Raw genomic sequence first — 72,089 nt, forward strand, 5'->3', positions numbered from 1 at the left:
AAATTTCTATTTATAATGTTATCTTTGATAAATTATCTGCTTTTAGAAGAGACGAAAGTCTCTCCAAGAGTAATGTTATCATCAAAAAGATAAAGAAATGTTGAACCTTAGTTTTGATGATTACAAACTAAAGAGAAGATTGTGTTTTACAGGCTATTTAATTTGATAAAATAAGGGTAAGGTAACTGGCTAAGAATTTTAATCTAATCTAACTTAAATGACTTAGTATCGGCACCTTAAATCTTGCATTCAATCAATTCTTGAACCTTTTGTCCCAAAAATTCTTATTTCTTATGAAATTCTAACTAAGTTAAGTATTTGATTTAACTTTAGATTTTTAAATCTCTTTTTGGAAGTTTTCCAAGCCAAATCTTCTATCAAAATTCACCTTTTGGAACTTTAAATTTTTCTTAAGTGTCTTTAGTGTAACTTCTCCAATATCCACCAAATGACATTAGAAAAGGTTAACCAAATCACCATGTTTTGAAACCAAACTGTACTCAGAAAATTTATTTAAAGAGCTCGGGACCCAAGACTTAATTTTTAAATCATATAAATTCTTTCAAGTTCTAATTCATAATAATCATTACACAGCAGAAGACTAATGATTGCATTCCTCATAATCAACATGTGCCTTTAAAATAAAGAAATATAGTCTAGAAATAAAGGATGTGCCATGCACCACATGTGTTATGGCATCTGGCACAGAGCCATGAGCTTTCATCCTTTATACCAAGCACTATAGCATAACACACCATGCATCGTGGCCCACATAACAGTTTTTGCTGCTATTATCTGACAGTTCACAAGGCAAAATTTTGGTATACACCATTTTCACATACAATGTTTGATCCCACACAAAGCTTACTTCATAATCTACCTAATGTGACAGGTTTAGACACAATCCAATAGTTTGATCAAAATTTAGATACTCGAGTGCAAAAGGCTACTTTTTTGAAAAATTTAGCACACTCAAGCGATCAAACCATTCATATTATCTTATTAGATCATTCTAAGTCTTGAACCAAGTCCAAAAGGACCTATTTTACTTAATTGACCACATTTTATATCATATACACACACAAATCAGAATTCAACAGTTCAATAACACATTTTCACAAAAATAAAATTTTCCAAAACATTGCCGTAATATAGTATTTGGGCAAAAATTCATTTCATTCCCCACACATTCACCACTAGCGTATTCACAATATAATCACAATTAAATCTTAGCCCCTATTTCTCATTTCATCACATATTTACATGTATGGGCTAAGATTTACAAAATCATTGCAATCTCAACAATTCACAACTATAAACATGCATATAAGTCTTATGGAAACTCTTATACACATAATACAAAAGAAGGATGTTCATTACACTAACTCAAAGATTTCATGCCAATAGTATGACTATGTCGGTTCTGACTCTTTTCCCTTGCCCAGCTCGCTATTGTAACCTATAAAAATGTAACCACAGTGAGATAAATATCTTAGTAATAGAATAATTCTCTACTATTAATTACACATGCAACCATAAGCAAGTATTGTGTAGTATATAATTAAACATAACATTTAACATAGATTTCACTTCAAATCACATCAATATAGCATTTCACCACTTTCATAATAATTCACTAATATTACTATGATCATTATCATTTGAACCTCCAAATCACCTCAACTCAAAACTATAGGCTCGCCTTAGACTAATGTACACACTCATTAGCCTTGAGCACACCTTAAGTGCTAGAATCATCTAACCAAAGGCATTCTATCTCACTTACAGACTATAACTTCCCCCAATACACACAATGGGATGTCATTAGCTCCAATACTGCATCATAGATACTAAGGGGAATAAATCTCTAACATCATACCTTGATAAGCACTAAGGAGATAATCTCCAACACCGCACCTCAAAGGGTGATAAGGAGATAATCTCCAACACCATACCTTAAAAGGTGCTAAGGAGATATAATTCTCTAATATTGCACCCTGTGGGGTATTAAGGAGAATAATGCTATATGGCCTTTCACTACTTTTCCCTACGAGTGAACTCCCACCATTATGATCATGCTTTCATATCAACCAAACTCTCATATACATTTAAAACCACATATACATATATTTGTGCGTGTGTATATATATATTCTAATGCATGCATTTCATAAAGTCAATTCTCTATAAATCATTTTCATGCATTTAACATTCATTTAGTAAATACGCTTATTCTAAAACCTTTTTATACAATAATATTCATACTTTCAAATAGCTACAATATATAATAGAATAAGGAAAGTTATTCAGTTACCTTAACCTTTCTATCAAAAGAAAGGTTACCCATAAACTTTTGCAATCACTAATGACATGTTACCAGCTTCCTTTCTCACTTTACTCATGAAATATGCCAATCTACACATAATTGGCATTATTAGTTAATTAATACAATTGACCAAAAGCACTAAATTATTGCTTAAATCCATTTTAGCCATCCATTCCATTCTACTTAGCCACTTTAGGTTCATTATTCCTCAATTATCACTTTCTATCACTTTTAGTGGTTCCATTTTGCTTCTACTCAATTTTGCCCCTTTTATCACTGATTTAAGGCTAAATTTAAGCTTATAGTTTTAAAGTTTTATCATTCAACTCCAAACTAGTTACAAAGCTTTAATTTAACTCTCAAGAGCCTTTTTATTTACTATAAGGTAAGAAACTAATTCCTTAAATTTTTCAAATTTAATTTCTCTATAATTTATACTAAGAGAAATTATAATAGAATCGAAGGTAAGGGTGGTACAAAACTTACCCAATAAGTTACTAGTTGAAAATCTCTTTGATGCCTCAAATACTCTTGCCTTGGTAGAGGAATGCCTCCCTCTTCACTCTTTCCATTCTTTTCTTTCTTTTCCCTTCTAAACTCCATACTGATTCACAACTTAAGAAGTCATTTTATGTGCCATGTGCCACGGCACAGGCAATATTAGCCGCAGCGTGAGGCACAATGAAAGAAATCCTCACCGTGCACACATGCTTCATTTCAAAACACAATTCTTCTACACGTATCTGTTCATCTAACACCCTAAAGACTAAAACCATCAAGTAGTCATCTAAATTTTAAATGACTTACTAATTACTAATTCACCCTTGATTAGTAACTAATTACAAGATTATAAAAATAAGAATGTTACATTTAGCAAAGGTATTGTGCTTTTAGCACTAGTGTTACTTCCCTATCTCAGCCATTTGTCTAACTTTTGGAACCTATATTACTTTCTAGCACCAGTACTACTTGTGTTCTCTTCTTTATTGACTTAGTCTTATTTACTCTTTACATTTGTTTAGCACCTATACTGAGTGTCAACATCTATACTATTTCTAAGATTCTTATTGTTCAGTATATGAGAATCAGTGGTTAACACTTGTGCTATTTAATAGCACCGGTACTATTCTATAGCTTTAAATATCTTGCTCTTTGAATGATTTCGTCCAAGTTACATTAACACCCATACTATTTTCTTAGCATCTGTTCTATCAAGATTCCTTAAGAAAATTATTTTATTTCCATAAAATGAAAAAGATCATCATCATTTACAAAGAGCTTTATTCTGGTACTAATAGAGCAACACATGTGCTATCTTCATTGTGCTTTCATTAATATTCTTCACAATACCAGTACTAACCTTAATAGTACCGGTACTAGGTTGAAGATTCATGCTCTATTTTATGTTCTCAATATTAAACTATTCAAAACACATTCCTTTTCTATTCTTTTCATTTACAATCAATTGTGTTTATTCTATAAACCTTCTTGATCTCCTTCTAGTTGGATTAAACACTTTATGATTCATTCTTGATTTATAACACCTATGCTAAAATGCTACACTGATATAAGCCTTCACCTACTTTATTAAAGCATTTAATATTATAACTGTTACCTTGCATAAAGGAAAAATGTTCATTAGAAAGTATTTTTTTTCATTGCTTCATCATTAGAGAAACTCAAAAAAACTCAAAAACTTAGAAAAGTTGAGAGAAAAGAAGAACTTAAGTATAACTGACTTCCAATGGAAAGATTTATGAGTATAATGAACTATTTTGACTCTTAACTATAAATAAGCTTATTTAAAGACAAAGAGAGAATAGTAAAGCTGACAAAAACAACATCCTATCGTTATTATGCATTCAATTGTTACGAACCCGCCCGAAAAATTTAGGGCCAAACTCGAAAAAATATTATTTTTTTATTATTCGGGCCTATTTGGGCCGCCCGAATAGGCCCGAGGAAATTCGGGCCAAGCCCGATCGGGTTCGGGCTTGGCCTGAATACCCAAACAAAAAAATAATTTTTTTAAAAAAAATATATAAAATATGATAAATATTAATTAATTTTTCAAGTTTTATATCATTTTATACCAAAATATTATATATATAAGTGTTTTAATGTAGTTATTTTTTTAAAAAAAATTAAAATAGTTATATTTCATATTTTTATTATTTGTAATCAATAAAATATCTCAAAATAATATTTAAAATATATTTTAATATTGATTTTAATATTTTAAGACCCAGTTTTTGTTAAAAAAAAATTTTGAGTCCTATAAATCATTTGCATGTAAAAAAATAATTTTTTTATAAATTAAGAGAATTAATTTTAAAGTAAAAATAAAATTGAAAATAATTTTAAAAATAAAATTTAGGCATGTACGAATTTCCGACTCTACTACTAGATAAACATAATAAATAGAATAATATTCTTGAATAATTACTTGGTTATTGTCCATGCTAGATTTGGTTAAAAATTAAGAGTAAACTAGAGTAAGAATCCTTTTTATATAAGAGTTAAATAATATAAAAAGTTAAAGAAAAATGATTTCAAAAAAAATAATATTTTACTCATAATTAAATAATTTTTTTATATAATATAATGATGGCAATTTTTTTATATTCATAAAAATGAAAAGTACAATTTACCTAAAAGTTATTAAAAACTTTGAACTAATTGAAATAATAATTTTAAGTTAGTAGTCTAACTGTGATTGAATTGGGATCAGGTTAATCATAATTAAAATATATAAAATATTTATATATGACTATGATAAGAGCAATATTTAAACAACTAAGACATTAATTTACAAGTAAAGGAAACATTCATGAATAAATTACACATAATACAACAAAATAATAATAGATGCTACTTAAATATAAAGTTGATAAATTATTTTTTATTTTATTCTTTTAAAATTAAGATAATATTTTATGATTAATAGAATTATTTAAAAATTAAAATTGGTTCAAAAAATATAGAAAAAATATTTTTAAAAAGTTTCGGGTATTCGGGCCAGCCCGAATAAGCCCGAAGCCCGAAGGTGTTAAGGCCGGGCTTGGCTATATGGGCTTTTTAGAAGGGGTAGAATGCTTTAAGCCCGATCCGAATAAGCCCGGCCCAAATTGAGCCCGGCCCGAATAAGCCCAGCCTACCCGAATTACCGACTCTAATTGTCTGTGACCTTCATAGATTATATATCTACTCTTAGAGAGAGTTTATAGTAGTAGTAGTTCATTCTTGAACTTACTCTATTTATCCTTATTTTACATAATCGAAATAGAGTAACTTAAGCTTGGGGAGCTTAAGAGGATTTGTTATTACCTTTGTAACGGGGAGAGTCTTAGACTTAGGGAGAAGTTTGTATATGTATTGAGGCAACCAAGAGCCTAGTTCAATCTTAGTGATTTAGTTAGAAATCTTTTATGGAGACTGGACTTAAACTCAAGTGAAAGGAGTCAAACTATTATAAATTATATATACAAACTCTACTCTTTCATCTCTTGTGTTTAGTGATATCATTCCTATACTTCTCTTTTTATTTTTGCAAATTTGATTTTAAATTTTAATTAGCCCAATTCAACCCCGTCTTGGGGTCATTTACACACATTACACGAGATATGATGATGCCCTATCATCGGATCACAACACCTCTATCCTTTATGTTCATTGTCATAGCCTACGAATATATAGCATATGACCATCTTCTCAAACTTGCTACGCTGCTATTCAGGAAGAAACACATAACATGCACATTAAATACTAAAAAATGACTTATTGTGGGCTTGGTCTTCCATAACTTCTCATATGGTGACTTGAATTTGAGTCTCACTTAAGGCAATCTATTAGTCACATAGACTCATACACTCTGCCTAAAATATTAGGGGCATATTTTTGGTATGAAGCATACTCCTGCATGTCTCTGCCAAATGCCAATTCTTCCGTTCAACAACTCCATTTTATTGTGGTATGTATGGACACATTAATTAACGTTGTATCTTATTCTCCCTTAAAAAGTTAAACTCATATGAGGTATACTTTCTACCATTATCAATCTATAGGCACTAAACTTTCTACCCATCCCACTTTCTGCTATTATCTTGAATTCCTTAAATTTCTCTATAGCTTCTAATTTTTCTTTCATAAAGAATGCCTAGACATATCTAGAATAATCATCAATAAAATAATCATATAATGACAACCTTTCATTAATGCTTGACTTATGGCTCCAAATATGTCTGATTGAACTAATTGAAGGGGCAGTTTTGATTGAAATTTAGAATCATCGTAAGGTAGTTGATGTGTCTTACTGTACTAACAACCAGCACAGATGATGCCATCTTGTACTTCAAACTAAAAGATAACATTCAATAGTGATTTATTCATCATCACCTTGAGCTTCCCATAGCTTACATGTCCCAACCACACATGCCACCAGTCAATAGTCTTGTTCATCTTCATCTTGTCTACATATGTTGTCTCTACTAACATTATGCATCCTGACTCGAGCCATAGATCTTCTATGACTGGTGTCCTGATCACCTTCAAGCTTTTATAAATCTTCACATCTTTAAGCCCCAACAGCATGTAGTTCTATGAGTCAGCAAGCTGATATACAGATAGCAAAGTCTTCACATTTGACACACAATATATGTTATCCAACTGTATTGGCTAAGAATTATAGTGAGGAACTATTTCAATCTTGCGGACATGCTTGATTGGCAACTTGGCATTGTTAACGGTCACCACCTCTCTTTTCCCTTTATACTCCATTATGTTTAATAATTTTCTCTGATCTTTAGTCATATGATTTGATCATCTTGAATCTATAAACCAATTTGTTTAGCCAATTCTTCTTGATGGCTAAAACATTCTCCAACTCCACTAGAGTTGGTTTTGTAGCCCATCCACTAACAGCTATGACAAGAGCATTATATTTAGGCCTTAGGCTATGAAGTATTATCCATCTCATTCTCTTTTCTGTGATTTTTTCTTTTGATTTAATTTTGAAATGTCATCACATAAGGGTTTTATTTGCTAAAATACTAGTTTACTGTCATGTCTCCTTGGATGATCGATGATAATTCATTCTCTAGTCTTTAAAGCTTCACATTGTTCATCCTTGTGAAGCGTGGTGCAAGTGTGTCCCAAGGTTCTTTCAGCATCTTCACGTCTTATTTATCTTGAAGAAGATCATCTTCAATAATCACCGACAAGACATACATTGCCTTCCTAGCCTTCACTTTCCATATGCTATTAAGTTCTTCTGGAGTTGTTGGTGGTGTAGTATATTACCACCAACAATATCCTAAAGATCTTGTCTAAGCAAATACTATTTGTATTTGATAATATCTTGACTTAATATCAAATTTTGAAAAGATTTATGCATTAGATACTCTTCCTATTAAATCTTTTGTTTATTAAGAATAGAATATCTAATCCATCTTAAAAGTTTATTCAATGGCTTGTAGTTTGTGACTAATGTAGGTGCACCTCTGATCTTTCTATTTTTGCACTATTTTGGACATAAAAAGCTGGACAACTCTATGGGAATTTTCTTGGACTTATTAATTTCTTTTCAAGTAAATGTTGTATTTCTATTTTACAATATTCTAATAATTATTGATTCATCTGTATAGGTCTAGCTTTTATTGGCGTTTGTTTTTCATTAAAGTTTTGTTTGTATGGTAATTCTACTATATTTCTCTATTCCAAAAGGCATTTGGATGTTTTGTACAAATATCTTTTTCAATTTTTTCTTTTATTTCTTCTATTATTTTTTATTTTTGGAGTATTATTTGTATTTCAATTATTTTATAATGTATTTCTTTGGTTAGAAAGTTTATTTGTTTTTGTTTTCTATTTATAACATTTTTTTCTAAATATAGAATCTTGTTTTAATATTTTTACTTCTATGACTATCTAAGGTTATACCCATTCAAATATTATCTTTTCTCTTGCTATTTTTGTAATTATTCCTATTTGATTAACTTTAAAAGGTGATATTGGCTCTAAAAATGGGGTATCTAATATGGCAGATTCACTTATATTTTTAACTAACACAAAAATGTTTTTAAAACATATTCTTTTATTATATATGTGTGCATTTGTTAATTTATATTATATATCTAATTTTGAACTAATTGGCTATGTTTAACTTTTCTAGATTTTTTCATAATATTTTGTCGGAAATAAATTCATGTCAGCTTCTGAGGACCACAATATTTCTTGAACATTCTCTATTTATTACTAAGTCCATTTGACAATATCATTTTCTACAAGTTATCTAGGATATAGTGTTTAGATATTTCTTTTGGTCTATTTCAAAAGGAATTTTATATCTATTTCACTTTCTTCTTTTCCGGAACTGTTATCTCCAATTCTTTCTTTAGTTTCTGCTATTGTTTTTATTTCCAAAAGTTCAAATTCTCTTTGTGTAATTCATTCCCTTTTAATTCCTTTATTTCTTGCTTTATTTGTTTTATTTCTTCCTGTAATTCCTTAATTCCTACTTGTAGGGTAGTTTTTTCCTTTTTCAAATCTTCCTAATATATCTTTCACACTCATAGATTATTGGTCTTTTGTTGTTTCTCTTATTTATCTAATATATCTTTTATTTTTAATAAATATTTTTCTTTATATCTTCGTCTTGTATTTTATCTATGATTTCTGCTAAAAATTTTAAATTTTCTTTATCTATTGTATTTACTTCTTTCTTTATTACATAATTTTTACAGTTGCATATTCATGTACCTAGACATTATTCTTCTTTTGTTGATTCTAAGGTTTCACTATTAATGTTTTCCTGTATATGAAATAACTTGTTCTAATTTTTCTTCTTCTGAATTATAATCACTATCTATCATTATTCTTAATAAATTTTGCTTATTTTCTTCACTTATATGTAATTTTTTAATTTTCTTTTGTCTTACATTCATTGGCATAGTGGCCTAATCTTCCACGTTTATAATAGACTATTTTACTTTTCTCTTTTTTAGGAATTTTTTTTTCCTAAAGGACTTTCTATATTTCTTCAGGAAATATTTCTTATATTTTTTTTATATCTTTTGTAGTGACTTTGTATGTATGTTCTTTTATTATTGTCTAGAATGAGCTTGCATTTTCTCAAATCCATATTATTCACAAAAGTTTCCAACTTCTTAATTTCCATGTTTTGTTTCACTATATATTTTCTTTTGCATTTTTATTTCATTACAAAGTTTTAAAAATGTAGTATTTATAATATTAATTATCTGTCCGGCTAAAGTTTACATTTAGTCCTTTAATTTGACATATGATTTCATTTTAGTCCTTTAACTTTATAAAGTGTCTTTTTAGTCTTTTAACCCTTAATATCGTTAGTTTCATCACAACAAATTTTTACATTAAACTTTTAAATATTGACAAAATATTTTCAAATGGTGACATATTAAGTTTTTTTTAAAATAATAATGATTGACACAAAAAATAATTATTTCAAACTAACAGTATTAGGGTTAAAGGACTAAAAGGATATTTTATAAAATTAAATGATCAAATTGAAACTTATATAAAGTTAGAAGACTAAAAATATATTTTAGCCTTATCTGTCCACATGTTAAAATATTATAATTTAGCGTTAAGCTAAATCTGGCCTCAATTTTTCCATCTGGACGCATCCCATATCCTAAAGTATTTTTTAGCACAATTTCACCCCCAAATTTTTTATTTTGGTACAAATTTCACCCTGTTGTTAAGCAGATTTAACCTCTCATTGACTGTTAGTCGGTGAGATTTGACCATTATATGCACAATTGCAGTTACATGGCATATTTTAAAATTTAAAAATAAAAAAGAAACAATCCTCTCCTAGCCACATCATCAGTCTATTCCCCTCACGCAGACAAGTCTTTTCTATCCTTCAGTTTTCCTCTTCAAAATTGAAAAGAAAGGGACCGGAAGCATATTCACCCAAAGCATATTCATTCTTCGTTCGTCATTCAAAATCAAGGACAAAAATGATGAACCCATTGTGCTCTCATCGCCCTTTCCTTTCTCTATCAACCCAACTATGATGCTTCATTTCCCTTACAACCTGCTAAACGCTGGCAACCATGGCAACAAAATCAAGATCAACAACCTAAACCATAGCAGCAAAATTAGAATTCCAAATCCAGCAATTAAACCTAGAACAATCAAAGTAAAATAAACAAACCTAGATCTAGCAATCTTTGTCCCATTTTACAGCAAAATAAACAAATCAAAGTAAAATCTTTGAAGCCATAGTTTACTTTTCAAACCTAGAACAATCAATGTAAAATTTATATATAGGCATCAGAACCATCAAAGAAGGATTTCAAAATAGATAAATCCAAAAATTTTGGAACCCAGAAAGTTAGGAAACAATCAAAGACCTTGGTGTCGGCGTCACACCACTCCATCAATTCCTCTGCCTTGATTTGCCTCCATTACACCGCTTCATCACTTCCCTTATCTCGATCTATCAACTACGATGCTCAATCGTATTTGGGCTTTGGAATTGCTTAGAATCAAAATCTGGGTTGCCATGATCGAATCGCATTGAATCCCTCTAGCCTCTCAATCTCTACCGGTTTAGATCTCATATTTCCCTGTAGCCATGGGTATCGGCTACGGAAACTAGCTGGGTGATTAGTCGAGGAAATGAGGTAGGTGATTGACTATGCGATTGGCTGCTTGAAGAAGAAGGAGATGTGAAGAGTTAGTGATTTCAGACATGAAGAAATGGGAGGAGATAAATGGGTATTGCGCAAATGGGATGGGTTTGGTCCGTTCAGAGGAGAGATGACAAAGGGTGAGGGGAGAGAAGTGCCATATGGACAGCTTGCATGACAGATAACGGTCAAATTTTTCAACTTAATGATCACCACAGTCAAACACTAATAGAAGGGTGAGATTGTACCTAAATGAAAAACGTTAACGCAAAATTGTGCTAAAAAATACTTTAGGATATGAGGTGCATCCGATTGGAAACATTGAGGGCAAATTTGTACCTTAATCCTATACTTTATCATTCCTTCTTGTTTGTATCTTATTTCATTTTTCACTCTTTTTGCAAATACCTTAAGTAATCCAACTATAATTTTGCTTTTCAAATATTTGAATTAGCAACTTATCTTTGAAATAACTTAAGGATAAAATTGCCTATATACCTTCTAAAATATGCTAATGTGGGACATCACAGATTCATTAGCTCTTCTAAATATCTTTCTTGTATTCCTGTGGGTTCTCCTACAAGGAATTTCACTATGGCATATATTAACTAAGCTATATTATCTAAATATCTTTGTTCTTGACTAGTGGGATCGTTCTTTATTAAATGCCAATTTTTTATCTGTTCATTCATTTTCAATGAGAACATTCTTCCACCATCCTTTAAGGCTAAATCCTTATGTTATCATATAAAAAAATATTATAATCATTTTCATTTTTTATTATATAGGCTGCTATTGCCATAGTTATTTATTGGGCTAAATTCATTATTTCATATTTTCTGTATCCATCTATGTTCCACCCATAAATTAACATTCCATAATTTTGTTTATATGGCATTGCAGGTCTTGGATAATAATTTTTTAAATTTGAACTTCCTTTAAAATCATTTATTTTTATTTTTTTTCTATATGTCTTCTGTTGATAGATTTCTTCATATGACATTTATTCTATCTTTATTTTTTTCCTTTAGACTAACATTTCTAATTTTTTATTTATATCTTGTAATATATTTTCTGTTATATTTTTATCTCTAAATTCACATTTTCCAAAAGAAATTGTTTTGGCTTCTTCCATAGGCGTGGCTTTGTATTTAAATATTGGCTTCAAAGGATTTATTCTCTCTATTAAGGGATTTTTACTTGTTTCTTCTTTTTCTAACTTATTTTCTATTCTATCTAGTTGTTATCTTATTGTATGCAGGGTTTGGTATGTGTAATTATTTTGCTATACAGTTTTTTGTAATCGTTTATCTTCCCATGGATTAATTATCTTTGAAGGAGAGGCTATTATTTCATTTTCTCCTATGTTGACTGTTATTTCTTCTAATGGACGGTGTGTTGTTGTAACACTTGCATTATTTCTACATTTTCAATTTTTTTGTTCTAAGGGTATTTTTTTTCTCTTTTATTTAAAAGGAGGTTGATCTAGGCAATATTTCATATATTATATTTTCTTTTGATGGTCTTATTATTTCTTTTAAGTTTTGTTATTCTAAGGGTTATGGCTTAGCTAATCTTGGAAAATTCCATTTTGTGGGTAACAGTATTTCGCCATATTTTATTCCTTTTCGTATTATGACTGAAGTTTTGGAGGGATCTCTTGATTCTATTAATATCAATTCTCCTTTAGGTGTTCCTTTTACAGCATTAAAATTCTAGTGTGTTTTTGTATTTTAAACATCATTCTATATTGTACGACTATGTATGTGACTCTTTTCTTCCGCATGAGCCTTTGGCTGCCTATTTCCATTACTAAGGCTTCTCTATAACCTTTGTCGTTTAACCTTGTTACATAGTTTGGGAAGTTATAAAAATAGATTAGTCCTTTGAACAAGTTTGAATATATAATTCCTAATATAGATTTCTAAAAATCTTTTTTTTTTCTTGTCTTCTGTCTCTTATGCATATAATATAGATTCATCTAAACCTAATCTGAAACTAGGTTTAACTACAACTAGAATCATATCTATATACATCTAGTTATATTTTTCATTAATTTTCTTACTATTTCTTCTAGAATCATATAAATATATTATTTTTCTTTATTTATTCTTATTTCTCTTTCTATAGTCTGGGTTATGTATGAGAAAGCAAAAGTTATCTTTTTATAAATTTATTCTTTACTAAAGGTTGGCATAGACCAGATGGTCAATATTTCTTAAAAATTGACTAAAGTTATTTCGGTTTCTTAAGAAACCTGGTTTTCTCTAACTTCTTCTATTTCTTCCTCAGATTCACTATTCTTGTTTCACTATAGACTGATACTTTTAAGGCTCATCCTATCTTCCTTTCTAGATTCAGATCCTAAGATTTTACTAAATCAACTCATTTTTCTAACTATACTATGTTTATTTTCTACTATTCTTGTTATTTCTAGGTTTGACAGGAATAACTTTGCCTAATCTAATAGACTTACTAACATTGTCAAGTTCAGACTCACAGGCTTACCAACATTTCCACCATAGAAGAATAAAATAGTTTCAGGATGAAAACATTTTAAACAACATAGAAAGCAAGTATAGAAAAATATAGGGTTTTGATGCCATAAGGCTTTATGAAAAACCATGATGCCCTATAGTCAATCATTTAGTTAGAAGATGCAAAATTAAATGGTGGAACAAATATAACTAGGAATTTGCTAGTAAAAAAGCAATTCTTGGATGGATAAGATCCACCGTTAGTAATATTCCAAGACAAATATAGGAGCAGATTATATAGTCAACTTCTTTATTGGTAGAAAAGAACAAGCTAATGACATAGTTAGCAATGACAAAGACAAAAGAAGAATGGGCCTTTATTATCCAAGAGGTAGCATCTCAAACATCTTCTGATATGGGATCCTTTACTCAAGAGATAGACAATGAAGACATATTTGGCATTGATTTTGAATAATATCAATTAGTTGTCAATAGACAAAAGTAAAGATATGGTTGACAAATGTGCAAAATAATCAAAAGAGAAAAAAAGGAAGACAAAGGTGCAAAATAGTCAAAAAAGAAACTATACATAAACTGTACGGTAGATGAGCATAGAAACTATATGGTATATAACACACGATTGTATATAACATAGGAGAGAGAATGATCGATTGGTTTATAATACAAGGAAAAGCATTTATGGTTGCTTGTAACTGTAACCGTAACTTTCTCACTTACACCACGACAAGAAAGGGAAAAAATGATGATTATTTTTGCTTATATAGAATCGTCATATATTAGTTTCTCATTTATAAGTCCTCCTTTATATGACAGTTATAAATTCATTATATATACATTACAATTTATGATAGTTAAATATCCCCATCATATAAAATATTCCCTAGTATGGTCAAATCTAAATTGCCACGAGAAATATATGATGGTTGTTCAGTAATAAATTATTGAAAATTATGCCTTAAGGTCAATCATTGTACTATTAACATTGTTATAATAAATTTTTCTTTTATTATCATATTAATTGCATGTTGACTATGATAACTTTATCCTTAGACAAACTATAGTGATTGTCCTAAATGTCCCTGGTCGGTCATCTGCGAGGGATCATGGATGAAATAAAACTAATATGACTTTAATTAATTATAGAGATATAAATTAAATTGGTAGGTACCTGAAAGGGTTCTAGGTGCTGGACTGACCCGCTATGAAAAAGCTACATAGTACAAGTCATAAGCTTATCTCACATGTAACCATATTACTAAGCCTTTTGACTTGAAATCATCATAAATTCCTACATGATGACCACTGTACTTTGACTTAGTCAAAAGTCACCTTTAACCAGGTGATCATAAAGGCTATGATTAAGTTTAGTGATATTCATACAGAGGAATCTAAGTGGTCAAGATAAAATTTTTTCCTCACATTAATTTAGAAATATTGCTAGGCTCCTCAATGAGGAAGACAGAGAAAATGCATGGCTATACTACAATGAAAAGGTTTTTTCTATTATTATAGTTAGTCCACTTAGAGATTGAGAAAATAATATTTAAGTAAAGGAGAATAACAATTTCATGTCTCACACTTGACTAAAATATCACATGACAAAATATATGTGATACAATTATATGATAGGTTACATTAGATCATCAATCTCTATATGAATTGGGTAGTCGCAATGTCTTGTTAGATGCTACTTATGACTTGTGGACTAGTAGCATTATTAGCCTACTACCAGCTTCATATAAGCCTATAGGGTCACACACAAGAACAGCCCAACTCAAGCTATAACGTCCAACTTCATTGAATTTGGAATGTGTATAAATTTAATGAATGTAATGCTTTATATAGGGTGAACGTATTTTATATATGTATATATATATATATTTGAATATTTATTTGGTAAATATTTATATGAAATATAAAATTCATTATATAATATTTTATATACATATATATTCATGACATATGTATATATTATATTATATTGTGTTAGTTTTAAATTTAGTTTTATATGATAAATTGAATTTAATAACTAACATGATATGAGAGGATATTATAGTAGTTCTATAATTTAAATTTATGAGATAAATTCAAAAAAAATATGATATCATAGATTTCATTTATGAGATAAATTAAATTTTATGTTGTTGGCTCAAGATTTGATTTTCAAAATAAATATTATTATTTTCAAAAATTCATAAGGGAAGACAAAAACCTTAATCTATATAATATATAGAAAAGGATGTGCTTCCAAAGTGAAGAGAGTTAGAAAGAGTCTTAACGGAAAAACACAATGAGAGCCTTGAAGGTACCCTAGAGAAAAAGAGAAGTTCAACATTTAAAAGACGAACGAATGTTTGGAGTGATAGCACACTGTTCATGTTGAAAGCTGTTTGTGTGAATACCAGTAGAGGGAGCTGATCTATGTTGTCACCTCTTGAGGTCCAAACACTGGAAGGAAGCTAGAAAGTCCGACTTCAAAAAGGTATTCTTTCTATCTACCTTGACTTAAATAAATTCAATTGGTCTACGATCGTGATTGGGGTTCTAAATTTTTTATTTTGACATTTCCGCTATGTCCCTTAATCCAACATAAACATCATATATTATGTACAATATATGATAGTTATTGTCATCAATAAGCCAATAAGCCAATAACCATCATATAATATAGCAAAAATAAATGTCATTTTTGCTTCTAGTTTTTTATTTTATTTTAACAGGGAGCCTTTACAACAATTGTGGAAAATTTATATAGACAACAATATCAACATTTTTAGACAACAATTTGAACTAGGATTGAAATCAATTCAAAATGATACATTACCAAAAAAAGGCTTTTGGCTTCCAAAAGTCGTTGCTAAAAGTTTTTAGCAATGACCCTTCAATACTAAAAGATCGTCACCATAACAATCGTCACTAATAGTTTTTTATGGCGATAATACTTTTAGTGGCAACAAAGCCAAAATTTTTTTGCTACTAAAAGTCTAGTTTTATTTGTCACAACCAAATTTTTTTAAAAAAATAATAATTTATTTTATGCTATGTCACTTTGCCATATTTTCATCATGTGATGCCACGTCACTTGCTATGTATGCGATAGATGATGCCATATCACTTGCTATCTTATGCCACGTCACAGGTCATGTTTCGACAGATGATACACATCACCTCGTCACCTTATGCCACATCACATGCCACATGTGCATCTCTTCAAGCCACCTCATGAGCCACGTTACCACCTCGTGCCGTGTCACCTGCTATGTGTGTGCCTCCTCAAGCCACCTCACACACTATGTCACTCTTCATCGAGCGCTCCGAAATATCTCTCTTTCGGAGCGCTCATTTTGCTATGTGTGTGCCTCCTCAAGCCACCTCACACACTATGTCACTCTTCGTCGAGCGCTCCGAAATATCTCTCTTTCGGAGCGCTCCATAATGAGCGCTCCGAAAGAGTCTTCCCCCACTTATTTCATCCGTCAGTTTTCTTTTCTCCATTTAGTTTCTTTCAAACCTCTCTCTCTTTTGTTGCCTCTCATTCCTTCTCTATGTCGCGTATCTCTCTCTGTTTTTGTGCCGCCCGCCGTCTACCCCTGCGTTGCCGTCGCCGTCCTCCCCTGCATCACCGTCCCCCCTGCATCGCCGTCACCGTCCGTCTCCGCGTTGCCGCCACCGTGGCTGTCCGATCTCTGTGTCGCGTCGCTGTCCGGTCTCTGCGTCGTCGCCGCCGCCGCCATCGCTGTCTAGTCTCTGAGTCACCGTTGCTGCGCCTCCATCTGTTCTGCTGTTCCAGATCTGTATTGCTGTTGCAGATCAGCATCCATCTGTTCTGCTATTTGCTATCTGCTATTTGCTGTTCCAGATTTGCATCTCTGTTTTAGATCTGTATTGCTGTTGCAGATCTATGCTGCTGTTGTACACTAGAGGAAGGGACGCCGTGAAGACCTCGGTTGCCACAGTGTGTCGCTGCTGTACAGTGAAGGAATCGACGTCGCTGCTGCCGTGAAGACTACACTTTGAAGGTATTTTTTTAATAATTAATTTATATATATTTGAGAATAAATTTTAAATATTTTTTAATAATAAATATTATAGATAATATATGAATTGAAGTTATTTATATTAAACTTATGGAGTATTTATAGTTGATAATTTAGATTAAAGTTGAGGAAACTACTTGAACATTTTTATTTTATTTATGAAATATACTTTTATGGGAGATTATTGTTATTAATTAAATTACAATTGATTGACATATTTTGTTGGAGCAAGATATTCGCATTTTACTATGGAGCAAATAGAAGATTTAGTTGAAAAATGGTCAGAATATATTATTGGCTGTTTGTGATAGGAAGTTAGATTTCAATGTTAAAAAAATAATAATAGTTTCATTTGTTAGGCTTGTTAGAAATTAAACTAGGTTAGTTAGAAAGTTGAAATTGTTGTATCAATTTCAAATTTTTTTCTTGTATATAAAATTTTTATGTTGATATTATTTTTAAATTAATTTTTGATGTTATGATTTGCCATTATTAAAGATATTTAAAAGGAGAAATTTAAAAAATTTAATTTTAAAAAAATAAATATAATATACGGGAGTGCTCATTTGAAGAGCGCTCTTGTAAAGAAGCTTATGGGAGCGCTCTTTAAAAGCGCTCCTATACATTTCGGAGCGCTCGATACGGGAGCGCTTCAAAAGCGCTCCCTAAGGTAAAAAAAAAAGCGCTCCTGTAAGCTTATTTTGTAGTAGTGTATGATCCGTGATCCATATATTCATATCTCTTCATCATGCATATTCTTGTTTAAGTGCATTGCATTTCCACACATGAAATGTACCCAAACTAGTTTATGCCTTACTAATTGCTATTTCATGCGAGAGTAAGGATAAGATTCACGTGTGATTTGTCTTCCTGAATAGACTAAGTCTGGATATGGTTATTTCATGCATGATAGCCTTCTGCTTCCAAGTAAGTTTTGTTCATAAAAATTGGCTTTGGCATTCTGCCAGCCATTTCACATGTGAGAGCAAAGAGGTTTCACACGAGTTTTGTCATATAGATCTGAGCTTCACTTTTTGTAAGCAATTTCACACTTGATAGCATAGTAGTTTCACGCAAGATTTGTTACATAGAACTGATGATAGTTTCATATATGCTAAACCATGCATGAGAGTTGAAGGTTCGCTCACAAGATCTAGCACACAAAACTAAGTACATATTCACATATGCAGAACCATACGTTAAAGTTCATAAGGTTCACACGTGATTTGTCACATATACATATCTAGAACAAGTCAAGTGCAATTTCACACATGATTCAGCAAGTCACTCGCAAGAAATTGCATCAGCAAATAGAAACACTGTTCCAATGGTCTATCAACTTCTAAAACTATATATGTGATTCATTTCAAGCCTGAAAAAAGCCTAATGATTATTGAGCGAACTTATCTTTATTTGGGAATTTAAAGCTTTCAAATTGTGCTTTAAGATCTTGCATTCATTCATTATTCTTGAAAAGAATTGTGAAAAAGCTCTTATAAGTTTATAAGCTTTCAACTATAATTTCATCCACTCTTTAAAAGAGTTTTCTATGAAAGTTTATTTCATTCTTAAGAAATCTTAAAATGGTATTTTTTAAGTGTTTGTAACAACTTGCTAGATTATAGCAAGATTTGTTGACTGATTGAAAACAAGTTAAGTCTTGTGAGTTATATTGTCATGGCAAGCACCCATTGAAGCTTGTGAATTTAGTTGGAAATCTCAAGTGTGATTTTGAGGATTAGACGCAGGCCAAGATCGAGGCTAAACTAATATAAATCTTATGTGTTTCATCTTCTTCCTTCTAACTAAAGTATCTCACTCATTTAAATTTTTCAAAGTTTTCAAGTGTCATTCAGTTCACCTACTCTCTTTGATGCCAACGTATCCTAATAGTGCGTGCCTTCTTAAGTCACCTCTTGCACCATGTCACCACCACATGCTACATCACACATTTGTTACAAAATATGTCAAAGCCAAGATTTGAACCTTTGACCTCCCACATCCAAGCCTTGAGCTTTCCTTCTTTGCTTGTTGAAATGAAATGCACCTGCAATTATTATATGCAGAATTAAATATATGTTATTTAACTGCATATACATATATCAAATAACATATTATTAAAAACATATACATATATTATATTTTGTTTTCATTTATTAATATGAAGAAATAATTTATATGAATATTTAAATTATATTTTTGATAAAATATTACTTTTTACGAGTAAATACTATTTTTGTTAGGAAAATTAACTTAAAATATACAATTTTTAAATATTAAATAATATTCTTATATACATTGTAACAAATTTTTAAATTTTATTTTTTAAATGAAAATTATTAAGTATATAATTTATTTATAAATATGTATTATATTTTTTTATGTTAAATATCTTTTACTTTTTTCTTCTCCAAATTTTTTTCAAAAATTGATAAATTAAATGATTAAATTTTTATCTTTTCTCAAATTAGCTAAATGTTTCCCTCTCTTTTATTAAAAATATATTTTATCTACAATTTTTCAATATCTTAAAAAGTATTTTAATAACAAATTAATTTATTAATAGTCATTTTGAATAATTGTGAAATTTTAATGAATACTAATAACTTTTACAATACAAGATAATTATAAAGATCTCATATGTGATCAACCTAATTAACATTTAATCATTCTCTACCTCATAAAAGGTTAGATTTGAATAATTTATTCATATTATTCTTAGTAATACTTAGTTATAAAAATATTATTAATAACTTATTTTTTTATAACAATGGAAACCTAAATACATTAGGAAAAATCATATGAAATTCTCGTTCAAAAGCTATTAGAGCTTAGCAGAAGAAGTAGATACCATGTGTATACCAAGCTAAGCATCAAGTGTGCAATATGCTAATTAGTCTACAATATCATTTGCATCTCGCAACATTTGTACAACTTTAACATTTCTATATCATTTATATATTTGTGTGTAAGTAATAATTTATATATAACTTGACCTAATTATAATTGAAAGTAATAACCCATCAAGATTTTAATTTATTATATTAAAATATTAGCCTAATTACATAATTCTCAAAAAAATATATGAGCCATATATGTCTAAAAAAGATTAAGAATAATGCAAAATTAAAAATAAATTCATAATTAAACTTAGCATATCTTTACTATTATTTTCTTTGTTTCACGATCCTATATATCATTTATTTTTAATGCTATATATAAATAAGAAATTTAATTTCATAAATATATTTTGAATGATGTTATTTAATTTTAAATTTTTAAAATAATTCATAAGAAAGTTTTTTAATAATTTAAATGATAATTTTATAAATTATTTCTTATAATTTAAAATTATATTTAATTTTTTAAAAATACTTTTAGTGAAGACAAATATTGTCACCACAGTAATTATATAAATTATTTTTAATATTTAAATTAATTTTTTATAAAAATACTTTTGGCGGTATCATCCACTTTTAATAATGACAATTAAATGTCATCACTAATGTTGCCACCAAAAGTCTAGTTTTGGCAGTGACTTTGATTTATTGTTGCTAAAAGTCCACTGCTAAAAGTTACCACCAAAAATTATTTTTTTTGTAATTATACAAAAAAAAAAAACTCTTTCATATAATCCACTAAACTATCTAGTAATCAATGTATCCACTATCCTATCAAGTAATTTAAAGTAAACTAATGTATCAACTAATCTAATTTATATAGTAAGGGTACTAATACACTATTTACACTAATCTCACCACCACTAATTCTATTGATTGTTTGCTTTGTGCGAGAACAACACTTGGAACACATACTAGCACCACTATTCAATTATTTCATTTTTTTGTACTTCCCTATGTTTGTAAGTGTAAGAATCCTTACAGTGTTGCAAGGCATAAAATAGACATCATATGAATTTACTTGAGTAAATTAAATTCGATAGCATAAAGTGAATTTTTTTCACATATGGTCTTAGGAATTATGCTCTAATCATGAGTAATAATTTCCTTCATGAACCTCATTAAATAGTAGCCACAATCCAATATACTTTGCCATTGTCTCAAGCATAACAATTAAAGAACCAACAAATAAGTATTAATTAATTAAATATATATAAAAAATTAAATTGAATAAATACTAATTACCTTTATTATTTTCCAAGTGTATGTTGCTTCAAATTATTTAAACTTTGGAATTATTTGTTTAGTGCCTATGTGATACAATACAATCACCCTAATAAAAAAGTCAAACATTTGTTAGTATAGAATTCGAATAAACAAATATATGTGTATATATATATATATATAACTTATTTTATTCACTTCATGATTAATCAACCTCAATAAAACCTATCATTTAATTTCCTTAATTTCTCATTAAGAGAATTGAGATAATATATCTTTATTTAGAGTTTTACTAGCAAGTAAATAAACAAGAACAAAAAATATTGGATACAAAATATCTTTCTACTTCTTTTTTTTTAAGGAAAGACAATTTCGTACAAAATGAATTAAAGAGAGAAGAAAAAACCTTTCTAAGGATTTTTCATACAAGATAATTTTGTGATCTTTCTAGATGTCTTTCAATATATCTTTACCGATAATACGGATTTTATAGCGAGTTAAGTTGCATAATTTATAGTTAATTATAATGCATACTCCATGCGAGATATGTGTGTGAACAAATATGCTTAAATCATGCACAAGCAATTTTAATATTAGCTTCCTAAGGAATTATTTTAAGAAGTACTCCCTCTGTTTCAAATTATAGGACACTTTTGAAAAAGTTTTTTTGTCCCAAATTATAGGACATTTTGGGTAGATTAAGGTTTTATTAAATGTATCAATTCTAACATTATCAGTTGTCTCCCTAAGATTAGTTTCTATCCCTTCTCTTTTCAATATATTAAATTATGGGTATTTTTGAAAGTTTATATTTTTATTTTGAAAAGATAAGGTCGTTAAGTGTATTTAATAAAGTTTATTGAGATATGAGATTTTGTCTAAAAGTGTCTTATAATTTGAGACGGAGGAAGTATTATTGAAAGAAAATTCCAGCAGACCAAAACCGATAAACATGAGAAGCATTAGTGTCCTATAAATTAAACTCATAAAATGTAAACTCTGAAAACAGAATGCAATATGATACAAAATATAGAACACAAGAAAAAAAAATATATATATATATATATTCACACGAATGTTCTCATCATTACCAAAGAAAACATCATGACACACATTTCATGTTGAACTGTAAGAATTATAGCAGGCTCATAGTTTATCAGGATGGAGAGATCCATTAAAAGGACAGATCAGAACGAGCCAACTTCTCTTCAATCACCTTAGACAATTTCTCTACCATCCAAGGGGAAAAATGATTTACCCAATCTCCTACTTCACCTTTCCTAAAGAGATCCCTATTTTCATACTGCTTCAAGAATTTCCCACTCTTGTTGACTTCCAATTCCTTCATCTTCTCAAAGCTACACAGCTCAATTATGCTTTCAATAACTCCATTACTTTCCTCCTCTGAAGTGAAAGGGCATTCCAAGAACTCAGCTGCTCTTTTCAAGTACAATTTGATATCTCCTTTCAAATCTTCGTACTTTAAAAACAAAACCTTGTTTGGTGTCTCTTTGCTCTCTCTCCAATAACCCAACATGTGTGTCCAGAATGGACCAACCTCATTGATCCCGTTGCAGTACTTCTCAAATGCTTCCTCACATGATATTTTGGGTAAAGATGGTGGCGAGAGTTTTTTCAAGAAAAGCCATAAAGACACAAACTGGTCAAATGGATTACGACGCATATAGATTACCCTGCATTTAGATTTCGTAATTGAATCAGGCAATGAATGAAATGGGACATGTGTACCAAAAAGTCTAGGCTCAGGCATGTTGGATAAATCAGGAATTTGGTTATTTGCACAGTAATTTAACTCTATGAAAGGAACAAGCTCGTGTGAATTGTGAGTGAGCAAAGGATGGTTCCTTTGTGAAGGAGAGAAATGCTTACGACTCGCAATGGCAAAAATGAGGGCTTTCAACCAAGTAGTTCCAGATTTTGGTAAGGTGGCGATAACAATATCGTTGTCTTTTGCTTTCAAGTGCTTTTGAAAAGAGCGTATGCCTTGGATATTAAATGGTGCGTACCAAATGTCTTGATAGAGATGAATGTCTGGGAAAGGCCAACCCTTCTCTCTGGGAAGAGATTTGAGTAGATCCTTACATTCATCGCAAATATCGTTCTCAGACTCAACATTTCGTTGACCTTTTGGGATGCAAGAGACACTAGTTTCAGCTATTGGAACCACGCTATAACTAGGATATATTAACTAGCTTGAAAACAAGTTTCCATTATTTATAGACAATTTGAAATTAAGAATCATCACGGTCGCAATACAGAAGTATCTATCTGACTATCGAGCGCGTTAAAAGACTCGAAGGCATTCGCTGGTAGTCCAGCTGTACGTGAAGATCAAGATAAGGAATTTGATCGAAACTGATGAATCATTGAAAAGATATATAGTCATATAGATAAGGTTCGTGTGTGGCAAAGAAATTTTAATATATAGAGATTAGGTTGGTGCCACGGGCGGAACCAGACTTGAAATCTGAGGGGGGCCAAATTTTTTAATTTAATAAATATTATTAATTTAAGTAATTTAAAACTAACTAATTAAATAATAATAATAATTTTTTTAATATGTAAACTTATGTAGAAATTTTTTTTATTAAAATTAGATGATTTTTTAAGGTGCCACTTTTACCTCGTAACTATCTTTTGTTATTGATATTTTTTACTTTTTTAAATTTAAAATCTAATTTTTCTGATTTGATTGAAAAAACTGCATTAAGTCTATAAATTTAAGCACCTAATTTTTTTTTAGGAAAATTAATCTTTTAATCTTTCAACTTTTAATTCACTTGTAACTCAATCCCTCAACTATGATTTATTGTGACTTAGTTCTTCAACTATAACTTGCTGCGACTCAATCTCTCAACTTTTGATTCACTTGAAACTCGGTCCTTATTTTTTAATTTTTTTTAAAAATTTCTTATCATATAAGAGGAATAAAACAATGCTCATATATTATTTTAAAATACCCTTCTCTTAGTCATTGATGTGAGATATAAGCTAACATGAGAAAAAAAATTAACAAAAGTTAAAGGACTGATTTGTAAGTGATTTAAAAGTTGAGAGATTGAGTCGTAGGTGAGTTATAGTTGAGGGATTGAGTCACAGCGAGTCATAGTTGAGGAATTAAGTTACAAATGAGTCAAAATTTAAAAGATTAAAAAATTAATTTTTTTTTTTTTAATAACAAGAGTGGGTGTTGGTTTTTTTCTTTTACACATGGTTGGTGTTTTACTTCATATAGACATGGAAGGGGTGGGAACTTGAGAGGGGCCAAGGCTCCCCTCATGCTACACGTAGTTCCGTCCGTAACTGGTGGGGACAAGGAAGTGACGGTAACTGTGATTCACATGGCTCTGCAACTTGCAGACGATGAATCATTGACAAGGAAGGGAGGGAAAATAGCATTGAACAACCACTAAAAAAAATTAATATCAATGAATGACCAATAAATTTTAAAATTTCACTGTAATCCTTTAATCCTCAAGTGATATTAATTTTTTAAATCAAAAATCCAAATTACTCCTCAAGTTAAGGGGGAAAAAGCCCCCCACTATCATTGGTTTTCTAACTTGTTGAAACTCAAATAGATTATTGTTAATTTCAAGTCTAATGTTAATGTTAGGGAAAAAGCATTCAAATAGATTGTTGATGTTGATACTTAAAAGCATAGATCTAATGGAACAAGTGTATGGACAATAAATTGTTTGAATTAATGAAAGTCCATTTTAGTTTTAACAAGCTAGAAAAGCATATAAAATGAGCATAATTGTACGTGTCAATATGTCATTAATAAGTATTCATTTAGGTTTTAATAATAATTTATTTTAAATTAACAACAATCTTTTCGGGTTTTAACAAGCTAGACAAGCATATAAGATGAGAATAATTGTACATGATAGTCTTTTATCAATAAGTATCCATTTAGTTTTGACAATAATTTATTTAAAATTAACAATAATCTATTCATGTTTCAACCTGTTAGAGAAACTGATAGGATGAGCTTAATTTTACATGTTAATCCTTTGTCAGCAAGTATCTATTCGGGTTTTGACAATAACATATCCATAATTAACAACAATATATTAGTACTTTTAACAAGTAAAATGCATGAAGTTTTAAAGCTCTCAATTTATAAATGTCCATGTTAAATTAACAAGTAACATTAGTAAAATAACAAGTGCCATTTAGGAATTAACAATACACCATTATGTTATACTATGGAAGTGGTTAGAAGTTTGGTTTACTACTTATATTTTGTTTGCCATATATAATTAAAGGGGCTTGGAAGTGACCACTACCAAAACCCTCCTTTGGCCATCTAAACCAATTATTTTTGAATAAGTGTCGCTGGTGCAGGAGCTCTACTGACCCCCGTCAATAGCAAGGGCTCCAGTGACCTTGCGGCCGACAAGGACTTCGCCAGCAGACCAACGGTCAGCATCGGTGATAGTGGGGGTTTCCTTTTTTTCCCCCTTTTTAACTCGAGTGGCTATTTGGTTTTTTGACTTAAAAAATTAATATTAATTAAGGTCCAAGAGACTACAGTACAATTTTAAAATCTATTGATCCTTGATTGATATTAATTTTTCTCAATGGTCCTTCACCTACATTTTCTCTATATAATATATAACTCCATCTGATATATTCATGAATCAGTTTCACAAATGAGATTTAAAGTTTTTATTTTTATCCCTATATTTTATAGTTATTAAAATAAAAATTTTTATAAATTTTTAATAAATTTGTTCATTATAATTAATTTAGACAATATATATTTAATCTAGATGGTTCAATTTAATATTAAAATATTTTATAAAATTTATAAATTTAGATATATTCTAAACAATGTAGATTTAATATTAACTTTTTTATAATTTTTATTTTGACAAATAAAATTTTAAAAATATTGAACCCTAAATCAAATCTCTAAATTCCTTAATTAACATTTTTAATGCTTTATTTTATTATTTTCAAAAAATTATTATTATTATTTGTATAAGACATGTATAAAATTTTAAGGATAGATTTTTCATTCACCTAAGAAGTAAAGACTTCCTTATTTTAATATTATCATTTTTGGAGACAAAATGAATATTTTTGTATATTTAAGTTAAATATATTATTTTAACCACGACCTATTTGACTCCATATTGACTTTTGTTAGACCACTGACCCTTAAATCACTGCCTCTATTATTTTATTGACTAGTCCAATTTTTAGATCTTTGGATGACATGATATAATTTTCATTTTTTTATATTTTTTTAAATAAGAGATAATTCCAACTGCACATTTTTTGGATATTTCTCTTTAAAAAATATTATAATATTAAACTAGACTATTTCATTACCATAAAATATTAAAATTAAAAAAATTTCTCATTTTACTTATATTTATAATCAATTCCTTGTACTAAAGAACAAGTATCTCAACTGATAAGGGGTCACACTTGTGGTCTCAAGTTTGAATCATGGGTATGTAGTTGTGGTAAATACTCATTTTTTAGATATTAAAGGATAAATTTTTATTTTTCTAATCATTGTTACAATATTTTTCTTTTCGTTTGTTCAATATAAATGGTTGTTCTAATTGATAAAGAATAATAAAATTATAGATCTTCTTTTAAAGTGTGTTAACCGTGAACAAAGTGAATAATGTTGCTTAACTAAAAAAAATGAGAACATTGTCATGTATGTTAAAAGTTAAAATTAGTTTTTCCCGCTTAAATTACATTAAAAAATAATAAAAATTATCTTTTATGTTATATGCCATGTGTATTTCATTATAAATCTGACATGGTAAACTCTATTAATTTAATAGAGTTAATAAATGGTAGGGACTTTTGAAAAGAAAATTACATGTTAGAGGATTAATTTTAAATATTTAAAAGTAAGGGAGTCACATGTACTTGTTTCAAAGTTCAAGAAGTTTTATATATTTTAGCCATATTTCAATGATTAAAGGAAAAGAAAAATAGTTCAGAGGTGGAAACATTATAGGAGATACTCTCTCCATCACCATTTATAAGATGCTTTTGTGAAAAATTTGATGTCCTGAAATATAAGACATTTTGCTAAAATAAAAGTTTAATGAGCAAAATAAGACCTTGAACTTTTGCTCAAAAATTGTCCTGTATCTTGAACTATTAAAATATGCAAAATAAACTCTAAACTTATAAATTCGTGACAAAATAAACCCTGGCCATTAACTTTTTTAACATCGTTACTGTTCACACGAATACTATTCATAGTGGGTCCCAGTTAATGCTAATGTGTCATTGTGAATTAGCGCCACAAATATTCTAGATTTTTCTCCTAGATATTTACAATAAATATTTATATATTTACATGAAATTATCTAGAGACTATTTCAAGACATGTTTGGAATATTCTAGAACATCTTAGAGTATCCTACAATATTCTAGATACCTCCACATCCTTCCATAAGCTTCTAGAACCTTCTAGATTTTTTGCAGATTGATCTAGATATTTTTAGATTATTTTAGATGCTTCTAGAACATTCTAGATTCCTCTTGAATGCCTTGAAATACTCTCTTAAGGTTAACCCGGGAGCCTCTTAAAGGGTCCTGAAGTACTTCAGACTACTTTAACCTCGTGAAAAGTCATGGATAGTGATATTCTCCCTCACGTAATTTCGTGATGCCCTCGTCGCACCTTCCTTCTTGTAGTATTGGGTTTGGTCAGTGAACTACCATAGGAGTCTTCACGTTCCCAACTAGCTTCAGAGTCTGATTGACCTTTCCACTTGATTAAGTACTCAGTGTAGTTGGGAACTCCTCTCTTTCTGATCACCCTATCAGCGAGGATCTCCTCTATGTCGTTGTCAAACTTGATGATGACCGCCATTAGTACTCTCTTAGAGATACCTTAGGATGGATCTTCCTCATCATTGCAATATTTCTTCAAGAGACTAATATAAATAACACGATGAATCTTGAGCTTGGGAGGGAGTTGTACCTAATATGCATCCTTTCCCACACATTTAATGATGGGAAAAAGACCTTTATATCTCCTGACCAAGCCTTTATGGACCTTGTGTAGTTACTTGAATTGATTTAGCAAAAGCTTCCCCATTACTAAGTCACCAACTTGAAACTCAATAGGGTGTCGCTTCTTGTTTGCCTACTTCTTCATTTTACGGGAGGCTTTGTCTAGGCTTGCACAAGTAATGTCAGCTTCTTCTTGCCATTCTTTGGAAAACTTATAAGCAGTTGGATTGTCTCCCTTATATAAAGCGACAAGTGTGTTAGGGGCTAGAGGTTGTTACCCAGTAGCTATCTCAAAGGGGCTCTTACTTGTTGACTCACTTCGCTGCAAGTTGTAAGAGAATTGAGCCACATTAAACAACTTGGCCCAATATCATTGATGAGTGCTTACTAATGTCAAAGGTAGAGCTCCAACAAAGCCTTAATTTGCTCTGTCTATCCATCACTCTAAGGATGAAAGCTTGTTGAGAAGTTCAAGTCTATCCCTAAGAGCTTGAAAAGTTATCTCCAAAATTTTCATGTGAATTAAGGATCTCGATCACTAATGATACTTTGAGGAATTTCCCATAACTTTACGACATGCTTGGAAAACAAGTATGCCACTTCATCAACTTTACAATCTGGAGGGGTTGGTATAAAGGTGGCATACTTGATGAATCTATCAATCACCACCATAATACTCCTACATCCTTCAGACTTAGGGAATACAACTATGAAGTCCATTGAGACACTTTCCTAGGGTCTTTTAGCCACCAACAGAGGTTTGAGTAGACCAATAGGATGTTGATGTTCATCCTTATCTTGCTGGCATATTAGGCAGGTCCTTATATATGCTTCAACATTATCTTGCATATGTGGCCAGTAAAAGTGATTTTGTATGAGAGCAAGCATTTGGGTCATACCTGGATGTCTAGCCCACATTGAATCATAGCACTCTTTGAGGACATACTTTTAAAAGTTGTCCTATTTTGGCATATAGACTCGGTTCCCAATTGTGTATAGTATTCTATCATTCATCTAAAATCTTCTAGTCTTACCTTCTGTAGCAAGCTTTACTAAGTCACTTGCAGTAGAGTCTTGACACATACCTTCCTTAATTTTTTTAAGGAGGTCATTATAGGGCATGCTTGCTAAGAGAGTAGCTAAGTTGACTTTTCTGCTTAATGCATCTACTGCCACATTTGCTTTACTAGGCTTGTATTCAATCGATAATTAAAATTAGCAAGAAAATCTTTCCAACGAGCTTGCTTTGAGCTGAGCTTTTTATGTGTTTGGAAGTAGCTCGTATCAACATTGTCCATCATTATAGTGAATTTACTTCTAAGTAAGTAGTGATGCCAGGTTCACAGGCAATGAATAATGGCAAACATTTCTTTTTCTTGCATAGTGCAGCGCCTCTTTGTGTCATTTAACTTACGACTCTTATACGTAATAGGGTGTCTATCTTGTATCAACACACCCCTTATTACAGAGTATGAGACATTAGTATGTATCTCAAATGGCTTGGAGTAGTCGTACAAGGACATGATAGGCTCTTGCATTACTATCTGCTTCTGCCTTTCAAAAGCATCTTAAAAATCTTATAACCATTGCCCATACTTATTCTTCTTAAGCAAGTCTGTCAATAGAGTAGCAATAGTTGAATATCCCTTGATGAACCAATGATAGTAGTTCATAAATCCAAGGAACGATCTTAGCTCCAGGACCTTGGTAGGAGGTTGCCATTCTTGAATGGCTCGAACCTTAGTTGGGTCCATCATGAGCTTTCCATCCTTGATCTTATGCCCTAAGAAGTCTACCTCTTGTTTGGCAAAATAATATTTTTCCAACTTAATGTAGAGTTCATGATCAAAGAGTACTTGAAAGACTTTCTCCAAGAGTTGAGCATATTCCTCAAGGGTATTACTGTACATCATGATATCATCCAAGTATACCACTATGAACTAGTTCAAGTAAGGGTAGAACAACTTATTCATGAGTGTGTAGAATGTTATTGGGCAATTTGTCAGTCCAAAATGTATGACTTGAAATTCGAATGTTCCGTATCTTGTCACACAAGTTGTCTTCAGCTTGTCACCAGTGGCAATGCGTACTTGATAATACCTTGATCAATGACCAAGCTTAGAGAAGTACTGGCCTTTCCAAGCTAATCAAACAAGTCGATGATTAAAGGTATCAGTACTTTTTCTTGATAGTGATCTTATTTAAGGTGAGATAGTTGATACACATCCATAGTGATCCATCCTTCTTCTTCTGGAAGAGAACTAGAGCACTATATGGGGCCTTAGATAGTTGGATGTATCCAGAATCAAGGAGGTCTTGGAGTTGTCTCCTTAATTCAGTAAGTCTTGGTGGTGACATACAGTAAGGTGCTAAGGCAAGTAGCTTTATATCAGGCTCCAACTCGATCTGATGATCTACCTCTCTTCTAGAAGTTGGTTTCTTTGGCAACTTGTCAGGCATAACATGTTTGTACTCCTGCAGTGTCTCTTGGATGCAAGATGGCAAGGCTTCTTATAGGTTAGTTATGTTGTCCTCTTCCTTAGCTAATAAACACATGGTAGCAATGTATCCTTCTGAATTCTTGAGACCTCTTTTAAATTGCAAGGTAGAAATCATAATTTTAGGTTTCTCCAAGCGCTTCAAAGGGATTACTCAAATTATGTTAGAGTCGATGACCACTATAGACTTGGCTTTAAGAATAGGAAAGACATATGCTTTACAAAAGAAAGCAAGTCCCAACATAACTTTGAAATCATCTATAGGGACAATAGTGAAGTCTAGCCTACCTTGCTAGTCCCTGATCTTCACCTTCACATCCTTGGCAATCCTAAAGACTTGTTTAACTAGGGAATTTACTACTTTAATGGTGCCTTCTCCCTTATCAAATTGGACGCTTAATTTATTTTCTTGCTCAACCTCTATGAAGTTGTGGGATGCTCTTGTATCGAGCATAGTAAAGGCAAACTTGCCTTCGATGCCAAAATTAGCATAAAGTAGACCCTTGTCTTCCTTCTTGGATAGAGAAAAGAGTATAGTCAGTGTATTCAAGTGTTGGAGGGAACCAAGGTTGACCTATTGCTTCTTGTCTTGCCTTTCTTTCATTTTAGAAACCAAGGCATTCATTGCCTTATGATTGGGGTAATCATGAGTCTAGTGTGGACCATCGCATATGAAACATGGCTTTGGTGACTTTGAGGTATCATACTTGGTTGAGGATGGTTTATCCTATTTAAAACTTCTACCAAAGGATTTACCACCATCCTTACGATCAAAACTCTTCTTTTATCCTCCTTTGTCTCCCTTACTCTTACCAGGATTAGGCTTCTTACTCTTGGTAAAGTAGTCGATCAAGGACTCGATAGCTACAATAGCCTTATCTAGAGTCTATACCTTGTGTCTATCAAGCTCTACTCTAGCCCAATCGTTAAGCCTATCAATAAAGTGGAAAAGAGCCTCCTTATCAGATAGGTCCTCAATCTTTAGCATGATGGAAGTAAACTCTTTAATGTAGTTAGGAATACTACCAGTTTATCTCAACCTATAGAGCTTACCTCTAGCTGTCGTCTCAGCATAGTGGGGAACAAAGTGCTTTTAAAGTTCTGACTTAAACAGCTCTCATTTATTGAGAGTACAAATGCCCTTCTCTCATTCAGCATGTTTTCTATGCCACCATAAATGGGTTGTATCCTGAAGGAAAGTGGAAGCATTGTTGATTCAGATTAAGTCATTAGTAACCCCTATAGCCTCGAAGTACTGTTCTAAACTAAAGAGAATGTTCTCCATAACTGTTACATTAAGAGCCATATTGTACATTGCTAGTTTAGGCACCTTCAGTCCCTAAAGAAGTGATGTTTAAAGTACTACCACTAATAGGGCTTCTTACATGTCGATGAGATTCCCATTCATGGCTAATCTCATCCATTAGAGAGTGTAGACCTCATAATTTATCCTTGACATACTTGTGAAGTTCAGCAAGATCATGTATAAGGGAATGAAGGTCTTTCCCAAGATCATGGCCAAGTTCTTCAATCATCAACTTGACAATATGTGTGACCTCAGCATTCTCTCGAATGAGATTGCTGATGAGTTGATCATTGAGTTCCCCCATAATGCACCTGACATTCTCCATGTGAGATTCCAAGCTAGCAACTTGGGGTTTAAGGGACTCACTTGTAGGAACCTTGCTCTTGCTTCACTTAGACTTAGGATGAGCTTGCTCCTCTTGTACATAAGCTTGCTCTTATACTTCCATGCCAACAGCGTTTCCTTCCTCACTTGCCATTGCACAAAACCTTTCTTTAAGCACAATGGTAGAACCATGCTCTGATACCAATAGTCATGGGACTAGTCTTTTGACTCGATCGACACTTAAACACTCTTCACTGAAAGATGCTAAGTAAGTTTGATTTGTAGAAAAAGAGGATGCTTGGCTAAGTTAAGGAAAGGAAAATCTTGAGACAAAAGGAAAGTTGAGAGTTTGGAAAATGTGATAATTGTATTGCTTGAAAACTCAAAAATGATTTATAAATGAGGAAGGGTGAGGTATTTATAGACCTCCTCTTAATTCTAAAAAATTTCCATCTCCTTAATTGACGGTAAAGATTAAATTGATCTTATCATTGATCTTCTAGATTTCTCTCCTAGATATTTACAATAAATATCTAGATATTTACATGGAATTATCTAGAGACTATCTCAAGACATGCTTGGAATTATCTAGAACATCCTGGAGTATCCTACAATATTCTAGATACCTTCACATCCCTCCATAAGCTTCTAAAACCTTCTAAATCCTTCTAAATTCGTTCATTCTAGATATTTTTAGATTGTTTTATATGCTTCTAGAACATTTTGAAACGTTCTCAAATCCTTTTGAATGCCTTGAAATACTCTCTTAAGGTTAACCCGGGAACCTCTTGGGGGGTTTTGGAGCACTCCAGACCACTTTAACCTCATAAAAAGTCATAGATTGTGGCAAAATGCTGCCTTACCTAGTAATGTTAACAAGGACAATGAAATGATGATAACTTTAACTCCTATAGCTAGGGTAGGGACCACTACAACAGTAGCCAATGCCAAAATGTCAATGAAATTCTTCACTATTAAGGCAGGAAAATGTCAATGAGATTCTACACTATTGAGGTAGGTAAAAACAAAAAAACAAAACAAAACAAAAGAAGTGTGTGACATAAAAAATGAAAGCAATATTACTCAATTAAAAAAATAAAAATATTATGATATATTTTAAAAGTTAAAATTATTGTCTTATGTTAAAAATAATAATTTTTTTATATCACATGCTATGTGTATTGTATTAATTTGACATAATGAACATAACTTAATAGAGTTAATTAATATTGGTGAGTTTTGAAAAGCAAAATTAAATGTTAGAGAATTAATTTTAAATATTTAAAGGTTATGGGGGTCATATGCCTCAAACTTTAGAAGATTTTGTATATTTTAGTCATATTTTAATGATTAAAAGATAAAAATAATTAAGATAAATGTAAATTTAAATTTAAATATATGTTTTATTTAATATATTTTTCTATAATGTTAAATTTTCTCTAAATCTTAATTATTTGAATTTGTAACTAATACAGCTTTCTCATTTTCTTTACATATAGGTGCTTCTCTTAATCTCAATACCACTCATCTCTACTTCTTGTCTCTCTCATCAATTGAAAAATACAAATAAGTTTGTCACTTCCAATATTATTCTTTTTTTATTTTGAATTTTAGCATGTCTCTCTTTTATCTTTAAAAATTTTACTTTATGCAAAAGAAGAATTTTAAATGTGAAATTTTAAATTCAAGATTTTATATCTAAAATTTAAATTCTAATCCATCAATCTAAATATTACCTAAGATATTCTTCTACTATTTTTAAACTACTCTCTTCATTTAAAAATATAAATCATTTTTTAAAGAGTTGAATGTTGTAAAATACAACGCATTTTTAGTCTTTTGAGGTGTAATTATTACTTTTTTTTTTCAAAAGTGTTCCTATTAATGAATGACTTTATATTTATTATACGATGTTTAATAGGGGTAAATATGAAAAGATAGAGTTAGTTTGAAAGTAGGTAATTACTTTATTGGGGGTAAATTCGGTTAAAAATGCCTTACATTTTTGAATGGATGGAATATTGCTTTAATTTTTTTTTTGTTTTACCCAAATGAGACCAATGCTTTTTTCACATAGTTAAGTAGTGAATATTCATATACAACACAAGCAACATAAATAATGAAATTGATAAACATCGTTATCAAAGCACGGGATATAGCTAGATCTAGAGTACGTATACATTTAATCTTGTACTACCAAATATCACATAAATTATCAAAAAATAATTTTAATAACTAACAAGTTGATCCAACTAGTAAAGATTTAGCTCATAGCTTTTAAGATTCTAAGATTAAATCCCGATATTGACATTAGAATTTTGGTGGTGGGCAACTTGTAAGTATCTTTATAATCTCTTATTGAGCTTAACGGCATGGCTTGGCCCTAATGAGCCTCTAGGACTCAACTTTCTAAATTTTTATGTACCCAAAAAGAGTTTAATAAATGAAATACTTTATCCGATAGTGCATACCTCTTCTAGGATTTGGATCTGGTGAGTGCTTTTCATACATTCAATAAGTATTTCAGGTGACATAATAATAAATGTTCGATTTAATTGAATGACTATAAGAGATTTTATCATATAACACTTGTAGAAAGTATGAAATCTCAAATTTTTGGAGGGGATGTTATATGTGAGGAGTGCTTTGATTGTGACAATTGTTTTAAATGTTTAAAAGAAAATGTATCATGATAATTTTCAAGTATTAATGAAATCTAATAGCAATAAAACTAAGTGGGTAGAGGCTTATACCATTTACGAAATCAAAATCCACATCTTTTGTCATTACGAGCTTGGTTTCTCTGCAGACAGTAGTGGTGTCTCCATTGCGCTTTGCTGCAGTAATGAGTTTTCTTTAATGTCGCGAGCAATAAAAAAAATACTATTTAAGTCCCAACCTTCAGACAATTATTTATTCATTATTTTTTTAAAAAAAACAGAATACTACAAAGTAACGAGGCAAGAGGTATATTCCAGCTCTGGTGAATCTTAAGACCCAACGTACCTTAACATTTTTCTTAGAAAAAAAAAAAAGAATAATACAAACTATAAAATTAGAATCTCCCTACAATTATAAGTTAATTACACATACACACGCACAATAAGATAGTATATAAATATATAAATAAATTAAAAACATGACAGGATTATATGACAGCATGACCTTGAACTGCATCTCTCTTTTATCATCTTCAAATTTTTTGTTTAAGAAAAACTAAAAAAAAAAAAAATCGCACCTGTATGGCTGTAGAAAAGGGCCCCAGAAACCAGATCTCGTTCTCATTAAAGGAGATACAATTCCAAACTTGACACAGATTGAAGTGGAAAAGGTAACATTAAGTAATGGCATAGATTAATTCTTACTGTGTTAAGAGATCTCATTTTGAAAGGACAACCCAAAATCTCCCAACTTCTCTTCAATCACTTTGGACAATTTCTCTGTCATCCATGGCGAAAAATGATTAACCCAATCACCTACTTCACCTTTCCTAAAGAAATCCTTGTTTACAAACTTTCCAGTCTTGTTCACTTCCAATTCCTTCATCTTCCCAAAGCTGCACAACTCAATTATGTTATCAATAACACCTTCACTTTCCTCCTTAGAATTGAATGGACAATCCATGAACTCAGCTAATCGTTTCAAGTAGAACTTTATACCCCCTTTCAAATCCTCATACCTTAAAAACAATATCTTGTTTGGTGTCTCTTTTCTTTCTGTCCAATAACCCAGCATATGTGTCCAAAATGGACCACACTCATTGATCCCATTTGAGTACCTCTCCAATGCTTCCTCGCATGATAATTTGGGTAAAGATGGTGGTACAAGTTTGTTTACAAATAGCAAAAGCGAGATGAAATTGTCAAAAGGTTTACGACATATATAGATGATCTTGCATTTGGATTTGGTAATTGAGTCAGGCAATGAATGAAAAGGAACATGTGTGCTAAAAAGTCTTGGTTCAGGCAATATGGAGAGATCAGGAATCTGGTTGTTTACATAATGATAGTACTCAAAGAAACGAACAAGCTCATGTGGATTGGAAAAGAGTAATGGATGGTTGTTTTGTGAAGGAGAGAAACGCTTACGATTAACAGTGGCATAAGTAAGGGCTTTCAACCAACTAGTGCCAGATTTTGGCAAGGAGGATAAGATAATATCACTGCCTTTGCTTGGAAGTTCTTTTGAAAAGAGCTTATGGCTTGGATTCGAGTTGGCATATACCAAATGTCTTGGTAAAAATAAATGTTTGGGTGGCTGAAACGCTTGGCTTTGGGAAGAGAAAGGAGAAGCTGCTTACATTCTTGACTAAGCTTTTCATATTCTTCATCGCAAGCCTCATTCTCAAGATCAACACTTGAGTGGCTTCTTCTGAACGATGTGGTAGTAGTTTCAGCAATTGGAATGCCGCTATAGTGAACTAACTTACGTCTATTTGTAGGAAGTTGGGTAATAATAGAACAATTGCAAGGGAAAAATCGTGAAGGCCTATCCAAGATATTTTCAGACAATAATATTCTTAAAAGATAGCTTTCACTTTGTCAATTCCATTTATCTATGCAACGTCTTTCAATTGTTCTTGGTTTTTTCCCTCATCATTTTGCGAGAAAAAGATTCGGTCAATTCTATTTTTTTTTTTTAATACTTGGCCATGGGAAACCCATGCGTGAAGAAGAAATTATCTGGTTATATAAAAATACATTATAATGCTACATCTAGGCCAAGGGGGCTTGTTGTGCCCGTTTTGTATTATCCCAAGGAAGGAAAATCAGATAAAAATATTTGGAAGTCGTCACTAAAGTTTTAAAAGGTAATTATAGAAACTTCTTTAATGTGTGATTTACATAAGAGAAGAGGATACTTGAGTCAATTATATGTGGAAAAGGTATTAGTTATTTTACAACATACCTTCATATGAATGGTTATTTTAACTTAACTATATAAATATAAATGACATTAAAAAATATCTTAATTATCCTTAATAAAAAAGATAATTAGAAAAAATTTATTTATTTATAAGTTGCACATGACTTAGGATAAAATCGTAGGACCTACATATCCTTTAAAGAAAATATTATTTATTAATTTTTTAATAAAATAATTTAAATGTTGCTTTGTATTTTCTAGTAATGAAAATATTTTATTTCTTTATTTGTAAAAAGTTTTTGAGAAATAATTTTGGGAAAACATTTTGATAAGATTTATGATGATTTTAGATATCCTAAAATCCATCTTCCAAAAATGATTTATTTCAGTTTATTTATTTATTTAGAAAATCATGTTTCTTTTATTTGTCAATAAAATATTTTGAAATATGTACGTGCAATAATTTATTACTGCATTAGATAAACTAATTAACTTATAAATTTGCGAAGATCTAAAGTGTATGATTTCAAAAGTATGTGCTTGCAATAATTTATCACAATATAAGATAATAAAATAAATATCTTACAAACTTGCGTGGACTCTGAAAACCCTGAAAGCCTCACACAATATTGTGAAGGCATGTAAAAGATATTTAGACAATAACATTCTCAAAAGATAGCTTTCATTTTGTCACTTTTATATATGTACGTAACTCCTTTCACTTGTTCTTGGACTTTTCCCTTATCATTTTGCGCGCAAAAGATTTGTTTGATTTTTTTTTTTAACGTATAGCTGTGGGATACCCGTGCAAGAAGAAGAAATAATTTTAAAAGGTGATTTTGATAACTTCTTTCACAGGTGATTTATGTAAGAGAAAAGAATAAGCGAGTCAATTATATGTGACAAAAGTGTTAGGCACCCTACAACACTCATTTATAGAATGGTTATCTTAACTTAACTATATAAATTTAAATGACCTTAAAAAATATCTTAATTATCCATAATAAAAAAAAGATCATCAAAGGAGAAAATTTTATTTATTTATAAGTTGGACTTAACTTGGGATGAAACCATAGGGCCTGCATACACTTTAAAAAGATAAAATGCCCATGTAGTTTGAGGTAAGAAGACGTCTTTTGGTTGAGATTTTTTTTACAGAAAATATTAATTATAAATTTTTAATAAAATAATTTTAATGTTGGTTTGTATTTTTTATTCATGAAAATAATTTACTTCTTTATTTGTAAGAAGGTTTTTAGAAATAATTTTGGGAAAACATTTTGATAAGATTTATGATGATTTTATATGTCCTAAAATCCATCTTTCAAAAATGATTTATTTAATTTTATTTATGAATAAAATATTTTGAAATATGTACTCACAATAATTTTGTCGCCACATTAGATGAGCTAATTGATTTATGAACCTGTGAGGACTTAGCCTTGAAGTGAATGATTTCAACACTACGTGCTTGCGATAATTTATCAGTACATAGAATAATAAAATAATTATTTTACAGCTTGTGTAGACTCTGAAAGCCTCACACAACATTGTGAAAGCCTGTCCAATATATTTTCAAACAACAATATTCTTAAAAGATATCTTTCACTTTGTCATTTCTATATATGTACGTAACGCTCTTTCAATTGCTCTTGGATTTTTCCCTTATCATTTTGCATGTATAAGATTCGTTTGTTTGTTTTTTGTTTAATACATGGACATGGAAACCCCATGCAAGAGGAAGAAATTTTCTCATTATATCAAAATACATTATATTTCTACATCTAGGCTAAGGGGGCTTGTCGTGCCCAATTTGGAATTTCCCAAGGAAGGAAAATTAGATAAAAAAAACATGGGAGTTGCCACTAAAATTTTAAAAGGTGTTTTTGAAAACTTCTTTGACATGTGATCTATGTAAGAGAAAAGAGTAAGGGAGTCGACTGTGTGTGAAAAAAGTGTTAGGCACCTTACAACACCCATTCATATAAATGGTTATCTTAACTTATTTATATAAATTTAAATGGCCTTAAAAATATCTTAATTATCTTTAATAAAAAAAGATAATTCAAAGAGAAAATTTTATTTATTTATAAGTTGGGCTTGACTTAGGGCCTATATATCCTTTAAAAGGATCAAAAGTTCATGTAGTTTAGAGCAAAAATGTGTGTCTCTTGATTGAGATTTTGTTAAAAGAAAATATAAATTATTACTTTTTTAATAAAATAATCTTAATGTTGGTTTGCATTTTTATTAATGAAAATAATTTATTTCTTTATTTGAAAGAAGGTTTTGGGAAATAATTCAAGGAAAACATTTTGATAAGATTTATGATGATTTTATATATCCTAAAATCCATCTTCAAAAATGATTTATTTCATTTTATTTATTTTAAAAACCTTTTGTTTTCCTTTATGAATAAAATATTTTGAAATAGGTACCTACAATAATTTATTGCAACATTAGATAAACTAACTGACTTATAAACTTGCAAGATGTATATAGATGTATAGTTGGCTCCTTTGATAGAGGATTTGAAGCTAATGTGGGACACTAGCATGGAGGTTTATGATGGATATAGAAAAGAAAGTTTCAATTTGAAAACCATGTTATTTGGCACAATTAATGATTTTCATGCTTATGACGATCTATTAAGATACAGCATCAAAAGACATGGTGCATGTTCTTTATGTGAAGATGACACTCATTCAATATGGTTAGATCGTTGTAAAAAAAAATATTTACATGGGACATCATAGATTATTACCTCTAACACATCATTGGAGGAAGTGGAGAGAAGCTTTCAATGGTGAATCTATAGAAGGGAAACTGCCTAGGCTCTTGTCAGGCGTGAATGTGTTTGAAAAGGTGAAAGACCTAGAGAATCATATTTTTGGCAAACCTTTTGCAAAAAAATGTTGCAACAAGTGCTTGGAAGAAAAAAATTATTTTTCTATCTGCCATATTAAAAGTCTTTACATGGTAGATGTTTTCTTGCTGTATTGCATATTGAGAAAAATGTTTGTGATAATGTGATTGAGACGTTACTCTAGTTGCTAGAAAAGAGTAAGGATAGTATCAAGTTAAGATTGGATTTGATTTCCATGGGAATAAGAGAAGAGTTAGCTTAAATGGAGAAAGGAAATCGTATTTATCTACCATTAGTAGCTTAGAGTTTAGACACTATCGAACAAAGAGAAACAAATATTTTCTTGAGTGTCTCCATAGTGTTAAAGTTTCAGAGGAATACTCTTCAAATGTAAAGAACCTTGTATCAATAAAAGATTTGAAGTTACAAAGTCTTAAATCTCATGATGGTCATGTCCTTATACAGAATTTCTTACTGATTCGCATTTGATCAAGTTTGCCAATGAAAGAGCAACACCCTATCACTAATCCATGCTTGTTCTTCAAGATGATTTCTAATAAAATGGTTGACCTTGTAAATTTGTCAACCTTACAAAGACAAGTTGTTTTCACCCTATGTGAGCTTGAAATATATTTCCTGCCTTTATTCCTTGACATTATGGTTCATTTGACTGTTCAATTAGTCAAAGAAGTTCAAATGAGTGGCCCAAATTATTTAAGATAGATGTACTTGATTGAGCACTATATGAAAATTTTAAAAAGGCTACATGAAAAATAGATATTGACCTGAGGGTTGTATGACTGAACGGTACATAGTTGAAGAAGCAGTTGAATTGTATACAAATTATCCATCCAACATTGATGCAATAGGGGTTCCAAAGTCTTACTATGATAGATGAAGATCTGGGAAAGGAATAATCAAAAATAAAGTTATTAGCATCTCAGCAGTTGAATATGAAACAAGCTTATTTATACATTTTGCACAATATTGATGAAATTAAGCCATTTGTGAAGAACACAAGGATATTCTTAGGGACATGTTTAGTGTTAGAAATGAGAATTTAGTAACAAAAGAACATAATTGACCCTTTGGAAAGTGGTTCAAAAGCTGCATTGAGGAAGGATCCAGGAAATATTTTTGAAAAATTGAGATAGCTAGCCAAAGGACTGAGTTTACAAGTTTTATCTTACACTGGTTATGTAATAAATGGTTACACTTTCTATATCAAAGAACAAGATGATCAAAGCACCATGAAAAATAGCAAAGTAACTCTTATTGATGGTGGTTTACATGTATCGGGTTCAAAAGACACCAACCCTGTCCATGCAAAAATGTCATACTTTGGTGTCATTGAATTTATATGGGAGTAGGATTACTCTATGTTTAAGGTGCCTGTTTTTGGATGTAAATGTGTTAACAATTATAGTGGATTCCAAATTGATGATTTGGGATTTATTCAAGTGGATCTATCTAAAATTGAATATAGAGATTATCCTTTTATTTTAGCTTCACAAGCTCAACAAGTTTTTTTTTTTCCTAATCCTACAAAAAGGAATTGGTCTATTATACTTTTATCAAACAAAAAACATGAAGATGATGATGAAGTTCAAGGAAATGAAGACATGAATATTAAAGATCATCCTTTTTATATGACAATGCAATCCTTTGATAATGATTTAACTAAAAGGAATACTTGTACATGACAGATGATCATAGAGATAGGATATGGGTCTACTTATTAAATCTAAATCAAATAAAGAAAAAAATGAAAAAGTAATTTGATTTCTCATTTTTACTTTTTCAAATTAATTATTTTTTTTCCATTTTACTTGATGTGTCAATTTCAACTTATAGGAAAATGAGTTCCCATAGCAACGATGAGCCTCACACAAGTTTAAATGACAATGATCCTAAGCAACAAAGGAGAAAATGTTTCAAGATATCCATTGTTGTAGAACTGTTATGGCCAAGTGGATTAGAAATAGAAGTATGGGAATAAAACTACAAGTTGGCTGAAATATCAAGGGTCAGCCAATACAACCAAATGGTGAAAAATTAGTCAATTATATTGGGGTTGTTGCTCAATCATATGCCTATTTCATTTACTGACTGAAGAAAAGTTCCATATGAGTATAAAAGATTCATATGGGAACAAGTTGATGTGAAAAAGTCATTAATATTTTATCTTTTTGATTATTTTATTCTTGCATATATAATTATCCTTATTTTCTTTCTTTGTTATAGCCTTATTTTGATCTTGGCAATACTCATAGAGCATATATCCTTAAAAAAAGCCGAAGTTCTTGTCAAAAAAATTCGTGCAAATATTTGCAAGTGGTATTTAATAGATGATAATTAAAACATCATTGAACACCTACCAAAACTTTATGATGGGATCATATCTCAAGACGATTGGGATGAATTTATTTTAGTGCACACAACAAAAGAATTTAAGGTAATTAATGCTAGATTTTTCCATTTAATATAAAGTCATACTCATATACAATTATTATGAATTTAATTTGCATTTGAATAGATTAAAAGTGAGTGATATCGTCAAATAGCAAAAAGCCTAAAATATCACTTTAGAAGAGGATTAAAAGGATATGTATTCATTGAACAAGATAAAGTATGTACTTTTTATTCAATATTTCAACAATTATTACATGCATATATTACATATGTTTGATTGATTTATGAATTTAGTTAATTGGTTTAATATGTAGATCAAAAAAGACAATTTAAATTGTAAACAACTTACACAGCATAAGTGTGGGTTGATGGATGACAAAATTCAAAAGGTGAAATTGAAAACAAAGGTATGAGGCAAGTTTGGTAGACTTGTATAAATATTCGTATTTACTTCATGTTTAAAATTTTATTTAAATTATTTCATTACCTAAACAATATGTTATGATCCTTATATGACAGCAAATGTTGTCACAAGAAAGATCGGAATAAGCACAACAATATGGTCGCGAAGACATCCTCAGCAGAGCATTAAATGTTCTAGAAGTCCTAGGTTGTATTAGAGGAGTTGGTTTTGGTGTTACCTAAATGACATATTTTAAGGGTTGAATATGCTCAAACAAAAGTGTCATTGCTGAAGTGAAAGAAGAAATGAATGCATTTTAGCAACAAATGCTGGAACAAAATTTGTGCAAGCAGTAATATGAAGAACAATATCATCAATTACAAGTACACAATAAGAAATTATTTGAGAAAATAAATACTATGATACAGCAGGGCCTAACGAGAGTTCCAACAATTGAAAGCCCTAGTTTGAAAGGCAGCGATACTTTCATGTCAAAGCACCTTGCTCTCTCTCTAGTAATATTTTTTCTAGACAAATTTTAAGGATATTATCATTTTTACAATATAATTGCTAAGTATATTATTTGTTCCTGGAGGGAATCAAAATGCAAATTATACATAGAAATTCCTTTCAAGAATGCAGTTGCTGTGGATACTGTTTGCAATTTCATTGAAAACACTTTACACACCATTTCATTACACCCTGGACATTGCAAGTCTTTGTGGATATTTGCACTAATGATGATGTCAAATTACCAATACCTCTTAGTGAGGATATTGTATTGGTTAAAGATGCAGAGGGGACTTTTGTTGCATGGCCTCTATATCTCATTGAGTCTGTTGATAAGGTAATTATATATAATTCATACTTCTTTACAATTTGCTATATGTAATTTGATAGGAATTGTCGCTTATCCTTAAAATTAAACTAAAGATAACCCTAATGAAATATAGGGCCAACCCTAGGTCATCTCCCAAGGAATGATTTTAAATCTAATTTAAAAGTTATCTAGTAAAATAAATCACCTAAAATTTAAAGTTGATTAACTAATTGCTAACCTAATTATCTAGTGAATTAAGCTAGAAAACTAATCCTAATTTTGAAAGAAGTGGCTTCTCAATTTAAGTAGGAACCCTAGGGTGTTGCTAATAGAAGAATCCTTGCTTCTAATTAATTATGGCAGCTCACTCAACTTCTCTTCCTTGGCTGAAAAATGCATTTACTTAAGACAACTATCTCAAGCAACCTAGCCACACTAATTCAATTCCCTAAGTGCTATTACAAGCCCCTTAGGTAACCTCACTAGCTTAGCTCAAGAATTAACCAAGTTTTTAGTTAAAATTCATTCCCAATTGCCACTAGCCAAAGCTGTACCTTAGCTCAAAACTATGAAAACTCAAGCAACTTATCAAGTATTCACCACACAATTACATGCTAGGCTAATACAAGATATTCACTCATTGAAATCACATATTACCATGCAAATTCATAGAGTGGATGAAATTCCAGCAGCACATAGGTCATGAAATTCAACTCAAAAATCTTGTTTCAACATTACAAACTACAAACAACCATGTAACTAAAGTCAAATTGAACCACAATCAACAATAGTTATAGTATTCTAATGGAATTGAAACAAGATGAAGAAATAGTTGAGCTTAGCCAAGTGAAGACTTCAAAACTCCTCTTCTATCAACTCTCCCCTAGGATTCCATGGAGACTCTAGCTAGAAAACATTAAGAGCACTTTGCTTCCTCCATGAACACAACTAGGCTGTGGCACATGCTTCAGGCTTCTTAATGAATTGAGCTTCAAATTTCCTTGTAGTTGCTTGAGGTTGGTTTGGCCTTGAGAGAGGAGAAGAATTGTGGAAGAATTGAGTGGATTTGATGGTGAAAAGAGGGAGAAATGGTGGCTGGACGTGCTGTATTGTAGAGAGAAGGAGGAGAAAATGACGAACACTAAGAACAAGAGAGAGAAAATGTGGAAGATGAATGAGATGAGTGTTGGATCTGATTTGGGGCTGAATGGACATGCTCCCCCTTGTTTCCCATTAGCTGAAGGCTTAATTAAAAAATAAGAAAAGAAATTAAAAGGGAAATGGGAGCCTTGTCACACTTGCAAGGTGGCAAACTCCTATTGGTTTGTAGATAATTCTAATGTGTGTGTAATTTCTCATGTGTCATCCACATCATTTAGGCTGATTTAATATCCCAAAAATAGCATAAATCACGTGCAAATGCTCAGCCATTGAACTCAAGGAGTGTTGACTTCAATTGCCCAATTGATGCATAAGTCACATGCCACCTATATCACATAAATCACATAATTCAATTAAATGGCATGTGATATAATAAAATCTAATTAATGTCCAGAATTAAATTCATAATTAGAAGGGAGAATTTATTAAATTAACCAAGTTTCAGGCTGCACAAAATTATATAAAAATTTTCACATAAAGGCAAATTGAAAACTAGGTCAAACAATGACACTTAAAAAAGTGTTGACTTTTTCATTTAATTACTCTCAAACTAAAATAAATTTTAAAAATATAATTTCACCACTCATCAACTAGACATAAAATTCACTTTGTCAATTTTTCTTGTACATTTTCTCAAAAATTTATTTTTTAGACCAAAATGCCCCTAGTGCACTGAACCTAGAAACTTAGGGAAAATTCCAAATTTAATGCAATGTGTGCACTTGAAGGTGATAAATCATTAATAAAAGGATCCTAATTGACAAATAAAAGTGGGTAACTATAACACTCTCAAATTTACAAACTGATTTTTTTGCAAATTATTAATTCAACAAATCATTTTTTTTTTCATTGAACCCTTATCATACTGTTATCATGGTAGAAAAATTTCTACTATGGTACATTCAAGACAATATACCACAGGTCTTAAAATATCTCAAAAAAGCAATTAGAACCATGAGGGACAGACAGGATCCTCATGGCATGATATTTAAATCAGGTCATGAATCAAGAGGGACAAACATAATCCTCTTGGTCATATAATTGCATTTAATAAAAAGGATTAGAGTTTACATGTTGTCAAAATAAGAAATGTCCTAGGTTGGCACAAGATACATTGCATAATACAAAATGAGAGGCAACGTAAAAGATGGTGTCTCATACACCAAAGTTACACCTCTGGTGCTTTCTCGACCGGACTCTCTCCTGTAAAAATATTAACCACGGGGAATGAGACTTAAAAGTCCCAGTAACCAAAAATTAATATGCAATAATGTATGCGGATGTAACTAATCATGTGATTGCTAAGTGGGCACACAAAAACATTTAATCGAACAATATTTCCAAACAAACCGAACAAGTATTTAATTGCATGACTGCAAGAATACGCAAGAAAAGCATTTCGAATTGTTGATTCATCGCCAGAGATGGCTTCCTCCTTTCACCATGCTCGGACGCCAAATCACCCGGCCAAAGGTGAGTTGGACCAAGCGACACGCCACTCATTGGGTCCAATGAGGGCTTACCACGTGGTAATAATTAACCGAACAGAAATTCCATTAACACCATACATTAAAATACCTTGACAAGTCATGCATCATTCAAATATCCAAACAGAAATATATCCGAACAATAATATCTCATCATGATAAATAAAAATAAATTTTTAACCCACTTGGCAATGATTTCACAGAAGTATATAACAGTATTTATTTTCAATAATTCATAATTTTTCCAAACAATAAAACAACACATAACCATTCACAAACACACCCATCACAACACATTAATAATGGTTACCTTGTGTCTTGAATAACAAGTTCCCCTTCACAACTCCTTTTTCACCACTATCTTTGTCAATATAATCTACATAATTATTTCACAATACTATATATTAATTTTACATTAAAATAAATAACTCTAATTTAAAGAGTTAGAAAGTCTTAGATCTATAATCCATATTAACACTAATTTAAGATTTATGCCTCATTTAACTTTCTAAATTCTTTTCTAAAATTCTCGTACCCTAATAAACTATTTTTTTATCCTCAAATCACTTCTAGTATCACAATTTCATCCTTCTATATTCTAAAAATTCGTCCAAAAATAAATTAAAAATTTTAGAATTATCCTGAAACCTCAAATCACCTTTCTATAACCTCAAAAATACCTATTCATACTTAAATAAATATTTAATAATCAGAGGTTTATCCCTACATCTCAGATTCCACATAAATTCAACCATATAGATCTAGATTTTAACTCAAAAATTCTTAAACATGAGTTTCAACCTCAAGAGAATATTCTATAATATTTATTATATCCCTAAGAGTTTTAACCTATATTTTTAATCCATCATATCATCAGATTAACTATCCTATAAAAAAATCCTAATCAAAATATTTACTCTATCCTACAAAATAATCATATCACTAGAAAGCTAATATTATTTAAAAAATAACTATAAAATTAATTTTGTAATTAAATAAATTTTTAAATGCTAATCTAAACAGGAAAGTTAGAACATACCTGAAGAAAAAGAAAATAATCCCCCCTTGCGAGAAGACGCCGAGCAACATGAGAGGAAGAGAGAAAAAATAATATAAAAATGGGATTTTAGGTCCCACAATTATATTAAAAAAAAACTATAGGTTTGAATTTAATTATTCAAACTCTTGGGCCAAAAGTTGCAATTTCTCTAAATTGCATCTTAGCCTCTCATGCTTCCTAATGCACACACCCCCTCCTTTTTATACATGAAGGCACCTCTTCTCTTCCCTCATCTAACTAATGTGGGACTTAAAAACAACAACCTTCCACCCCTTTTTTTTTTGTTCCTTTTACCTTCTCTCTTTTTTTTTAACACATACATAAAAAAATTATTTATGTATTATATCTTAACTAAATATTGCTTATGTGGTTTTAAATTTAAATTTTTAAATTCATAATTAAATACCTAACCATAATATTATTTCTAAATAACCTCAAATAATATAAATTCCTATTATTATCTTTTTTTTTCTCAAAACCTAAATTCCACAATTTCTTTATTATATAAAAAATCAGGATGTTACAATTCTCCCCTCCTTTTAGAAATTTTGTCCTCAAAATTTAATAGATAAGCTTAGAAACTATGTACCTAAGCAAATAAATGTGGATAATCTCGCCTCATACTCTCCTCGGTCTCCTAGGTAGCATCACCTAAGGCTCCACCCTTCCAAATTATCTACACGAGTCGGATGGTCTTATTGCACAGTTGTTTGTCCTTAAAGTCCTCAATTCGCTCCAGTTTGGATCTAAAGGTCAAATTCTCTCTCAATTCTACTTCTTCAGGTTCAATAACATGGGAGGGATTCGGGTTGTACTTCTTCAACTGTGATACGTGGAACACATTATGGACACCTGTAATTTGTGGAGGTAATGCAACTCTATATGCAGTAGATCCAATTCGCTCCAGGATCTCATACGGGCTCATAAATCTAGGTGTCAACTTTTTTACCTTAATGGATCTACCAATGCCTGTCACCGAAGAAACCTTTAAAAATACATGATCTCCCACTTCAAAGTCTAACGACCGTCTCCTTTTATCGACATAGCTCTTCTGTCGACTCTAAGCTGTTAGCAATTTTTGCTTAATCATTGCAATCTTCTGGGTGGTCTGCTTTACAATTTCTGGACCAATGATACTCCTCTCACTTAATTTTGTCCAACACAAAGGCGATCTATACTTCCTTCCATACAAGGCCTCATAAGGCGCCATCCCAATACTAGAATGATAGCTGTTATTATAAGCAAATTCAGCTAATGGCAAATGATTATACCAACTACCTGGTAGTTCAATGGCACAAGCTCTCAACATGTCCTCCAAAGTCTGGATCGTCCTCTCTGTTTGTCCATATGTTTGGGGGTGGTATGCAGTGCTAAAACTCAGTCTGGTACCCATAGCCTTCTATAGCGCACCCTAAAAATTTGAAGTGAACCTTGGGTCACGATCTGACACAATTCTAGAGGGTATACCATGAAGTTTAACTATCTCCTTAATGTATATCTCAGCAAATTTCTCTAATGTAGAGGTAAACTTAATCGCCAAAAAGTGAGCCGATTTGGTGAGTCGGTCTACTATCACCCAAATAGCATCCTTACTCGAGGGTGTTCTTGGCAGTCCAGTGATGAAATCCATGGAAATATCATCCCATTTCCACTTTGGAATATCTAACGATTGCAGTGTTCCAGCTGGCTTCTGATGTTCTATCTTTATCTTCTGACACGTTAAACATCTAGAAACAAATTCAATTACATCTTTCTTCATTCCTGGCCACCACCAACCTCGCTTCAAATCATGGTACATTTTAGTTATACCGGGATGAATTGTATATTTGCTTCTATGAGCTTATTCTAAAAGGATGTTCCTCAATCTTGGATCATTAGGTATACAAACTCTACCTTTATACCTCATCACTGTGTCCTCAGAGATGGTAAAATTTAGGGCCTTACCTGCCACTATCTCTTTCCTTATATTCCTCAAGTAGTCATCACTCTGCTGTGAGACTCTAAGATCTTCCCAGAATTTGCTCTCAAAGTCTGCTACCTGGAGTGCGGCCATTTGATGTTCAATCACATCTACTGGGACATCATGAAAATTGTTCCACAAATGATATTCATGAACCATCAAATTTACAGCATGAATAGTCTTCCTACTTAAGGCGTCAGCTACCACGTTAGCCTTATCCGGATGGTAATGTAATTCAAAGTCATAATCTTTCAGAAATTCCATCCATCGTTGCTGCCTTATATTAAGCTCTTTCTGATCAAATAAATACTTCAGGCTCTTGTGGTCACTGAAGATTTGAAACTTAGATCCATACAAATAGTGTCTCCATATCTTCAGAGCAAACACAACTGCAGCCAACTCTAAGTCATGTGTAGGGTAATTTTCCTCGTGTGGCCTCAACTGTCTGGAGGAATAGGCAACCACTCGGTCATCTTGCATCAAAACACATCCTAAACCCTTTAAAGAAGCATCAGTGTACAGAGTGTACGGCACCACAGGGTCAGGAATAGTCAATACTGGAGTAGTGGTTAACCTCTTTTTCAATTCTTGAAAAGCAGCTTCACATTTGTCAATCCAAATAAATAGGGCATCCTTTTTAGTCAGCTTAGTCAAAGGCATCGCAATTTGCGAAAATCCCTTAATAAAGCAACGATAATAACCTACTAAACCTAGAAAGCTTCGTATCTCCGTCACAGATTTTGGCTGTTCCCACTTCATCACTGCATCAATCTTGCTAGGATCCACCGCAACTCCATTTCTGGACACAACATGGCCCAAAAACTTTACTTCTTGGAGCCAAAATTCACACTTGCTTAATTTGGCATAAAGCTTATTTTCCCTCAAAACTTGCAAGACGATTCTTAAATGCTCATCATGAGCCTCCTCATCCTTTGAATAAATAAGAATGTCATCAATAAACACTACTACAAACTTATCTAAATAGGGTCGAAAGATCCTATTCATATAATCCATGAACACCACAGGAGCATTCGTAAGTCCAAACGGCATCACCATGAATTCATAATGCCCATATCTCGTCCGAAATGCTGTCTTAGGTATATCCTCCGCTCTTACTCTCAATTGGTGGTACCCAGACCTTAAGTCAATCTTTGAGAAAACTGTGGATCCTACAAGCTGATCCAGCAAATCATCGATTCTCGGAAGTAGATATTTGTTCTTGATGGTTACTTTGTTCAATTGTCTATAATCAATGCACAATCGGAGGCTTCCGTCCTTCTTCTTTATAAAAAGGACTGGAGATCCCCAAGGTGAAACACTCAGTTTGATGAAACCCTTCTCAAGTAGCTCTTCAATTTTCTTTTTCAGTTCTGCTAACTCTAAAGGGGACATCCGATAAGGAGCCTTCTAAATTGGCCCTATACCGGGTACCAATTCAATTGAGAACTCTACCTCGCGCTTTGGGGGTAAACCGGAGACTTCATTTGGAAATACATCCGCAAATTCTTTGACAATTGGGATATTCTTCACGCCTTCATCAATCTCAGCTTGGATAGAGAAGAAAACCATGTAGGCCTGGCAACCCTTCTTTATACATCTATCAACTTGCGCCGCCGACAAGAAAACATGATCTTGGGTCTCGACTAAGGTCACCGACAAAGAAGATAAAGACACACTCTTCTCTCTACAATCTAGGATAGCACCATTTGTAGCCATCCAATTCATTCCCACAATTACATCCATACCTCTCATTGGTAGGATAATTAAGTCCATAGTTGTTTTCCTATTTTTAAACTCAACTACTAGGTTAAGGCATGCCTTAGCTGTCCTCACAGATTCTCCCGCAGGAGTAGACACATTCATATCAAAAGGTCACACAGGCAAATCAAGGTTCTTTACACAAGTTTCAGAAATAAAAGAGTGTGTAGCACCCGAATCAAATAGTGCAACAATATCATGATGAAGGATTTTGATGTTACCTCTAATGGCATCTGGGGAGTTCATGGTATCCTGAGTAAGAGCAAACACACGGCCAGAGACAGTAGGATGTTGGGAAGGGTTCTTCATATTTAAGCCCTGGTTGTCCCCACAAAACTTTACAATGTGACTGGGTTTCCCATAAATGTAACAGACCCAGCACTGTCCGAAATGACGACGCCCACATTTAGTGCACTGCTGAGAGCTCGCTATACTCGGGGCAGGGGTAGATACTGTTGGGCTCCTCTGTGACTCGTGATAACTACTATGATAGCTCCTCTATCCTTGGCCCCTTTGAAATGGACCCTTCTGCCTTCCTTGGTTCCATAAGCTACTCAAACCCTGATGGTTTTTCTTCATAATGCCTCCGGTGGGTCGAGGGTAGGTTGGGGGTTTACTATATGAATAACCCCTCTTCTCTTTCTCGACCTCCTTCTTATTGCGAGCTACTACTTGTAGTTTTATGCACATTTCGTCATAATCCCGGATATCTAGATGAGCCAATTGCTCCCTCAATTCTGGTCTAGCCTTCTCCAATAAGCGCTTGGCCTTCCATTCAGAATCATCCCTATACTGTAGGTACGTGGAGTATCTAGATAACTCCTGAAACTTAGCAATGAATGTGTCCTCATCGAGGTTCCCTTGCTTAAAGGCATGGAACTCCGCTTCCTTCTCAGACCTTAACTCTGATGGAAAGTAATGCCTGAATAATTTTTCCTTGAATTCCTCCCAGGTGAGTGTAGAATCATCTCTGGGCCCTGCTGTCTCTCACCAATCTCTTGCTCCTTTCACTAGGAGCACTAATGTTACTTGTACTTTCTGATTGCTGGTGCATGTGACTACTCGAAAGATGGACTCGAGTCTCTTCACCCATTCCTCTACCACGGATGGTTTAAGGTTACCATCAAACGTAGGAGGGTTAAACTTCCTAACAGTTTCCCACACATCAGTAATGGTCGGTGGGGCTCTCTATTCCTCCTGCCTAATTTCTCCCTTCTAGACTCATGATCTCTCGGAGTGGCAGGATGTGAGGAACTGCCTTCCCCCACATGACTCTCAACATGAGTCCTATCCCCATTTTCAGTTACCTTTTGCCTTTTTAGCTCCGTCAACTCTTGTTCGTATCCTTGAACCTTGTCTGTTAATGTTTTTACATGCATTCTCAATTCCGCCAAGTCAGGCTCCTCATTTGGCAGTGGCGGTGGTAGGTGCTCATGTTGGAATTCTGAGTTACCACGAGTAACAGGCATTTTTTCTCTCCTCCTAAAGGATACAAGATATAAATAATAAAATTAGCCTAGCTATATAATGGCCATACAATGAGAAGCACCATAACAATGTATATTGCCAACCGACTATATGCAATGCACCACACATAATAAATACATATTAAATTCACACAAATAATAGTTTCAAACAAAAATTTAAATAAGTGTTACTAAAATAGAGGCTCAAAACATGATGCTCTGATACCAATATGTAACACCCTCAAATTTACAAACTGATTTTTTGCAAATTATTAATTCAACAAATCATTTTTTTTTCATTGAACCCTTATCATACCGTTATCATGGTAGAAAAATTTCTATCATGGTACATCCAAGACAATATACCACAGGTCTTAAAATATCTCAAAAAAGCAATTAGAACCATGAGGGACAGACAGGATCCTCATGGCATGATATTTAAATCAGGTCATGAATCAAGAGGGACAAACATAATCCTCTTGGTCATATAATTGCATTTAATAAAAAGGATTAAAGTTTACATGTTGTCAAAATAAGAAATGTCCTAGGTTGGCACAAGATACATTGCATAATACAAAATGAGAGGCAACGTAAAAGATGGTGTCTCATACACCAAAGTTACACCTCTGGTGCTTTCTCGACCGGACTCTCTCCTGTAAAAATATTAACTACGGGGAATGAGACTTAAAAGTCCAAGTAACCAAAAATTAATATGTAATAATGCATGCGAATGTAACTAATCATGCGATTGTTAAGTGGGCACACAAAAACATTTAATCGAACAATATTTCCAAACAAACCGAACAAGTATTTAATTGCATGACTGCACCTTATATCCTCCTTTCACCATGCTCGGACGCCAAATCACCCGGCCAAAGGTGAGTTGGACCAAGCGACACGCCACTCATTGGGTCCAATGAGGGCTTACCACGTGGTAATAATTAACCGAACAGAAATTTCCATTAACACCATACATTAAAATACCTTGACAAGTCATGCATCATTCAAATATCCAAACAGAAATATATCCGAACAATAATATCTCATCATGATAAACAAAAATAAATTTTTAACCCACTTGGCAATGATTTCACAGAAGTATATAACAGTATTTATTTTCAATAATTCATAATTTTTCCAAACAATAAAACAACACATAACCATTCACAAACACACCCATCACAACACATTAATAATGGTTACCTTGTGTCTTGAATAACAAGTTCCCCTTCACAACTCCTTTTTCACCACTATCTTTGTCAATATAATCTACATAATTATTTCACAATACTATATATTAATTTTACATTAAATAAATAACTCTAATTTAAAGAGTTAGAAAGTCTTAGATCTATAATCCATATTAACACTAATTTAAGATTTATGCCTCATTTAACTTTCTAAATTCTTTTCTAAAATTCTCGTACCCTAATAAACTATTTTTTTTATCCTCAAATCACTTCTAGTATCACAATTTCATCCTTCTATATTCTAAAAATTCGTCCAAAATAAATTAAAAATTTTAGAATTATCCTGAAACCTCAAATCACCTTTCTATAACCTCAAAAATACCTATTCATACTTAAATAAATATTTAATAATCAGAGGTTTATCCCTACATCTCAGATTCCACATAAATTCAACCATATAGATCTAGATTTTAACTCAAAAATTCTTAAACATGAGTTTCAACCTCAAAAAATATTCTATAATATTTATTATATCCCTAAGAGTTTTAACCTATATTTTTAATCCATCATATCATCAGATTAACTATCCTATAAAAAAATCCTAATCAAAATATTTACTCTATCCTACAAAATAATCATATCACTAGAAAGCTAATATTATTTAGAAAATAACTATAAAATTAATTTTGTAATTAAATAAATTTTTAAATGCTAATCTAAACAGGAAAGTTAGAACATACCTGAAGAAAAAAAAAATAATCCCCCCTTGCGAGAAGACGCCGAGCAACATGAGAGGAAGAGAGAAAAAATAATATAAAAATGGGATTTTAGGTTGAATTTAATTATTCAAACTTTGGGCTCTTTTCTCTAAATTGGCATCTTATCTCATGCTTCCTAATGCACACACCTCCTCCTTTTTATACATGAAGGTACCTCTTCTTTTCCCTCATCTAACCAATGTGGGACTTAGAAACAACAACCTTTCACCCCTTTTTTTTTGTTCCTTTTACCTTCTCTCTTTTTTTTTAACACATACATAAAAAAATTATTTATGTATTATATCCTAACTAAATATTGCTTATGTGGTTTTAAATTTAAATTTTTAAATTCATATTAAATACCTAACCATAATATTATTTCTAATAACCTCAAATAATATAATTTTTATTATTATCATTTTTTTCTCAAAACCTAATTTTCACAATTTCTTTATTATATAAAAATCAGGATGTTACAGTAACAATGTGTTCTATCATATGAAATTTTTTTTGATTTCATTTTTTGATTTTTATTTTTATAGGCGTAATCAAAATCAAAGAATAAGAAATAATTGAAGCGCATGGTAATTCTCCAACGAATCTATACTTTCATAAGAAAAAAAAGTGTATCTCTTAGAGCTTCACCAAATGAAAAGGGGTAACAATATCGCGAAGTTCTTTGGTCGTTTTTGCCAAGTTTACTGCTAATGGCCAAAAAGTTCAAATAAATTTTGAAGAAGAAATTTATTGCAAAGATAGTTAGGAATATCTTGATAGAAATACCATCATGAAAATACTCAATTGAGAATGAGCAAGCGCTTCTACTATCAACACTTGGATAAGGTACCTATTTCACAAATTCTTTGATATTTTTTATCACTTATTGCAATTGGTTCATATGATTTTTTATTATTATCAAGGTATTTGTACATTTCCTTTTGAAAGAGACAAAGAAAATGAACAAATTTAGATTTATTAGTCCTCAAGACATTAGTCATGGGTCGACATTAAGTTCATCTAACAAGTCAATTTTGTAAAAGAAATATGCATAGAAAAGGTAGAAGATTGAAAAAATATATTATTCTTAATACTTACCATATGCAGGGTAAGTAATTTTTTTAATTATTTTTTTATATGCTAGATACCTCAATTTTATTAAGACATAAAAGTTTAAATTTTTTTCGAAAACATTTAATTTTGATTGTTATCAATCCTATTGCTATTTCTTTGCCTCAATTTATTATTTGGATCCTCAATCTGGAGGTATGCTAACAAATCAGTTGCATATGTTGAGATTATTTAATTAGTAAGTATTTTATATTTATAGAATAATTATTTTACATATTATATATATTTTCTTTAATTATTATTGATTTTTTTGGTAGGAAATTTAACAGTTTTTGAGGTCACAAAGAGCTTTCCTTTTCTAGAAATAAAGAATTCTCTAAAAGTTATCAAAAGACAAGAACATGGTATATTTATACTTAAAAGAATTTATTGAATTAATGAAAATAAATTCATTTCATTTGTGAACTTACATTACCTTTTTGTGATTTTTTAGTGCCCTTTCCAACCAAATAATGATGATTGTAGGTACTATATTATGAAATTCATAAAGAATGTGATAACTCATGGTCAAACTTTTATCCTGTTTGAGGTATGAAAATTTAATTTCATTTAATTGTATTTGGGTTTGATTATTTTTAGTTTTTTATGACATCTTATTTTTACATTTTTTATGTATTATGAGGATACAAAGTGCTTGGGAATATAGTGATGAGTGAATTTATAATCTAACTGAAGAATGGTCATCATCTGTTTTGGATTTTAGGACTCTAGAACTTTATTATTGTTAGAAATGGGATAAAACTCCTAAGGAACGTACAATCTTCTTAGAAGAAATATGGTGTTCCTTGGTACGTGTACTTCTTCTCTATTGCTTGCTGGATCCTTTAGAGAAGGCATAATGAGAAAAATTTTCAGACAAAACTACTCCTAATGCTACCATAAATGCACAGACATTGGCCATCATCAATACCTGAAAAGATTATCGTAGTAAATTGAAGGGTACTGCATGAAGACAACATGATGTCCCCATCCAAAGTGGTGTTTGGATTGTACCGAATGAGGACTGGTTAAAGCTAAATATGGACGGTGCTTTTGCTATGCATCATAACATTATGGGTTGTGGTGGTGTTTGTCAAAACTCTAATAGTGAATTTAAAGTTGGTTCATGCTTTGCATGAATGGTGGTGACCAATGAATTGCTGAACTTTGAGCACGCTTATGGGGCCTTAAGTTCACCTGAGACCTTGGCTACCACCAGGTGATTCTTGAATTTGATTGCTTTGAAGCAATGGAATTTGCCAATGGTATAGGGCAATCTCAACATCCAAATAATGACATCATGTCTTAAATTCAAGCACTGTTGGCTCAAGATTGGAGGGTGGAAGTCCATAATATCTCACGTGATGCTAGTGAAGTTGTCGAGATGCTTGCTAAATAGGCATTATCTTGTGTAATTAGTTTTCACCCTGTGTTTATTCCTTTTCCAGAACTAGTTAGATTGCTACAGTGGGACATCCTCACTGCCTAGCGTTGTCCCTTGCTATCAAAAAAAGAAATGGGATAACGATGCTATGATCTTTACATAAGAAAGGGGAAAATTAAAACAACGAATAATTGGAAAAATTATAGGAAAGACCCCTAAATTTTTATTTTATGGCATAAAAGACAAGAACTTTGGTAATTTTCTCATTATTAAAACAAAATAAAATTAATCTAGGGTAAGGTAATGGCATAAGTTATAGTAACAAACTACTTTCCACCCGCTATAAAAACAAATTTAATTAACATATCATTTGGGAGAATTTTTTAAATTTAATTTAATTTTTTAATTTTAAAATTAAGGGTCACCATAGCAGCGATTTTTGGACTAACAAACGTCTTCTTGTTTTTTTTTTTTTTAGTGAGAGAATTGGATCGTCATTGTTAAAAAATTTGCAAAGTAGTTAGAATTTGTCTCTTGTTATCTTGTTTTAATCATTTTAAAAAAATAATTATTTCTTAAATAAAAATAATCACTGTTTCATTACCATAAAATATTAAATTAAAATATCTCTGATTTTACTTAACTCCGCCTATGTTTATAGCCAGTCTCAAGCCCGGGTAAAGGAGGAGGGTTGTGTTAAGCCATCAACAGCCAATGTAAAATTTGTTGAATCTATCATGAACATGGACAATAGACGTTATATCCTAAAAGTTTGATAAATGATATAGCACAATGGCGTCTTGCAATCCATGTAGCCGACCCCACCTAGTGGGATAAAGGCTTGTTGTTGTTGTTGTTGTTGTATCTCTCATTTTACTTATATTTATAATCAATTTCTAAAAAAAATTGGATAGTTGATGTATTGATAGCTAAAAAAATATTATTATTACTATAAATTTTAAATATCCACTTTTGCATTAATTTTATCCATGTTTTTTTGTTATTAATGATGCATAATTTTTTTCTATTAAAGCATAAATTTTTATTTATATGATTTTTATTAATAACAACTTTTAGATATTTTAATATAAAAGGCTGTTTTAATTAATAAAAATAATAAAATTATAGTTTTTCTAGTACATTGCGTTAACTGTGAATAATGAAAATAGTGTCACTGAACTAAAAAAATGAGTGCATCGTCATATGTTTTAAAGTTAAAATTACTGTTTTGCCCTAAATTGTGTTAAAAAAATATAATTACTTTTTTCTATATCATGTGCCATATGTATTGCATTAATCTAACATGAAAAACATTATTAATAAACTACATAGTTCATTAATAGTAAGGGTTTTGAAAATAAAATTAAATGTTAGAGGGTTAATTTTAAACATTTAAGAGTTAGGGAGTCATATATAATTACCTCAAAATTTAAAGATTTTATACATTTTAGTAGTTTTTTAATTATTAAAAGAAAAGAAAAAATAATTAAGAGGTGAAAACAATATAAGAGATATACTCTCTGTTCTAAATTATAAGACAATTTTATCAAAGATTTGATATCAAAAAATATTATTCTTCCTATGATATTATCTCTTGTAATATTCTTTTATATATATATATATCTCTCTCTCTCTATCTCTCTTTAATTTTCTTTTCAAAATGAAATATTAAATGAATTATATATTTAAAAGTTTATATTTTTATTTTAAAAATAAAATTATAAAATGTATGTAATAATTTTTTCTACTTTTATGAATTTAATTTATCTAAAAATAACTTACAAATAATTGAGATGGAGAGAGGACAAGAGATCAAGACATTAAATGTCCCCTTGCTCAGAAATGTTAACAAGGGCAATGAAATGACGACAACTTTGATTCCTGTGGGCCAGGACCACTACAACTTGCAGACTATGCCAAAATGTCAATGAGATTCTGAGGCAACCAAAAAAAAAAAAAAAAACCGAAAAGGAGTGCGTGTATAACATGTCAATTTTCGCACACGTCACTTGATCATTAGCCCTCAGATGCTTGGCCTCAAGTTTGCAATTAATTAGCCCTGAGATTGAAAGCTATCTTATACCAGGAGAATGCAGTGGACGGACACATGAGCAAGAAGATGAGGTGACCTTCGTGCAAAATGAGGAAATATTAAAATTTATAGTCATCACTGGCCTCTATATTTTAATTTATCGAGTTTCTATAGTTGATGCAGCTTTCCGATGGCCAATTCTTATGAAAAACTATATTGATGTATTCATTTTATATTGCGACTTCAAATGTTAAAATGCCTTAAAAATGTGCTTGGATACATAATATTTGTATTTAAACCAAATATTTCGTTTATATATATAGTCTTTGGTTTTGGATTTGATCCAAAACCTAATACATACTTAATATAACTTTTTCATAACTTCAAATTTCTTTAAAATTTTAGTTATTTAAAATTGTATCTACTGTGAACCTCTCATCATTTTCTTTACATATCAGTACCTCTATTAGTCTCAATGCCACTCATCTCTCTTTCTTATTTCTCATCAAGTGAAAAATAAAAAAAATTTGTCACTTCCAATATTTTATTTTTACTTGAATTTTCCCATATCTCGCTTTTACCTTTAAAACTTTTACTTTATCCAAATAAAGAATTTTAAATGTAAAATTTTAAATCTAATATTTCATATTTAAAATGAAAATTATAATCCATCAATCCAAATGCTAAAGTTAACTCTCTAACCTTAAATTGTATTCCCAGAATTTTCTAAGAACCAATAATTTTAACTTTAAGAGCTTGATTGACGCCTTTATTCGATCAAAATCACCACCCAAGTATAATTTTAGGTGTTGGCCATTAACTTTGAAAACTCTTCCAAAATCTTATTTCATAATATCAATTGCCCTGTAAGGTGTAACAGAAACCATCTTAAATGGACTAGACCATCTAGATCTCAGCTTACCTGAAAATAACTTCAACCGAGAATTATATAACAAAACAAGTTGTCCAAGTTCAACATGCCTAAGTAAAATATGGCTGTCATGCAATCTTTTAGTCTTTTCCTTCACTAGTACAAAATACAATTTTAATGACACTATTTTCTCTACAATTATATAAGTAACTTTAGTTGTAACACAAATAATAATTCTAAAGTATAAATTGCAAACTTATAATGACAGGTCTCAATAAAACCTGTCATAGTTATGTAAATATTAAGTATTAATATAAATAAATTAATATAAATAATAATAATTAAAACTAATATTAGTAGCTTAAATATATAACGACAATGACCTGTTGTTATTACTAATGAAGCTATCGTTAATGCCTAAGCTCCATTCCTTTTTTAACTTCAGCTCTAGCATCCTTCACTCGATATTGATAATAATATTTTTATTTTGGTCAAATCCTCAACTCATATTAACGTTACTATGAATAATAAGTATAATATTAATCAATATTATATTGGTATTTATATTATTATCAATAATATTATTAATATACTAATATTAATATTAACATTAAATAAATATTATAATAATTAAGTAATGTTATGTTATATTATTAAATATTATTATTATTTAAAGCATCTAACGACAGGTCCCCTAGGACCTGTCGTGATATGTGTAGCATGCTTTCTGATGTATTTTATTTTTTTTTTTATCAAGCTAATATTAATGCTAATATAAATAATAAGTATATTATTGATAATATTATAATCAATTATAGGATATTATATTATTCATAATATTATTATTATTAAAGCATTAACACTATTAATGTTAATATTGACATTATGTAATTTTACAAATCATATAATATTATTAATATAATAATAAGTATATTATATAATATTATTTATCAATTATTATTATATTACATATTACTTATTATATTAATTACATTTATATTTCATTATACAAATTTAATAATTTTTAATATATTTAATTTTTTTTGGTCAAACACAAATATTAATGTTAATATAAATAATATTTTAATTTTTTTTTTGGTCAAATTCACAATATTAATGTAATATAATATAAGTATATTATTAATTAATATCATATTATTGATTATGGTATATTATATTATTACTATTAATATTAATATAACATTAAATAAATATTATAATAATTAATTAATATTATATCATATTATATTATTAAATATTATATCATTTTTAAATGCATACCAATGATAGGTCCTATAAGACCTATCGTTATAGTTATATTTTAAATTTAAGTTTTTCCCTCATTTACCTTTAGTTCTTATACCTCATTCACTTGTCTTTCAACTTGCACTTTCAGCCTTTAGCTCTCCCTCTGCCTTCAACTACTCTATCTTTACTCTTAGCTCTCAGTGCCCCGTTGCTCATCAGCTTCCCATAGCTCATCCACCTTCAGCTGCTCCTCCCCCTACAACTTCAGCTCCTTCTCCTCCCCTTGCCTTTCAACTCCTTCCTCTCTGCTCTTCAGTTCCTTCTACTCCACCCTTTAGCTTATTGTCTCCATTGTTAGCTCATCATCAGCTCGCCCTAAGCTCTCATTGTAATTGTTTAGCCTCCAGCTCGCCTTCGTGCATCCATCCAAGTATTTTTTTACTCTTATTCTTAATTTTTTAAGTTTTCTCCTTATACATGTCTAGCTCTCTCTATTCTTATATTTTTTTTATGAGATTAATTATTTATTTTTAATATTTTTAACACCCATTCTGATCAAGTTGTTCATATTTTAGTCAAGTAATTATTTGATTGCTTGAAATGGTTGTATATTTTATTTATAATTGTTTATTATCTATTGAGATTGGTTGAAATTCTCGTTATGCTATTGATTTTTTTAAAATTTCATAATATAAATTAGCTGTTCATATTTTAATTGGTAATTATTTGATAACTTAAATGTGTAAAAAAGCTTGATTATTCATTAAGATTTGTTGAAATTGGTCATGTGTTTATTTTTATTTCTAATTTAATATTTTTGTTATTATTAAAGGTACCTCCACAAAATATGCACCCAACTTAATGTCAATCATTATTATGGATTATTATCCATACTCTTAACTTTAGTTGACAAACCAAATCAAAAAGTGTCTTATTTTGGAAGAACATAGGCTAAAGAAGATGTGTTTTTTTTTTTGCACTAATTATTGAAAAGTTTTAAATTTCTAATTCATATATCAATTTATAGAAATTTTGCTTAATGATGTGATATTAATATTAACATATATGGTAGCAATCATTGGAAGTATAAGTGGCGATATGAAGTCATTGATTGAATTATAAGTTTTTTTAATAACTCTTTTTTGTGATATTATTTGAAATTTTTAATATTTTCTATGTGTGTATATTTGATAAATAAATTTTTACTCCATTATTGGAAGTTAGCAGATATAGTTGACGAGAAAAAACTAAAGTCAAGTGGCAAGTATGTATGCAAGTAAATATTTTAAATTTATTCCCTATTAGAATAAATATTATACTATTAGTTTATTTTCTTACTAGTGGTCTCAACCATTAGGAAATGTAAGATGTGGTTATTACATAATCATCACTCAATATATTACCCACTTATTTGATAAGGTAATAATTGGATAAAGGTGCAATTTTATTTTTAAACTTTTTCTCGAGGAGCAATTTTACCCTTATACTCATAAGTGGGACATAAATAGAATATTTGGTCCAGTTGCTTTCTAGAAATGATAAGACTAGAGAACTTTCTAGAAATGATAAGACTAGAGAAGATAATTAGATAGATATTTGTATTAGATATGTAGAAATTCAATTGATATGTTTGTATTAGTTTCTGGACTTGCTGTTTTTGTTTAAATGCAGGTTTTTGTAAGTAAGGGGTGTATAGCATATCATATCTATTTTTTGTTGAAAAAAAAATCACATATCGCGACAGTTATGTGCAAAACTGTCGCAAAAGACATATTTATAATGACAGTTTTAACTAAAATTGTAGCAATAAGTAAATACTTACAACGACAGGTGATAGTGGAACTATCATTGTAAGTGATACTTTTCATGACAGTTATTCCTTTGAACTGTCACGAAAAGTAATTACTTACAATGACAGTTCATTGATTCACTGTCGTAAAAAATAATTACTTACCACTACACTGGCTTCTACTACACCACTTCTTGTGTTGCGAAAATAGCTTTTCAACTGTCGCGAAAAATGCTTTTTGCACTAGTGCTTATAAATCTTGGAGCTTTCATGAGCTTGCAACCTAAACTCATCAAGCTCATTTAGTTGCATCAACCTCTTCTCACCCACTTTGCTCATGTCAAAATTCAATTTCTTAATTGCCCAAAATGCTTTGTTCTCTAACTCAATGGGTAAATGACAAGCTTTTTCAAACACCAATTGGTATGGGGACATACCTATTGGGGACTTGTAAGCTTCCTGTAGGCCCATAATGTATCATCAAGCTTATCCACCCAATCCTTCCTAATAGGACCTATAGTCTTTTCCAAAATTCCTTTTCACTCTCTATTAGACACTTCACACAACCCATTAGTTTGAGGATGATATGCCAAAGACATTTTATTAGTGACTCCATATCTTGTAAGCAAATTGTTGAACAACTTGTTTTTAAAACGAGTCCCCTCATCACTACTGATTGCTTTAGTTATGCCAAAATGGTTAAAAATATTCTTATTCACAAAACGCACAACCATGTTAGCATCATTAGTATGGCATGTTATGGCTTCCACTTATTTACTCATATATTCAATAGCTATTAGGATGTACTAATAAGGTCCCATAAAATCTATTCCCCATACATCAAACAATTCAACCTTAAGAATACCTAACTAAGGCATTTCATGTTTTTTTAAGATGTCACCTATTCTTTGACATGCATCACAATGAGAACCAAAGGCACTAGCATCTTTAAACAGAGTTTGCCATTAATAACCACATTTTTTTATACCTCTCCTATGCAGTATATAAGTGCTCATCCAATAGTTGCATGAAATTGATCAAATCATGCCTAGTGTAAAATCTGAATCTGTACTGTAGATTCCCGTCTCAACCCGGGCTTTATCATTCCACATCACACAATTAATAAATCAAAATGAGAGTAATAGCCCTTTATTTGTTTTCAAATTGTAGGATCCTGACTTCTCAAAATATATATTCAAATAAGAGGGCTAACGGAAGCATAAACATAAACAAACAACTTGAAAAGCCACAACTTTTCAATTCTAAAAATGGGCCATGTGCCGCAGTGTACAACACATGTATCGTGGCATATGGTACAAAACCACATGCTCTGCTCCTGGCTACGTCATGTGCCATAGTGGATACACCAAGAGCTATGGCACACCTGTTTGAATTTATGCTGTCATTTTGATAGTAAAAATGGTGAATTTTCATGTGCGATGTTTTCATACTCGACGCCCGATTGGAGTGATTCAAGTGCCAACATAAAGCTTACAATGTATACTAGCTAATGGAATAAGTTTGGACTCGATCTGATGGTTCAATCTAAAATTGGACACCTGGTACAAACCGTCACTATTTCTTTCAGAAATTTACACCTTGAGTGCTCAATTCTCATTTCTTATCCCATTAGATCACTTTGGACCTTGACCTAAGTCCAAAAGGTCTACACACACATGATTAACACCACAATACACATATATCACATCAATAACCCATTTTGGCCTTTCAAAGCCACTTTACACAGTTGTGGTCTTATATGAGGAATCATATATATACAACACATACTCATAAATGCAAATAGACTTGTTTCACTTTTAACCCTCTGACTCTTACATATGGGGTTTTGCCTCACCATATGGTTGGGAATCACAAATGTACTTGACTTTTCCAAATGAGACTCCGCCTCACCATTTGTGTCAAGTTCTTTTCCATTTGTATCAAATTCTCACATAACAATACAAATCACATTCAATTCACGATTAACACATAATCACATTATACAAGTTACAACACACATATATTATCTTGTTTTGCATTTAGGCCTACCCACGTACCCTCCACTAGGCACCCTTGGCACAATGCAACATCATATACATATATATACAAACAAGTTTCACATCATAGTTCAACTTACCTTTATGCATCCTAGTTGGCAACTTAACTCTATCAGCATATTATACATTCATTTCTACTCAAAGGTAGTAATGCCACTACCAATTGAAGCTACTCTTTCCTCGCTTCCTTTCCCGACCTTCTCGTGCTCTTTTCACCTGTGTTCAAAAGTAACGGAGTGAGACATACATCCCAGTAACTCGAAGGTAACTCCAATTACTGGTTAGTAAGTAAAATCATAATCAAGCGATCCACATCTTCTATTTTTACTAGCTTTGTTTCTCTACAAACAGCAGTTGTGTCTCCATTGCACTCTACTTAAATTATAGCAATTAATTTCTGTTAATTCCGTGAGCAATAAAAAACAAAATATACTATCTAGGTCCCAACCTTCATATAATTATTTTTCAAAAATAGAATAATACAAAGTAATGAACCTAGACACGTGTCCCAGTTGTGGTAAGGCCCCCACACAAACAATAAGATACTACATAAAGATACAAATAAAATAAAAACAAAATAGGATTAGATGACAGCATGACCATGAAATGCGACTCTCTTTTATCATCATCTTCAAATTTTCTGTTTGAGAAAAACTAAATGAAAATTGAATCTGCAAGGCTGTAGAAAAGGCCCGTAGAAACCAAATCTTGTTCTTACTAAAGGAGACACAGAGAGTTGACCCAAATTAAAGTGGAAAAGGGAACATTAAGCTGATGGCATAGATCAATTCTTACTGTGTTAAGAGATCTTTTCTTGAAATGATAGCCCAGAACCACCCAACTTCCCTTCAATCACTTTGGACAATTTCTCTACCATCAATGGCGTAAAATGATTAACCCAATCACCTACTTCACCTTTCCTAAAGAACTCCCTGTTTTCAAACATGTTTAAAAACTTTCCAGTCTTGTTCACCTCTAATTCCTTCATCTTCCCAAAGCTGCACAGCTCAATTATGTTATCAATAACACCTTCACTTTCTTCCTCAGAATTGAATGGACAATTCATGAATTCAGCCAGCCTTTTCAAGTAGAACTTTATATCCCCTTTCAAATCCTCATACCTTGAAAACAAAATCTTGTTTGGTCTCTCATTGCTTTCTCTCCAATAACTCAACATATTTATCCAAAATGGACCAGTCTCATAGCTCCCATTTGAGTAGCTCTCCAATGCTTCTTCGCGTGATAATTTGGGTACAGATGGTGGTACAACTTTGTTTAAAAACAGCCAATACGATACGAAATTGTCGAATGGGTTACGACATATATAGATGATCTTGCATTTGGATTTTGTAATTGAATCGGGCAATGAATGAAAAGGAACATGTGTGCTGAAAAGTCTTGGTTCAGGCAATATGGAGAGATCAGGAATCTGGTTGTTTACATAATGATGGTACTCAAAGAAGGGAACAAGGTCATGTGGATTAGAGAAGAGTAAAGGATGGTTATTTTGTGAAGGAGGGAAACGCTTGCGATTCAAAATAGAAAAAGCAAGGGCTTTCAACCAAGTAGTGCCAGATTTTGGCAAGGATGTCAAAATAATATCACTGTCTTTTGCTTGGAAATGCTTCTGAAAAGATCTTATGGCTTGGATTTGAAGTGGTACATACCAAATGTCTTTGTAAAGATAGATGTATGGGTGGCGGAAACCCTTGGTTTTGGGAAGAGAAGGAAGAAGTTGCCTACATTCTTGGCTAAGGTTTTCATATTCTTCATCAAAAGCCTCATTCTCAAGCTCAACACTTGAGTGGCTTCCTTTGAGCAATGTGGTAGTAGTTTCAGCCATTGGAATGCCGCTATAGTGAATTAACACTCATTTATTTATAGGAAGTTCGGTAATAATAAAACAATTGTGAGGTAAAAATCGTGAAGGCCTATCCAAGATATTTTCAGACAATAGTACGTAACGCCTTTCAATTGTTTTTGGATTTTTCCCTTATCATTTTGCATGTGAAAGATACGTTTGATTTTTTTTTTTTAATACATGGTTGTGGAAACCCATGAAAGAAGAAGAAATTATCTAGTTACATCAAAATGCATGATATTTCTACATCTGGGCCAAGGGAGCTTGCTGCACCCAATTCAAAATTTCCCAAGGAAGGAAAATTGAATAAAAATATTTAAAAGTCACCACCAAAATTTTAAAAGAAATTTTAAAAGCCTTTTTAATGTGTGGTCTACATAAGTGAAAAGGATACGGGAGTTAATTGTACGTGGAGAAGATGCTAGGCATTGCACACAACACCCATTGACCATATGAATATTTAGACTAAGTTAACTATATAAATTTAAATGGCCTTAAAAAATTATTGTTAATAAAAAATAAGATAATTAAAAGAAAAAATTGTATTTATCTATAAGTTAGACTTGAACTATAAAGCCATAGGACCTACATATCATTTAGAGGGATCAAAGGCCATATAGTTTGGGGTAAAATGCATATCTCTTGGTTGATTTTTTTAAAAAAATATTAACTATTAATTTTTTAATAAAATAATTTTAATATTGGTTTGTATTTTTTATTCATGAAATTAATTTATTTCTTTATTTGTGAGAAGGTTTTGAGAAGTAATTTGGGAAAAATATTTTGATCAGATTTATGATGATTTTATATATCCTAAAATCTATCTTTCAAAAATGATTTATTTCATTTTTTTATTTAGAAAAACCTTTCGCTTTTATTTATGAATAAAATATTTTTAAATATGTACCCACAATAATTTATTGCCGCATTCGATGAGTTAATTGACTTATAAACCTGTAAGGACTCTAAAAGTTTCATGCAATGAATGATTTCAAAACTATGCAGTTGCAATAATTTATTGCTATATAAGATAACAAAATGCCTCTCGTAATAGATAACAAAATAGCCATGAAAAACTTATCACAATAGATAATAAATTAGTTAACTTATAATTTTGCAAGGACTCTGAAATTATCATGCAGTCAAAAGAGTATAAAACACTTTTAATGATGTACTATGATAATTTATTGCCTTACATGATAAATTAATTCCTTTATAAGGACCCTTACACCTAGGGTTTCTTTAGAGTTTCAACTGTATCATGATCTTTTTAGTCTATATAAGCATTTTTCATATATTATTTGCCTGATTATTATATTATTTTGGGATCTTCAAATCTTAGTATTAGATATTAGACTATTTTATTCTAATTGTTATATTATTTTGACATTTTTTTTGGCCAACTATTATTTGGAGATATTCAAATCTTCATAGCTCATATATTATTAATATTAATATTAGATCATGATCTGATTTGATTATATTTGTGTCATTTTTCTTATCTTTAGATCAAAGACCTTTTAAAATTTTATTTATTTTTTCACCAAAAAATATTATATATTTATTTTCTTGTTATAAAATATTTTTTATTCTTATTATGTTACAGAAATTTCTTTCATAAAATTTTTTCCCATTTCCCATTATTTCTTATTCATTTTTATAATTTTTGTAGATTTTTTAAATTTTTTATTATACTTATTTACTATTGTTTATTTTTGCTATTTATAGTTTTTGTTTTTTCTTATTGGGGTATGGATAATTTCTTTTGTTTATTATTTATTACTTTTTACTATATATATATATATATATGTTATGTTATTTATCTATTAGGATGTGAAAATTGAGTGAAATTAGGGCTATAAACAAGTAAAGTTAGAAAACAAATAACATTCCATAAGTAAATAAATAAAATATAGTATGGAAACGAACAAGTCATTTATATTATTTCTTTAAATGAGAGTAATTTTGTCATTTTAACAGGATCTCTCTACAATTATAAGTTAATTACACACATAAAATAAGATAGTACATAAATATAAAAATAAAGTAAAAACGCAACAGGTTTATATGAAAGCATGACCCTGAACTACATCTCTCTTTTATCATCATCTTCAATTTTTTTGTATAAAAAAAATTAAAAAAAATCGCACCTGCATGGCTGTGGAAAAGGCCCCTAGAAACCAGATCGCATTCTTACTGAAGGAAATACAGTTCCAGAGTTGACGCAAATTAAAGCAGAAAAAGGAACATTAAGTAATGGCATAGATTAATTCTTACTGTGTTAAGAGATCTTATTTTGAAAGGACAGCCCAGAATCACCCAATTTCTCTTCAATCACTTTGAACAATTTCTTTATCATCCATGATGAGAAAATGATTAAACCAATCACCTACTTCACCTTTCCTGAGGAAATCCCTGTTTTCAAACTTGTTTACAAACTTCCCAGTCTTGTTCACTTCCAATTCCTTCATCTTTTGAGAGCTGCACAACTCAATTATGTTTTCAATAACACCTTCACTTTCCTCCACAGAATTGAATGGGCAATCCAAGAACTCAGCAATTCTTTCCAAGTAGAATTTGATATCCCCTTTCAAATCCTCATACCTTAAAAACAATACCTTGTTTGGTCTCTCTTTGCTTTCTCTCCAATAACCCAACATATTTGTCCAAAATGGACCAGTCTCATAGATACAATTTGAGTAGCTCTCCAATGCTTCTTCGCGTGGATTGGAAGAGAGTAATGGATGGTTATTTTGTGAAGGAGAGAAACGCTTACGATTAACTAAGTAGTGCCAGATTTTGGCAGGGAGAAAAAAATAGTATCACTGTCTTTTACTTGGAAGTTCTTTTGAAAAGAGCTTATGGCTTGGATTCGAGTTGGTATATACCAAATTTCTTGGTAAAGATAGATGTTTCGGTGGCCGAAACCCTTGGTTTTGGGAAGAGAAAGAAGAATTTGCTTACATTCTTGGCTAAGTTTTTCATATTCTTCATCACAAGCCTCATTCTCAAGCTCAACACCTGAGTGGCTTCTTTTGAACGATGTGGTAGTAGTTTCAGCCATTGGAATGCCGCTATATAGTGAATTAACTTTCGTTTATTTGTAGGATGTTGGGTAATAATAGAACAACTGCAAGGGAAAAATCATGAAGACCTATCCAAGATAATTTCAGACAATAATATTCTTAAAAGATAGCATTCACTTTGTCATTCTATATATGTACGTAACGCCTTTCAAGTTTCAATTGTTCTTGGATTTTTCCTTCATTATTTTGCGTGTAAAAGATTGTTTGATTTTTTTTTTTTAATTACATAGTCATCAGGCCATAGGAAACCGTGCAAGAAGAAATTATCTGGCTATATCAAAAGACATGGTATTTCTATATCTAAGCCAAGATTGGCTCATCAAGGATTGTTAAGTCATAACATTCGTTAGTTTGAAATTAATTATCTCACTGACCACTGAAAGATCTGTTTGAGCAAAAAGATGATCCAGGTGACCTACGTTGAAAATGGGAGAATATTAGAAAATTTGGCCGCCTGAGTGGATCTGTAAATAAAGACAAAAAGTGCCTTTGATTCAACTTTGTTTGTGTAGATTTGCTATGATTTGTTAGATTATTTTAGGTAGCATATGGATTGATGGGTTCGAATTTAAAATTTAAATTAAAATATTATATTTGAGATGATAAAAAAATCTCCGTGAATTATGTAAATGATAATAAGGTTATGTAAAATATAATAATTCTTCCCAAGTCTCTTGGGACATTAATTTTCAGACATTAATGTCTCTTATAAAATGAGTATAATGCCCCCAATTTAAAATAAGAAACAGAGAAATGGATTAATGATTAAAAATTTTTGTAAAGTAGCTATAATTTATCTTTTGCTATCCTCTTTTAGTTATTGTCAAGAAAAAATAGTTATTTCTTAAACAAAAGTAGTTACTCATATTTACAATACTTGAATTTTAGTGATAAAAAAATTTGCAGAGGGGAAGTTATCATTACTTATTCCACTTTAGTTATTATCTAAAGAAAAGTTGTCATTATTTAAATTGAAGTAGTTACTGCTATTTACAACACTTGGACTTCAGTTATTAAAAATTTTGTAGAGTGAAACTTGTCATTTGCTACCCCATTCTAGTAATTTCTACAAGAAAATTGGTCATTACTTCAACCAAAAGTAGTCACTAATATTTACAACAATTGAAGAAATTTTCTCATTTCACAAAAGATATTAATGTCAGAAAGGATCCTAAGGACTTGAAAGTAATTATCATATTTTGCGAGACCTCATTGTTATTTTTTCATATTTCAAGGAGATTTTTCTTTCATTTTTGCATATTAAATTTAAAATCTCACATTTAAAATCTATGAATTTAAAATATTTTTTGGTTAATGTAAAAAGTTTTAATCAACTGGTGCTGTTGTGACACTGTGGTCATTTAATTACTTTCGATGCCATGACTTTGAACTTATTTATATTTGGTACATGAACTAATTTTAATATTTTAACTGCTAGTTGATCTAGAAACACTTTGCAAGGATTTTATTCAAGAATGTGCCTATGGTTTGGATATTTTTGGAGGATTATGTCAACATTTAAGAATGTTTTATCAATATTTAAAGTTTAATGTAAAAATTTGTTAAGATAAAACTAACAATGGTAAAGTTAAAGGACTAAAAAAATATTTTATAAAGTTAAGGGACTAAAATGAAAC

General features: G+C 31.0%; 3 protein-coding genes and 1 pseudogene across 3 annotated transcripts; all 4 read right to left on the minus strand.

Annotated features, from left to right (window-relative positions):
• Positions 1–22,709: 22,709 nt before the first annotated feature.
• LOC129314050 (cytosolic sulfotransferase 15-like) lies at positions 22,710–28,539 on the minus strand. Its single transcript, XM_054957427.1, has 2 exons — positions 28,348–28,539; positions 22,710–23,868 (listed from the first exon to the last, which is right to left on the minus strand). The coding sequence occupies exons 1-2, from the start codon at positions 28,537–28,539 to the stop codon at positions 22,834–22,836; spliced, it is 1,227 nt and encodes a 408-aa protein (XP_054813402.1). The 3' UTR covers positions 22,710–22,833.
• A 7,246-nt stretch (positions 28,540–35,785) lies between these two features.
• Positions 35,786–37,463, minus strand: LOC129314051 (cytosolic sulfotransferase 15-like; annotated as a pseudogene).
• Positions 37,464–65,314: 27,851 nt separating this feature from the next.
• On the minus strand, positions 65,315–67,348 carry LOC129314052 (cytosolic sulfotransferase 15-like). The gene is made up of 2 exons (XM_054957428.1): positions 66,301–67,348; positions 65,315–65,721 (listed from the first exon to the last, which is right to left on the minus strand). Exon 1 carries the CDS (start codon positions 67,346–67,348, stop codon positions 66,305–66,307), a length of 1,044 nt encoding a protein of 347 aa, XP_054813403.1. The 3' UTR covers positions 65,315–65,721; positions 66,301–66,304.
• Positions 67,349–69,696: 2,348 nt separating this feature from the next.
• On the minus strand, positions 69,697–70,430 carry LOC129314053 (cytosolic sulfotransferase 15-like). The gene is made up of 2 exons (XM_054957429.1): positions 70,331–70,430; positions 69,697–70,148 (listed from the first exon to the last, which is right to left on the minus strand). Exons 1-2 carry the CDS (start codon positions 70,428–70,430, stop codon positions 69,697–69,699), a joined length of 552 nt encoding a protein of 183 aa, XP_054813404.1.
• Between the last annotated feature and the right edge of the window lie 1,659 nt (positions 70,431–72,089).

This window comes from Prosopis cineraria, unplaced genomic scaffold (assembly GCF_029017545.1).
Source record: "Prosopis cineraria cultivar Desert tree isolate PC_DT_omini unplaced genomic scaffold, ASM2901754v1 PC6, whole genome shotgun sequence".
In the NCBI taxonomy this organism is placed as follows: Eukaryota; Viridiplantae; Streptophyta; class Magnoliopsida; order Fabales; family Fabaceae; genus Prosopis; species Prosopis cineraria.

Excerpts from the sequence above, each read along its gene's own strand:
- LOC129314050 (XM_054957427.1), bottom strand. The coding sequence starts at position 28,539 with ATGGCGGTCATCATCAAGTTTGACAACGACATAGAGGAGATCCTCGCT. Across the intron at positions 23,869-28,347 it reads CCAATACTACAAGAAGGAAG|TTAATATATCCTAGTTATAG; the intron begins GTGCGACGAGGG and ends TTTTCAAGCTAG.
- LOC129314053 (XM_054957429.1), bottom strand. The coding sequence starts at position 70,430 with ATGGCTGAAACTACTACCACATCGTTCAAAAGAAGCCACTCAGGTGTT. Across the intron at positions 70,149-70,330 it reads TGAAAAACTTAGCCAAGAAT|TTAATCGTAAGCGTTTCTCT; the intron begins GTAAGCAAATTC and ends GGCACTACTTAG.
- LOC129314052 (XM_054957428.1), bottom strand. The coding sequence starts at position 67,348 with ATGGCTGAAACTACTACCACATTGCTCAAAGGAAGCCACTCAAGTGTT.